Consider the following 72,089-nt stretch of genomic DNA (forward strand, 5'->3'; position numbering starts at 1 on the left):
CTCCCGTCCTGACCCTGAAATGAAATTTGCTAATTGATACTCTTAGTATGATATGGCTGTTTTAAAGGGAACCTATCATGTTGAAGATGGTATCTGATCTCAGGCACAATGTTACAAAGCAGCAGGAGCTGGATTGATGCCCATTTTTGTGGGAAAAGTGTCACTAAAACTTTATTTGTTGAGATCCGAGTCCAGTGGGCGGTCCTATTCAGTGATTGACGGTCAATCCTGTATGACTGCTCATGCAGTGATAGCTGTCAGTCATTATTAGGACCACAGATTGGCTGAAATGCAAACAAACACCAGAGATTTGTGCGCATGGGCTGCTCATATTTGTCTTTGCAGTGTCTTCAAAAAATGGTACCAGAGATTGCGGTGTGCGCATGCACTGGTTCCGGCGCCATTTTATTGAAGAGTTGGAGAAAAACATGAACATAATACTGCGTACGCACCGGACATTGTGTTAGTCAGCAAAGGGGATACATTAAAATAGAGTGGAAGCAGCCAGGGAAGGAATCATTACTGAAGACCCGACCCACAAAGTCCTGCCCTGATGCACACGCCACTCATCCAATGCACTCATTTCAGGATTTTTGTTAGTTGTTTTTTTTTTTGCAATCTCTAAACTGAAGGTCGAATTTGATTCACCATCTTAGCGCCAGTATGACTATGCACTGCCTTTACTGTATATTTGAAGATGTTCCTGGTTGGTTCCTTTTTAATGCCAATTCACCCATTCCACTATACAATAAATTGGACAATACATTTCCAGTGTATAGTCATTATACCTCATGGCCTCTGCTTTCCTCTTGCTGCTTCTGTATGTGCAATTGGTGCCTTCTCCTCATCAAGCCCAAAAAGGCCCCTGCAGAGGCATGGTGAACTCTGGGGTAAGTCTGAATCACTTTCCCTCAGATTGTTCCTTGTCACAGGATGGACAGAGTAGTGTTCTCATCCGTGCTGGTAAATCCCGCACAAAAGTAAAGGCAGGAGAGAGGGGTTCAGACTTCTCACAGCGCTCTCCATGACTCTACTCTGTATAGGCAGGAGAGAGGGGTCCAGACTATCCACAGCGCTCCCCATGACTCTGTATAGGCAGGAGAGAGGGGTTCAGACTATCCACAGCGCTCCCCATGATTCTGTAAAGGCAGGAGAGAGGGTTCCAGACTTCCAGCGCTCCCCATGACTCAGTATAGGCAGGAGAGAGGGGTCCAGACTTCCCACACCCTGTAAAGGCAGGAGAGAGGGGTCCAGATGTCTCACAGTGTTCCCCATGACTCAGTATAGGCAGGAGGGGTCCAGACTTCTCACAGCGCTCCCCATGACCCTGTATAGACAGGAGAGGGGGGTCCTGACTTCCCACAGCGCTCCCCATGACTCTGTATAGGCAGGAGAGAGGAGTCCAGACTATACACAGCACTCCCCATGACTCTGTATAGGCACGAGAGAGGGGTCCAGACTATACACAGCGCTCCCAATGACTCTGTAAAGGCAGGAGAGAGGGGTCCAGACTATACACAGCGCTCCCAATGACTCTGTAAAGGCAGGAGAGAGGTCCAGACTATCCACAGCGTTCCCCATGACCCTGTATAGACAGGAGAGAGGAGTCCAGACTATCCACAGCGCTCCCCATAACTCTGTATAGGCAGGATAGAGGTCCAGACTATCCACAGCGCTCCCCATGACTCTGTATAGGCAGGAGAGAGGAATCCAGACTATCCACAGCGCTCCCCATAACTCTGTATAGGCAGGAGAGAGGGGTCCAGACTATACACAGCTCTCCCCATGACCCTGCAGTGGTCATTTTGGACATGAAGCTGTCAGGACAGGGATTGTAGATGCAGAAGGGGCGTTAGATATAATAATGTATAGTGATTTTTAATTAGAGATGTATAGTTACATTCTGGCCTATGAAGTTGATAAGACACAGTTCAGACTCTGTTTTTGCATACGAGCAAAAATCAAGCAACACTTTCTTCATAATAGGCCAATATTTAGTAATAAAAAATATTATTGATAGACACTATTAGGTAAAGGTCTAGGAGCAGTATAAGGCTATGTGCGCACAGTGCGTTTTTCGCGGCGTTTTTGCGCGTTTTTCGGGTGCGTTTTTGGCCTCAAAACTGCAAGACTTTGCTTCCCCAGCAAAGTCTATGAGCTTTCATTTTTGCTGTCCGCACACATCTGTTTTTTTTCAGCTGCGTTTTTGTGGTGCCACAAAAACGCAGCATGTCAATTATTCCCGCGTTTTTCACTGCGCTTTTCATCCATTGAGTTCAATGGGATGTTGAAAGACGCAATGAGAAACGCAAATAGCTGCATTTTGGTGCGTTTCTAAGACCAAAAACGCAGCTATAAACGCAGGAGGTGGGTAGTAAAGTGACATGTACAGGAAGAGGATTCCTTCTGTCAGTAAACACAGAAGCGTGAATCCTCCCGGTACCGTCACCGTCGCTTCCACCTCCCGTCCTGTGCATGTCAGCTGCCGTGCGGCGCCATGTCTGGGCGGGAGGTAGAAGCGGCTGCGAAAACAAAAGTTAACAGTAGAAAAAAAAAAAAGTTATACTCACCTGTCTGCAGACTCCCGGTGCCATGCCCGCTCCCAGCTCCTCTCACGGTATCGCCACCCCCGCTCCGGCTGTGTGCAGACGGCCGGGAAACCTCCGATGGATGCAGGACCTGGCGATGGATCACCTGATGCAGTCTCCTGACGCATCAGGTGATCGTAAGTATCGCGGTGACGCGGGCGCCCGGCCGGTATCAGCGGATCCGTCAGGAAACTTCATCCCTGATTACCGGTAGCTGCTGCAGCGATCGGACAGGATCAGACTCCCGCCCCATCGCTGCAGGAGCTGCCGGTAATCAGCACATAAGTGAGTATTATTTTTTTTTTTTTTTTTGCACCGATGCATCGGCTGATTGTATAATTGGCTTTTATACAATCAGCTGATGTGTGATGGGATTCAGGCACTTGATCCTGACACATCATCTGATCGCTTGGCCTTCCAGCAAACCGATCAGATGATATTGGATCCGGATTGGACGGCGTGGGACCCTGACCCAGGATTACTGCGGAGGGGGGTTTATTTCAATAGAGATGGAGTCACTAATTGTGTTGTGTTTTATTTCTAATAAAAATATTTTTCTGTGTGTTGTGTTTTTTTTTTTATCTTTACTAGAAATTCATGGTGGCCATGTCTAATATTGGCGTGACACCATGAATTTCGGGCTTAGGGCCAGCTATACAGCTAGCCCTAACCCCATTATTACCCGGCGAGCCACCCGGCATCAGGGCAGCTGGAAGAGTTGGATACAGCGCCAGAAGATGGCGCTTCTATGAAAGCGCCATTTTCTGGGGTGGCTGCGGGACTGCAATTCACAGCGGGGGTGCCCAGAAAGCATGGGCACCCTGCACTGTGGATTCCAATCCCCAGCTGCCTAGTTGTACCCGGCTGGACTCAAAAATTGGGCGAAGCTCACGTCATTTTTTTTTTAATTATTTCATGAAATTCATGAAATAATTTAAAAAAAAAAGGGCTTCCCTATATTTTTGGTTCCCAGCCGGGTACAAATAGGCAGCTGGGGGTTGGGGGCAGCCCGTACCTGCCTGCTGTACCCGGCTAGCATACAAAAATATGGCGAAGCCCACGTCATTTTTTTTGTTTGGGGGGGCAAAGAAATCCTGCATACAGTCCTGGAAGGAGGATGCATGCTGAGCCTTGTAGTTCGACAGCTGTTGTCTGCTCTCCTGCATACACTATTGGATGGAGGATGCTGAGCCTTGTAGGTCTGCTCCCCCTGACCCTCAAGCATACAGTCCTGGATGGAGCATGCTGAGCCTTGTAGTTCTGCAGCTGCTGTCTGCTCTCCTAAATACACTATTGGATGGAGTATGCTGAGCCTTGTAGTTCTGCAGCTGTCTGCTCTTCTGCATACACTAGTGGAGAATGAAGAACACATTGAAGAAGGAAATGACATCAGACCTTTTTTTTTTTGTTCACTGATAAAAAACGCATAAGGACGCAGTGAGCAAAAACGCAGCAAAACGCAGCAAAAAACGCACCAAATCGCAGCAAAACGCGTGCGTTTTTTGCCGCGTTTTTTCGACGCAGGTGCGTTTTTGTGCGTTTTTAGCGGCCAAAAACGCAGCGTCAAAAAAACGCAGTGTGCGCACATAGCCTAATGTGTATTGGGGCCCACCGGCAGATAAAGGCTGCCGAATCTTTCGTTCTCCCTGAGATAAGCCACCCCTGGAGGAGTCTACAGAGGCGCTCTCAGGGAACACAGGAACACTCAGCTGAGCCAGGTGCTTCAGTGTGTGGGAGTCTGGTGAGATCGATGAGCAGCCATCTATTGTATGTGAGGGGCTGTAAGCACAGAAAAGGTGATAACATATTTATAATCACCTCTGCAACAGCATGGTTATCAATTTTTCTATTTTTCCCGGTTCCAGAGATGTCACTTACTGGTCTGCATGCTGTAGTTTTAATAATCTCCTGCTAATAAAACTGATTTTATCACTAGAGGACTAGTAACGCTGCTGTCATGATAGCCTCCATATTCATGAACTCCGTGTAGCCTCGTCCCCACCACTTGGCAGTTTTCTGTCTATGCACAGTATATCAAAACCATAAAGAAAAACCCCTAAAATTGCAATTTTATTAATTTCATTTAAAACAGATAGTCCCCACACGACAAAACACACAAATATATAAATAAATAAATAGGACAGTAGATCCCTGACATTTCTTAACTTGGACGCTGACAAGGGTCCTCCTGTAAATTCCCACAAGTAAATGTTCATTTTCATTTACTTGTGGGAATTTACAGGAGGACCCTTGTCAGCGGCCAAGTTAAAAACTGTCAGGGATCTACTGTCCTATTTATTTATTTATATATTTGTGTGTTTTGTCGTGTGGGGACTATCTGTTTTAAATGAAATTAATAAAATTGCAATTTTAGGGGTTTTTCTTTATGGTTTTGATGTTAATCACTCCCCTTTGGTCATAATTTTCATGGTCTTTTCTATGCACAGTATACACAGAAAGCTGCCAATCGGTGGTGTGGGCGCAATTATACAGAGCTCAGTATTCAGCAAACTGATAAATTCTGTTTTATCTGCTGCATATTTATCAAAATTGCAGCAAGCAGCCCAGTAAGTGACACATCCCTGGAATCAGGGGCTGCTCCCCTACATTACTCTGCTCTCAGATGGGGTATCAAAGACTTGGTAATAGATTTGTTTTAAAAAGAATTTGTCAGTTGTTTTTTTCTATATAAGGTGAAGTCAGTATGCTCTAAGGATTAAGACAGAAAGTTCAGGCATGTCTGTATTGTCATAGTCCAATCTTTTTGTTTGCTATGTTTGTTTTAGCAGTTGTGGCTACCTTGCTCCTGCCATGTTATCCGCCATGACCCCTCCTCTGATGCGATTGACACCTCACAGTCAAAGTACAATCTCTATAGACAGCCTGGTGTGAGTAGACACAGCCCTCTGGACTCTGCTACATGACTAAAGCTAAAAATGCACATTGTGTCAGAACCGCTGCACCCAGTAATCTAAGTGATACATTGTCTGATTCAGAATCTCCTTTCCTACATCATGCAGCTCTCAGATGAGGTAGCAAAAACCTGCTGACAGATTCTCTTTAAATGATTATACAGAGCTACTTTCTTCTAAAAACCATGCCGATGATTGGTTGTGTGTGTGGTATTGTAGCCCAATCCTATTTATAAGGCTAAGTTCACACTTCCGTTGTTTTGCATCAGTCACAATCCGTTGCCTTGAGGAGTTACGGTATCCTGCAAAATATTTTGCAGAAATCTGTTTTTTCCCCATAGACTTCTATTAGCGACGGATTGTGACTGAAGGCCCTGCATTGCATCTGCCGCGTGACGGATCAGTCGTTTACTGACTGACCGTCAGGCGGGAGCAACACTGAATGTAACGTTTTTTGTGTGCGGCGGATCGTTTTTTTTACTGTGAGCATGCGCACAGTAAAAAACCATGATGACTGTAAATTCAGTTTAAGTTCCAGCGGCCGGAATGATCAGCTGATCGCCTGGCGGCCGGCTATTGTGAACGGCCACCTGATCGGCCGGCTATTGTGAACGGAACCTGATCGGCCGGCTATTGTGAACGGTCACCTGATCGGCCGGCTATTGTGAACGGTCACTTGATCGGCCGGCTATTGTGAACGGTCACTTGATCGGCCGGCTATTGTGAACGGTCACTTGATCGGCCGGCTATTGTGAACGGTCACTTGATCGGCCGGCTATTGTGAACGGTCACCTGATCAGCCGGCTATTGTGAACGGTCACCTGATCGGCCGGCTATTGTGAACGGTCACCTGATCGGCCGGCTATTGTGAACGGTCACCTGATCGGCCGGCTATTGTGAACGGTCACCTGATCGGCCGGCTATTGTGAACGGTCATCTGATCGGCCACCGGCCGCCTGTTGTGAACAATCAGCTGATCGGCTAGTGGCCGCTATTGTGAATGATCAGCTGACAGTTCACAAAAGCCGGCTGCCAGGCGATCAGCTGGTAAAACAGTAAAAAAATAAAAAAAATACGGATTTTTTTTTGCAGCTTCAGTCACATCAGTTGTGCCACTTTCTGCAACGCATCCGTTGCATCAGTCACACAACTCATTGTGACTGATGCAAAACAACGGAAGTGTGAACTTAGCCTTAGTGATAATAAATACTACCATACTTGGGTGCTCAAAATTCGCAGGTGGGACGCTTGATTGGGTTGCTCACAGGGTAATAATGCAGAGCAGCCTAAAGACACATCCCAGAAAATCCCGCGAGCCACACCGCCTTCTTAAAGAGCATTAAAAGTGGCAAAAATTAAATAGGTCAATATGTCTGGAAAAGTATGGCGAACTAAATAAAAAGAAAACAAAGTGGAGCAGAGGGAATAAAATAAGAATAAAAACTGGGGACATTTGACCTGTGATGGGGGATCTTTATGTAATATAAAGCAGAGTCTGATCTGTATTAACCATTTGTTTGTTTGGCAGTTCTCAGTCACGAAGGTGCAGCTCACTATAATAATTGTGGTGGGCTGTGAGGGTCACAGACGACATATTGTTTCAGTCGCCTCATGTAAAACCTTTTTGTTGGTGATTTAAGTGTTTAAAGGATGTTTAGAGGTTATGTGCTTTACCGTTGGAAAATGGCCCCCCTGCTCCCATACAGCGAGTGGTGCTGTGAGCTGAGGTAACATGAACCTCGGAGGATCGCTTTCTTCCATAATTGTGCTGAAAAGAACGGTGCTCAGGCTAGTTGCCATGTTTATCATGCAGCACTTTTTTTTTTACGCTTTCCAAAAAATGTTTTTCATTTGTTAGAAACAAAAGGAATGATTTTGTAGTCACAAGTGGTGTGTTATGTCCTAAAGATCTTTATTAGGCCACGTGCACACGGTGAGTATTTTACCTCAGGATTTGTAGCCAAAACCAGGTGTGGGCAAAAAACACTCAAGTGGAGCCCATGTTTCTATTACACTACTCTCATTGTTCCTCTCCTGGTTTTGGCTCAAAAAATTTGAGGTAAAAAATTCCCCAAATACTCAATGTGTGCAAGCGGCGTTACTTATCATCGCAGATGTACATAGTGTGACGCCCTGGACTAGCCAGGTAGTCACAGACATAACAACACACACACCCCCATCCCTAGACAGTCACAACAGTCAAACAAAAACCCTTGTTGCCTCCCTCCAGGGTCTGATGTCCACACCAGGTGGGGCGGAGCCAGGCAGTTGGCTCCACCCACCGAGGAGTTCACAGGCCTGGAGGCGGGAAAAGCAGTTTGTTCGGTTTAGGAGTGGAGAGAGTTCAGTTGAGTTGGAAGTGAGAGGTCAGAAACAGCAGGTGTCTGGGTAGGGGCCCAGACACAAACAGCAAGGTTGGCAGATGGTGGTGGCCGTCTGCAGGAGTTAGTGGATCTCTGCAAAACCGTAGGATCGGGTCGGGCGGTGGCTCGCCGGTACCGAACCGGGGAGTGGAGTGAAGCTAAGCACACAGGCAGGGCCATCGGACCCAGACTAGGCTTGGAGCCGCCGATAACTGTCAAATCCAAGTGTGACAGGAACCCCAGGGGTTTCCTAACAACAAAGACCCGACAGAAGGCAACAGTCCACACTGTGAGGATATACAGCCACCGCCACAGGCTAGAGATCCAAGGGCCAGCGCCTGCGGGCAAAACTGGCTCCTCCGGCACCTATACACCGGGGAGTGGACTACCGGTGGGCAACCACAGGAGTCAGAACATTCTTACAAGGTGCAGGGAAAGACAGCCACCATCACACTGTCCGGGGAGAGCACAACAACACTGCAGCCGGCTGCGGGACCCGTCCATCCAGCCGTTTGGTTTACCTGAGATTCTGTCATTGACTGCCTGAGTGAGTACAACAGTGCCATCCGGCACCGCGCCGCGTTGTCCCTGCAACCCTGCGTCCCAGCCATCCAGCCTCCCCGTTACACCACCGGGCCCCGGGATCACCAACCCCTACCCACGGAGGGGACAACATCCTAGCTGCTCCCTACCATCGCTCCCGGGATCCCCGTCACCAGCAGCGGTGGTGCCCATTATCACCACGACCCGTAGGTGGCGTCACGAACTATCTCCCTAAACAAACCACCCCCTTTTCACTCGTGGACGAGGAGCGCTGCTCGAGTCCCCGGGTCCGGTCCACCGCTCGAGCCACCGAGCAGCAACAGAAGCCCGGACCCGAGCGTGGCGAGCGCGTCCCCTCCGCCCGCGACAATAGCAGCAGTCACAGCCAGGTGTAGCTCAGCATCTCTGCTTCATTCCTTATAATGACCCCTACTCATGATAAAAGTCCACACTGATTACCACAACGTGTGCCGCTAAATTGGTATTAGATTAAGAGCCACCCCATAGACAATGAATGGAGGTGCAGTGCGCTTGCTAGACAGCTGCTTCCTTCAGACAGGACAGGTATCAACCACTAAGGGCTCTCCGTTCTTTTAAACAATTTTTTTTTTTCATCTCTACTGGCTAACACGGTACAGAGATACACCGTGGGTACGGAAAGTATTCAGGCACCTTTACATTTTTCACATAGTTTCATGGCAGCCATTTGATAAATTTAAATAAGTTACATAGGTGGACAATGGCAACTAAGGCTATGTGCGCACAGTGCGTTTTTCGCGGTGTTTTTGCGCGTTTTTCGGGTGCGTTTTTGGCCTCAAAACTGCAGGACTTTGCTTCCCCAGCAAAGTCTGAGTTTTCATTTTTGCTGTCCGCACACATCTGTTTTTTTTACCTGCGTTTTTGAGTTAAAAAAAAAAAAATGGACATGTCAGTTCTTTCCTGCGTTTTTCTGCGTTTTCCCCCCATGCAATGCATTGGAAAAACGCAGCAAAACGCAGAGATCAAAAACGCAGCAAAACGCAGCCAAAAACGCACCAAATCGCGGCAAAAACGCATGCGTTTTTTTGATGCGTTTTTTTCGACGCAGGTGCGTTTTTGTGCGTTTTTAGCGCCCAAAAACGCACAAAAGCGCAGCGTCAAAAAGACGCAGTGTGCGAACCTAGCCTAAGGATGACAGTGACTGTATTGGGATATTGGCACCACAATCTTGCACAGCAGCAGAAAGTTGCAGATCCTCAGAGACAATGCAGGAGACATGGAGACAATGACAGACAGTGTGCAGAGTCAGGAGACATGGCAAGAATGACAGACAGTGTGCAGAGTCAGGAGACATGGCAAGAATGACAGACAGTGTGCAGAGGCAGGAGACATGGCAAGAATGACAGACACCGTGTGCAGAGGCAGGAGACATGGCAAGAATGACAGACAGTGTGCAGAGGCAGGAGATATGGCAAGAATGACAGACACAGTGTGCAGAGTCAGGAGACATGGCAAGAATGACAGACAGTGTGCAGAGGCAGGAGACATGGCAAGAATGACAGACACAGTGTGCAGAGGCAGGAGACATGGCAAGAATGACAGACACAGTGTGCAGAGGCAGGAGACATGGCAAGAATGACAGACAGTGTGCAGAGGCAGGAGACATGGCAAGAATGACAGACAGTGTGCAGAGGCAGGAGATATGGCAAGAATGACAGGCACAGTGTGCAGAGGCAGGAGACATGGCAAGAATGACAGTGTGCAGAGGCAGGAGACATGGCAAGAATTACAGACACAGTGTGCAGAGACAGGAGACATGGCAAGAATTACAGAGACAGTGTGCAGAGACAGGAGACATGGCAAGAATTACAGAGACAGTGTGCAGAGACAGGAGACATGGAGACAATGACAGAAACAATGTACAAGATGCAGTGATGCCAAATTTAAATTTATACTTTTTTTTTTTTTTTTTTATAAATTATTTTAATTTTTAATATATCTTTTTATAACCTCCGGACTTCAATCAGTGATCACTTGATCACTTATACTATACATTGCAATACCATAGCATTGCCATATATGGGATAAATTGTGGTGTCCTATTAAGCCTAGCCTGTAGCATGATGGCAGTGATGGGGGTATTCAGCAGGCCTCCCGACATCTACCTCGTGTGGGGGGACCCTCGGCACCTGAGCCCCCCCCCCTATACACACAGACCCCAGCACTCATGTTCAGTTACATCATTAAGGGGTTAATTTTATAGAGCATCTTTGGGACTGGGTAGAGCGGGCTGTTCAGAGCATCTCCATCTCTCCATCTAATTTGTGGAAGAGTGGAAAGCTGATCTGTCAACTTGTGACCATATTCTTGCAGAACTTATACCTCGAAGAAGTGCTGCAGTTTTGAAGGTGAAACGTTTTGAAAGCTTTTTTTGGGAAGGGTTTTTAAAACGTTTGTGCAGCCATTTGACATGCAAGACTTAAGTTTGCAGTGGATTCAATAGGCAAGGAACCGGTCACTTCTTTTTTCCACTCTGTGGTTTCCATACTCTGTCCCGAAAAAATGAAAACTACAAAAACCTCCCATAATAACAAAGTGGGTTATGAAGTGAGACAAATAAGGGGAAAACTTAAAGGTTTTTGAAGCTGATTTTGGAACAGATTACCGTACTTCAAAATACTACTCAAAACCCGCCATGTGCACCCAGTCTTACTCCTACTGAACGGTTACTTTTCATTTATTTTGTGTGTTTTTATTTGGATTTTTTTTAATTTGCCTTTTAGACAAGTCTCCTTTCATTTTGCAGCCAAGTCTTTCTTTGCTTCTGGCACATTTTTTTTTTGTACAAAATGCTAATGTATTTTATTTTTACTACTGAGAACATCCAGTATGTGATATGGACGCCTGGAGCTTGTTGCCTGTACGACTTTTTTCACTCCTGATATACCGTGTACATATTATATATATATAATGTATATGTATGTGTATATATACTGTATATTTTTTTATATTCAAAAAATATACATATTTTACAATTATTGATTACATTATTACATATTATACAATATTCAAAAAGGGGACAAAAACTGAGCCGGGAAATGGTTGGTAAAATCCTTGAGGGTTTCTTGAGAGATGCTATACTGGAGTATCTCAAGAAAAATAACCTTATGACAGAGTATCAACATGGGTTTATGAGGGATCGATCCTGTCAAACTAATTTGATCAGCTTCTATGAAGAGGTAAGTTCAAGTCTGGACCAGGGAAATGCAGTGGATGTTGTGTATATGGACTTTTCAAAAGCTTTTGATACGGTGCCACACAAAAGGTTGGTACATAAAATGAGAATAATGGGGATAGGGGAAAATATGTGTAACTGGGTTAAAAACTGGCTCAGTGACAGGAAACAAAGGGTGGTTATTAATGGTACGTACTCGGACTGGGTCTCAGTTTATCGTGGGGTACCACAGGGGTCAGTATTGGGCCCGCTTCTTTTCAACATATTTATAAATGACCTTGTTGGGGGCATGCGGAGTAGAATTTCAATATTTGCAGATGATACTAAACTCTGCAGGGTAATCAATACAGAGGAGGATAATTTTATATTACAGGGAGATTTATGTAAATTGGAGGATTGGGCTGTGAAGTGGCAATTGAAGTTTAATGTAGATAAATGTAAGGTCATGCACTTGGGTAGAGGAAATAACATTTATGATTATGTACTTAATTGTAGAACACTGGGTAAAACAGACACAGAAAAAGACTTGGGTGTATGGGTGGATGGTAAACTTCACTTTAGTGGACAGTGTCAGGCAGCTGCTGCCAGGGCTAATAAAATAATGGGATGTATTAAAAGAGGTATAAGTGTTCATGAAAAAAAATATAGTTCTACCTCTGTACAAGTCACTAGTGCGACCGCACTTAGACTACTGTGTACAATTCTGGTCACCGATATATAAGAAGGACATAGCTGAACTGGAGAGGGTGCAGAGAAGAGCGACCAAGATTATTAGAGGAATGGGTGGGCTGCAATACCAAGACAGGTTATTACACTTGGGGTTATTTAGTTTGGAAAAACGAAGGCTTAGGGGGGATCTAATCACAATGTATAAATTTATGAGGGGACAGTACAGAGACCTTTCCGAAGATCTTTTTACACCTAGGCCTGCGACTGGAACACGGGGGCATCCGCTACGTCTTGAGGAAAGAAGGTTTAATCATAATCACAGACGAGGATTCTTTACTGTACGAGCAGTGAGACTGTGGAACTCTCTGCCGCATGATGTTGTAATGAGTGATTCACTACTAACATTTAAGCAGAGCCTGGATGCCTTTCTTGAAAAATGTAATATTACCAGTTATGTATATTAGATTTTATGACAGGGTATTGATCTATTGAACTAGTCTGATTGCCGGATGTGGAGTCAGGAAGGAAATTTTTTCCCCATTGTAACTTGTTTGCCACATTGGGTTTTTTTTTTGCCTTCCTCTGGATCAACACGTTAGGCTACGGGTTGAACTAGATGGACTTAGAGTCTCCCTTCAACCTTAAAAACTATGATATATATATATATATATATAGTATGTAAGTGTGTGTGTGTATGTATATATATATGTGTGTATGTATATATATATATATATATATATATATATATATATACATATATATATATATATATATATATATATATATATATATATATATATATACATACATACATACAGTATATACATTTTTTTTTTTGTCATCGACTAAATTGTATGTTGACATTTTATGTTCAGAACTGCGCTTGTACCAGTACTGCCTCTTTTTGATCTTGCAAATAATTGGAACAAGCCTATGTTCTTCTTACCTGATGTCTTGACATAATTAGCCTCTGAACATTTTGAAGGGATGTTCAATTCTGATCATTGTGATATTTCAAGCTCACCGATCCCAGAATGTTATGATGGTGTTTTTCCTAGTTCCCATGTGCACATAGTGGGACAACCCCTGTAAGGTTTTACAGTATATCAAATAGATCTTGGAATAATAGTAATAATAATTAATAATAATAATTTCATCAATTGGATGTGTTTTTTTTGTTGTTTTTTTTAAATGTTCCTGTGCTGAGATCTTATATATGTGTTCCTGCTATAAGCTGTGTAATGGTTGTGTCTGACCGTACAGGGACATGTTCTGATGATACCACATCTCCTGTTTTAGAGAGGAAAAATAAGTCATTATACAGATGATAGAAGTGTTTTTCAGCTGCTGCTTTCTGTGAGGTAAAGCATTACCCTGCCTTTTTTTTAATCACAGGTGCAAGTGTTCTGGCCAGATTTCCTCATCCTAAATCAAATGAGGGACCAAAATAGGACCTCAAAAAGAACCTCCGACTGCCTCTGAGCTTACATGTCACTAACTTTATTTATGAGATAAGGCTGCTGGAGACGCTGCAGAAACACTCACTCCTGTGATAACACAGACAGGGACACGTTATCTCACAGTAAGAATCAGCTGCGATCCCGTGATGTCCTGTCTGTATACTTTTTTTTTTTTTTTTTTCCCTCCTCGCTCTGCCTAGGAGATGTGGTATGTGACAAATTATGAACTGGAGCAGGTCTGTATGACCACAAACCCCCATTACACAGTACATAGCAGGGTCAAATTTAAAAAATTTTCAGCACGGGAACATTTTTTCAACATCCAATTGTGGAACTTATTTTTAATCCAAGATGTGTTGATGAAAATGTTGTTTGTTAGTGGGATAAAACTTTTTAAGGGTGTGTGGCTATGATGAACTTTTGGTGAGTTGTTTTTTTTTCGCTGCGCCATGAACGCATCTAATATTGATGACACATTCTTAGGATACGTCCTCAGTAGAGATGAGCGGACCCATGGAAGTTCGGTTCAGCTAGACTTTAGACAAAGTTCGGTTTGGGAGCCGGACTTGACCTGAGCCCCAATGGAAGTCACTAATTGGGCAGTGCGGGTCCCACATGCAGCCAGCCATATACAGAGCACTTCTGGGAGAGGGTAGCGGGGTTTTTCCATATATTTTTGTTTGTTTGTTTGGTGGTCTCCGTCCACATCCGATCACGCTGTTGTTACCCGCAGTGAGAGCCGATCAAACACTGGAAGCGGCTCACACTGGGCTCAGGATCGATCTTACCTGAGCACAGCGATGCTTGGGCCACTGGTGTTCATACATAAAATGCCTGAACTCTGTTTTTTTTTTTTTTTTTTTGTAAAGTCTGCATTGGGTATGAACACCGAACCTCGGGTTCACTCATCTCTAGTCCTCAGTATCGGATAGGTGGGGGTCCGAAACCTGAGACCCCATTTATATTCTGCGATTTGCTCTGGGAGCTGCCGGATGAAAACATTCGATGAACCAGAATGGCACAATTCATTGACTGAATAAGACTGATGTGCCATTTTTGGCAGTGGACGCTGCACAATGAACGGAGCTATGTTATCAAGGCAGAGAGACACAAAACCTCTTTAAGGCCCTGTGCACACTCTGCTTTTTTTGCTGCTTTTTTGGTGCAGTTTGTGGCCCTAAACTGCATGTATGACCTTCCCTAGCAAAGTCTATATGAAATACAAAAGGCTGTGCGCGCGTTGCTTCCTTTTTTTTTTGGTTGCAGAAAAAAGAAGCAGCATGTCACTTCTTTTGTGTTTTGTCTGCGTTTTGCCATTGACCATGTTAAAAAAAAAAATGCAGGGGCGAAAACACACCAAAAATGCGTCAAAAACGCACCGAAACGCGTAAAAAATGCACTGAAAACGCGTCAAAAATGCCTGTGTGTTTTTTATGCGTTTTCGGCTAGAGGTGCGTTTTTCACTGGAGAAACAAAACTGCAGTGTGCGCACATACCCTAAGGATGAGCTGCTGGTTCTCCTGCCTTATTCCCTTTAGGAAGTATTTTATATCAATGCTTGTCTTAGAATTCGGCATTTTGCAATTCCGGTTACTCCTCCTGAAAATGTATTACTATTTCCCTTGTAAATATGACGTAAACCTGTACAGTCTGAACAGCGTCAAACTGTGAGGGGACACACTTCAATAAGAAGGGGAATGGTAGTGCTAAGTTATTCAATGCTCCAGAACTGCTATTTTTGGGGTAACAAGCACTCACATCGTGGCCGGGGTGTGTTTTCTTTTATTTGTTTATTAAAAAGAAACCAATCCCCAGGATTTTCATATATAACCTAAAGCCAGTGCTATACTGGCACTATCAGGCTGATTCTAAGCGACCATAATTCTTTGCGAAACATACGTCGGGTCCTCCACGCGGAGCTCTCCTTCCACCGGCAAGCTGTGTGTACTGGCACCTTAGGTAATAATCATGCTGCCTCCAAAACCCCTTCCCAGTATTTAACGCCATTGTGCTTTCAAACGGGGGATTCTGTGATTTGGGCTGTGCCAGGAAAGGGTGTATTTCCAGTTACCACTCCATTCCAACCCACTGTGCTTCTATATCTTTGTATATTTACTTTGTAAATTATTAATATGTCGTGTCATGTTTAACTTGCACTTTACCATGTAATCTTTTTAAAAAATATGCTATAATAAAATTGTATTTTAAATTTTGCACCTTTAAAACTCCATTGTTCCTCCTTTGTTCTTATATTTATTGGAGTAGGTATGGGCTCAATACCCTTATATAATATTGTGGTTGGCCCTACACTTTAATGAAAATGTGCCGCAGGTTTCTTTGTGTTGATTCTATACATACCTGTAGTGGTCAGCTCAGATGTATAGGTTTTGAAATCCAAGAAAGTAAAGTTTATAAAATCAGCAGCTTCTTGAGTGACAGCAGCTGAGGATCAGATAATATCTGGGGGGTATTCATAGTTATTCCCTCCCCCTGTTGGAATTAGCATAAGTATTATACAATCAATTTACTTTTTCTCTAGCAAGAACTGTGTGATGTCATACCGATGTGACCAGAAGGGGCGAGGCCTCAGCCAACAAAGCTGATTCCAGGAAACAACATTTTTCTGTTTGAAGCCCCGCCCCTTTTGGTCACATGGGTATGACATCACACAGTTCTTGCTAGAGAAAAAGTAAATTGATTGTATAATACTTATGCTAATTCTAACAGGGGGAGGGGATAACTATGAATTCCCCCCAGATATTATCTGATCCTCAGCTGCTGTCACTCAAGAAGCTGATTTTATAAACTTTACTTTCTTGAATTTCAAAACCTAAACATCCGAGCTGACCACTACAGGTATGTATAGACCCAGCCTGATAGTGCCAGTATAGCACTGACTTTAGCTTATATACGAAAATCCTGGTGATTGGTTCCCTTTAAGCAATACACTGTTTTGCTATGATTTTCTAAAATTGTGCTGAAAATGTTGTGGTTTTACCATAATTGCAATAACCCCCTGAAAAAGAAAAAAAAAAAGAGCCCCCAGTTTGCATTTTCTGGCTTTCGTTGCGGGTCACGCCAGGCATTTTCCCTGCAGCAGTAATCTAGTATTACGAGGGATGAGTTAAAGATGTAAAGCGGCGGTATAATTGCTCCGGAGCCTGCACAAGACGAGGGCTCCCTATGGGAGGAACACACTTTTGATGAGTGAAAGGCAGAAATGAATGTGACGGTTCTGCCGTAGTCCTGGGAAAAGAATCTGTAAATGTGTGATAAATGATTTGTTTCCTTATTATCTGCGGGTTTTTTTGACAGAGCGGCGGAGCTGCTGTCACCCACAGACGGCGAGCGTCCCTGCAACCCCTGCACTGTCAGCGCCCATCACGTGGAGCTGTGCCTGGCAGTGAGGGGTCGGAGGAGAGACCCGAATTGTGTTGTCAGTTGCCATTTCCAATAGGCGGATGCTGGGAAAATTTGCCTGTGGAATTAATTCCCTTCATTTGTATTCATGGGCTTCTGAAAGGCTTGTTTGAATTGTAAATGGTGAGGTCACAGGACGTCTTTACTAATGTATTTCAGATAAGCTTTGAAGGTTGGAAGCCAGCATTGTGACTTTGCTCCACTTCTACAGGCCTTTGAATCCGCCGCTGTGAGAAATTGCAGGTCCGGCTTTTCTAGGACGCGGCTCAAAGGCTCTCTCCTTCAGTAATGTAATGTAGATTAGCATTTTACTTTTGAGGGTGTATCATGCCAAGGCTGCCGCACGCGTTCCCTTCCCTCGCTCGCCAGGTACGGGGCAGGGTATGCCAAGGTCTAGTTGTGCTTGTATGATCGGCGCAGACCTTGGTGGAACCATTTTATCCGCAAGTCTCAACAGTCGGCTAATAAATTTCCGGTGACAGGCTGAGGAGTAAACTGTATCCAAAAGGAACGTGTGGCGCTGCGCAACGCAACACGTTATTTTCCAATTTGTTTCACTTCAGCAATTATTTTTGTCCTTTACTATACTATACTGTTTATTCATTTATGACCACAACGCCCAAATGCTGAAAGTGATATCTTTATTGAAAAAAAGGATAGGTACAAGTGGGACCACGGGCAACAGGAATAACCAGGAGATAAAGGGTTAATAGCCCAATAACAATCAAAAATGACAATTGACCATATATACAATGTAGATGGACAATCAGGCACCCTATTAGATAAAGTAAATAGTAGAGCGCCACAATTTCACCAACCGGGATAGTACATGATAAATAATCAAGCACCACAAGACAAGGTATAGTTCCCTAAACTGAGTATATTGATAATTAAGGAATCAATAGAACTATTTTGGGGATGGAGGAGCACTAGCCAGCCCAAGGCAAATAAGGTGTATCTCAGGCAGGAAGTAAGACTAAAGAATCACTAGTGCTGACATACCTGGAAGGAGAAAGGGACCTGGAAATTCACGTGTTACCTGCGTCCACCCGACGGCCGTTTCGGCTATCAAAACCTTCATCAGGGGGAGTGATAAAGTGTAGGGAGGTGCTCATTAAAAGGAGGCATCAACCAATCACGCCCAGTGGGCGGGACCGTGACGCATGCAATAATTCCTTGATTATCAATATACTCAGTTTAGGGAATTATACCTTGTCTTGTGGTGCTTGATTATTTATCATGTACTATCCTGGTTGGTGAAATTGTGGTGCTCTACTATTTACTTTATCTAATAGGGTGCCTGATTGTCCATCTACATTGTATATATGGTCAATTGTTATTTTTGATTGTTATTGGGCTATTAACCCTTTATCTCCTGGTTATTCCTGTTGCCCGTGGTCCCACTTGTAATTTTGCCGCTCCTCACCTATCCTGTTTTTCAATAAAGATATCACTTTCAGCATTTGGGCGTTGTGGTCGTCCTTTTTTTGCTCTTTTTATACATTAATCAGCGACTTGCCTGGGTCCCATTTTATGACACTATGATTCCTAATTATAAAGCTTTTTACATATCAACTTGGTAATCATGGTGAGGCTGTGGTTTTTGTTTATCATTGTTTATTCATTTATATAGCGCTGTTAATTCCACAGCGCTTTACATACAATTGCAACACTGTCCCCATTGGGGCTCACAATCTAGGTTCCCTGTATATTTTTGACTTTTTTAGACTTCAATAAATAACATTTACTGATATGTACAAAAAATAGATGTGGTTCTGCACCGACCACCATACGACCTGTCCACGATCCTGGGGAGGAGACTATTAGAAGCAGTATTCCCTTCATAAGGCTCCGGTTCTGGGTGCTCGCTGATGAAGCAGGATAGCTGTAGGTATGAGGAACCATGTAGGAGAAAACTCCAGCGGGACACCGAATCTCCGGTAAAAAACGTTCCTTTTTTTATTTAAATAAATGGTGTATATTAAAAAGGCAGTGAAGGAACCGGGTGCAGGATCCCTCACGGACGACGGCTGTTTGGACCCGTGGAAGCGTGTTTAACGCGAAACGGACGTCGTCCGTGAGGGATCCTGCACCCGGTACCTTCACTGACTTTTTAATATACACCATTTATTTAAATAAAAAAAGGAAAGTTTTTTTACCGGAGATTCGATGTTTTGCTGGACTTTTTTTCTACATGGCTCCTCTAACATTTACTGATATCATATGTCAAAATGTTCATCTGCCGGGGAGCGTGGCTCCGATTCATCATTTGGGATTTTTTCTTTTTCTTACTTGTGGTAGTCGCTGACATTTATTGCACCAAGTTCAGCAAAATGGTTAAAGGGGCTTCTTTTTTTTACATTCGCCTTATTGGCAACTTGTTGCACAAATAGTTGCATCTTTTTCATAATGTGCAAAAGTTGCCCTTCTCAATCAATAGCTTAGTCATTTTGTATTTGTAATACACTGTGGCCCTGATTCATCACAGTAATTATTCCAGAATTCTGGTATAAATCGCTTTGAAAAGTATAACGTTTTTGCGCAACTTACAGTTGCAAAAATGTTTTTCTGACTTTTTTGAAGTTTCCATACCAGTTTAGTCTAACCGCGCCAAAATGAGTGGCGCTGGGGTGGCACTGGCATGGGGGCGTGATATCACCCCTCGTATCTAGCTGCCATGTTTCTCATGCCAGAATTTACTCCAGTCCTTGATTGGAGTAAGATTTGTAATACGGCATACATCACTTATCATATGCTCCTGTTTTCTTAAGCATCTTACTATAGAGCTACCCCTCATCAACTCCACTCCTGGTGAACAGGGCCTTATACAGTGCCTTCCGAAAGTATTCGCACCCCTTGATTTTTTTTAAACCTTTTCCCACATTTCAGGCTTCAAACATAAAGATAATTTAAATTTTATGGTGAAGAATCAACAACAAGTGGGACACAATTGTGAAGTTGAACGAAATGTATTGCTTATTTTAAACTTTTTTAAAAAAATTGAAAATCGGGGCAATATTATTCATCCCCTTTCAGTTAATACTTTGTTGGAAGACAAATCTCCGTCCCAGTCTCAGGTCTTTTGCAGACTCCAACAGGTTTTCTTCAAGAATGGTCCTGTATTTGGCTCCATCCATCTTCCCATCAATTTTAACCATCTTCCCTGTCCCTGCTGAAGAAAAGCAGGCCCAAACCATGACGCTCCCACCACCATGCTTGACAGTGGGGATGGTGTGTTCAGGGTGATAAGCTGTGTTGCTTTTACGCCAAACATCGTTGGACATTGTGCATAAAAAGTTGGATTTTGGTTTCATCTGACCAGAGCACCTTCTTCCACGTTTGGTGTGTCTCCCAGGTGGCTTATGGCAAACTTTAAACAACACTTTTATGGATATCTTTGAGAAATGGCTTTCTCCTTGCCACTCTTCCATAAAAGTCCAGATTTGTGCAGTGTACGACTGATTGTTGTCCTATGGACAGACTCTCCCACCTAAGCTGCAGATCTCTGAAGTTCATCCAGAGTGATCATGGGCCTCTTGGCTGCATCTCTGATTAGTCTTCTCCTTGTTTGAAATGAAAGTTTGGATGGACAGCCGGGTCTTGGTAGATTTGCAGTGGTATGATACTCCTTCCATTTCAATATGATCGCTTGCACAGTGCTTCTTTGGATGTTTAAAGTTTTGTAAATCTTTTTGTAACCAAATCTGGCTTTAATCTTCTCCACAACAGTGTCACAAACCTGCCTGTTGTGTTCCTTGGTCTTCATGATGCTATCTGCGCTTTAAACAGAACACTGAGACTATCACAGAGCAGGGGTATTTATACGGAGACTTGATTACACACAGGTGGATTATATTTATCATCATCAGTCATTTAGGACAACATTGGATCATTCAGAGACCCTCAATGAACTTCTGGAGTGAGTTTGCTGCACTGAAAGTAAAGGGGCCGAATAATATTGCACGCCCCAATTTTCAGTTTATTTTTTTAAAAAGTTTAAAATAAGCAAGAAATTTCCTTCAACTTCACAATTATGTCCCACTTGTGATTCTTCACCACAAAAATGTAAATTTTTAGCTTTATGTTTGAAGCTTGAAATGTGGGAAAAGGTTGAAAAAAATCAAGGGGGCCGAATACTTTCGCAAGGCACTGTATATACTAAAGCAGTGTTCCCCCAACTCCAATCCACAAGGACACCACCAATGGATATTTTCAGGATTTCCTTAGTATTGCACAGGTGATGATTCCAATACCAGTTCAATACTAAGGAAATCATCCACTGTTGATGGCCTTGAGGACTGGAGTTGGGGAACACTGTACTGAAGTATTGGGATACCCCTCATTGCTACATGTGTATAAAATCCAGCACCTAGTTATGCATTCTGCCTTTACTAACATTTGTGACAATAGCCCACTGAATTCCACCTTACTCCTGTAATAGGAGCTATTGGTGTAACAAGTCAGTGTGTGACATTTCTTTCCTGTAATTGGTGTTATTGAAAAGTAATTAAGAATTGCAACAACTCCGCCACACAGTGGAGACCACATAAGGTTACAGAGCGGTGGCCGAGTGCTAATGCTGCTTTCACACCTCCGGTTTTAGCAGAGCCAGCCAATCCGGCTCAAAAACCTATGCAACGGATGCGGCGACAAAACCGCCTCCTTTGCATACGTTTTTTACATGCGGCCCGTCCGGTTTTTGCCGCTTGCGGCAGGCTACTGAGCATGCGCAGTGGAAAAAAGCGCATGCAGCATCTGGATGCGTTTTTTTGCCGCAGGACGCCGAATGCAGCGTCAATAGGCATGCATTGCAAATCGCGCCGCATCGGCTGGATGCGGCGCAATGCGGTTTTTTTTGCCGGACAAAAAAACGTGCCAGGCAATGTTCCATCCAGCCGCCGCATTGGCTAAATCTGTCGCATGCGGCAAAAAACGGGCGGAACGCAAGCCCATGCGGCACAATACGGCACTAATGTAAGTCTATGCAAAAAAAACGCAACCGGCGGCAAAAAAAAAACCTGTTGCATTTTTTCTGCAAAGCGCCGGATTGTGCCACACAGGAAAGACCGGATGTGTGAAAGCAGCCTAAGGCGCACAAGGCAAAAAAGTCATAGACCTATAGACTCTAACTGCAGACTCCAAACTTCCTCTGGTATTAAAGGGAACCAACCATCAGGATTTTGCTTTCTGAAGTAATGGCAGTGCCATACTGGCAATAGGATGCTGAATCCAAGCAAGCAATTTGTTTAAAGATCAGATGCTTAGTTACTGAAATATCTTTAATCAAATTTGCAGAAATGCCCTGCGCTTTGATTGATGTGTGCATTTGGGGCTGGCCATTGTGGGTCGGGTTTTCAGTGTACGGTTATATTCCTCCTCCTGCGTCTTGTATTGCACGCCAGCAGCAGCAAAGCTAGCGTGGCACGATATTTACATATAATAAAGAAGACCTGCAATACAGGACACAGGAGGAGAATTATACACAGAGGACTGGACTCCCAAAGGTCCGCGCCCGATGTGCGTGTCAAAGATATTTAAGCAACCAAGCCCCTGATCTTCCTACAGCATGTATGCCTGTCGTCAGCATCCTAGAGCCAGTATCACACTGCCTTTACCTCCTGTAGCAAAATCCTGCTGGTTGGTTCCTTTTAACATCAGCACAAAAGCTTCATGAAAAGGGTTTCTACTAGGGATGATCGAATATCACAAATATTCAGCAATATTTGGCTTCGCGAATATTCAGCTAATAGGTCGCCGCTATGTGAATATTCGATGCGCAATGTAAGTCTATGGGAAGCCCGAATAGTTGCTATTCGGCAACTATTCAGGTTTCCCATAGACTTACATTGCGCATCAAATATTCACAAGTAGTCGAATAGCGGCGACCTATTCGTCGAATATGGGCGTTGCCGAATATTTGAGGTATTTGATCATCCTTAGTTTCTACCATATGGATGTAGACTGTGAGTATAATAATAAGTTTTATTTCTATAGCGCCAACATATTCCGCAGCGCTTTACAATTCAGAGGGGACATGTACAGACAATATGAGACAATACAAAATAACAAAATTCAGATACCAGGAGGAGTGAGGGCCCTGCTCGTGAGCTTACAGTCTATGAGGAAATAGGGGAGGCACAAAAGGTGAATGGGGGGAGAAAAGCTGGTCATATATGGTCCAGCCATCGATTTAATAGGGGATTCAAAACCAGCTGTGTGGACGGGTCACCAGCCAGAATTTATACATACAGAGTGTAAAAAAAGTACATGGAGAGTAATGGAATCAGAAGTTACAGGGGACAGGAATTGGAAGTAAATTTTATGAAGAGCAGATAAGGGAGTAGATTACATGAGGGCGGTGAGGTGATTGGCTAGTCTAAGGCTATGTGCACACTAGAAATTTACTTTTTCTCAAGGAAAATCCGGACCCTCTTAAAGAATACCGCACCTGCGGTAAAAAAACACACCAAAACCGCAACAAAATCCACATGCGGTTTAGCCGTGGTTTGGTGCGGATTTGCCGTGTTTTTTCCGCAGGTTCCTCCCTGCGGATTTTTACTATTATATATAGCAAAAAAACGCAGGTACCTGCAAAAAAGAAGGGATATGCACATTAGTTCTGCAGCGGAAATTCTGCGGGTAAATCTGCAAGTATAAAAAAAACGGTGTGCGCACAGCATTTTTTTTTATACCCAAAGGTTTTGCTGGGGAATGACTGCAGAAATGTTACACATTTTCTGCAGCAAATCCGCTGTAAATCCGCACCGTGCGCACATAGCCTAAAGAAATGCATTTTTAGGGCCCACTTAAAGGTGTGGATGTTGGGAATTAATCAGATTGCTCTTGGTAGTGTCTTGCAGAGCATAGGCGCAGCTCGTGAGAAATCTTGAAGACGGGAGTGTGAGGTTGGAATTGTTGAGGATGTCAGTCTTGGGTCTTAGCAGAGCGGAGGGCACGGGTGGGGTGATAGACAGAGATGATGAGATGTAGGGTGGTGCGGAACCGTGGAGAGCTTTGTGGGTGAGTGTGATGTGTCCCAATACTTATGTACCTGTGTGAGCTTAGAGACGCTGTCCCCCTTGTGTTCCTAGACCCCTGCATGTGCATCAGAGATGAGCACAGCAACATGCTGTCAGGGCCAGTTCACATATGATGGAAGCGCTGCAGGTTTTTTCAGTGGGTTTACAATGTTGGGGAGGTAATTCACATAAATAAATGTGTTTTCTATTTTCCTATGCTTATATTCCGCTCTGAGTGCCGTATTGTTGCCTTCTAGAATCGCTGTCTTCACACATCGAGGTATTCTTTCATTATCGCTGTGCCTGTCATTATCATTAATACTCCCATACGGTATAATTAGTGTTACATCGATTGTCACCGTGCAGCCCAAGATCTGACTGCTTCCTTGGTACTCAGCAAGATTTCCTACAAAGTTTATTGTGAGTTTGAACACGCTGAAAAATGATTCCACGTCTTAATTATCGGGGCATCTAGGGGAATTTATCGAGGCTGATCGTGAACCTGAAGCCCCCTGGAGTAAGGTGCATCAACTACTAATCCATTGGGCTCATGTTTGGACTGTTCATGTACTAGATACAATGTCTGCCAGTTTCTAGTATACACAATATACACCACTTGGCTAAGTGAAATGTGTCACGGTGAACACAAATGAGGATGCTACAAAATGTTTGTGCAAATATTTGCAGAATTGGTGACAAATAGATAAATTGTAGGTTTCACATCCGCCTGCTGGAACGTCTACTGATCCTGAGCACAGGGGATGTTATGTCCTCTGTGAATGGAGTAGCGCTGAACATTCACAGAGGACCTTTATAAGATGATGGGAGCGGTTGTGCTTGTGTATCACCTGCTTCCATAGTTAGTGAATGGTGTAATGGTCACACTTGCACTGATGCTCTGTTGATGTGGTTGACGCTGAAATTCCCTTTCTCAGGATTGGTGAATAATACAGAAGTTAAAAACCCACCGATCCTAAATCAATTGCCTATTGTGGAAAGATGTTAAAGGTAATGATGAGAGCGTGTGCTCGCCCCTACTTGTTACTGGATCAAGCTTTGGGGTGCTCTGGTACGCTCAAGTTTCTCATTGATTTCCCTTATACTCTATGCATCAGGGTGCTAGGGCGCAACTAGAGTACAATCGAGTAATGAGCATTTGAGTGCACGCTCGCTCATCACTAGCTAAATGGAAACTATCAGCAGGGTGCCATGTTAAAAAAGCCTCAAGAGTATTTAAGTCGTGGACGATCTCTTTAATTTCTACCATGGTGGCAGTGTAGGGAAATGGACTTGGGTCCATATTCCACATTCTCTGGTGGTCAGGTGTGTTCAGAGAGGACGGCGAGCTGTATGGATCTAGGACTGATTCTTCAGGTGGCTGTGCAATAAACGGATTGTAGCCTTAAATGTCACTGAGCAGATTTATAAAGTTATTCTCCATCTAATAGGCAGTTGGTGCAGTGAGCAAAGGATCCATGTTATGGGAACGCGTCAAGGTTGTTTTCCTATTACACAGCTGCAGTAATTTTTTTTTTTGTTTTTTTAACTGGTTGCTGCACAGACATATTTAGCATACAGTTAAGTCCAGAAATATTTGGACAGTGACACAATTTTCGCGAGTTGGGCTCTGCATGCCACCACATTGGATTTGAAATGAAACCTCTACAACAGAATTCAAGTGCAGATTGTAACGTTTAATTTGAAGGTTTGAACAAAAATATCTGATAGAAATTGTAGGAATTGTACACATTTCTTTACAAACACTCCACATTTTAGGAGGTCAAAAGTAATTGGACAAATAAACCAAACCCAAACAAAATATTTTTATTTTCAATATTTTGTTGCGAGTCCTTTGGAGGCAATCACTGCCTTAAGCCTGGAACCCATGGACATCACCAAACGCTGGGTTTCCTCCTTCTTAATGCTTTGCCAGGCCTTTACAGCCGCAGCCTTCAGGTCTTGCTTGTTTGTGGGTCTTTCCGTCTTAAGTCTGGATTTGAGCAAGTGAAATGCGTGCTCAATTGGGTTAAGATCTGGTGATTGACTTGGCCATTGCAGAATGTTCCACTTTTTTGCACTCATGAACTCCCGGGTAGCTTTGGCTGTATGCTTGGGGTCATTGTCCATCTGTACTATGAAGCGCCGTCCGATCAACTTTGCGGCATTTGGCTGAATCTGGGCTGAAAGTATATCCCGGTACACTTCAGAATTCATCCGGCTACTCTTGTCTGCTGTTATGTCATCAATAAACACAAGTGACCCAGTGCCATTGAAAGACATGCATGCCCATGTCATCACGTTGCCTCCACCATGTTTTAGTGCAATAAAGTGCGGTGCAGTGCAAGAAAATTATATACATAGAAAGATCTCACCCAGTTCTTTTCTGATGAGATCGGAAACCACTGGATAATCCCAGGCGGAAGCAGGTCAGTCCAGGACCACAGAAAGAAGAGGGGGGGGTTTGGGGGGACAATCAAAATACAATTTCCCTACCCCTGTCGTGCCCCTGCAAAATAATGCTTCCGCCCTTACAAGGGCAGCACCCAAGTCAGGAAATGCTCACCCTACTGACGAATACACCCTCCCAACGCGTTTCCCTCTCTCCACAAAGAGAGAGTTCATCAGGGGAGAACTTAGAGTATAGCCTGCAATGGCAGGACAATACTACACACAGTACAGTCGTAGTACAAATGTGTATCAACACAGTGCCCGTTCGTGGTGCACATGTGTATGCTAATGGCCACTGGCCATTAGCATACACATGTGCACCACGAACGGGCACTGTGTTGATACACATTTGTACTACGACTGTACTGTGTGTAGTATTGTCCTGCCATTGCAGGCTATACTCTAAGTTCTCCCCTGATGAACTCTCTCTTTGTGGAGAGAGGGAAACGCGTTGGGAGGGTGTATTCGTCAGTAGGGTGAGCATTTCCTGACTTGGGTGCTGCCCTTGTAAGGGCGGAAGCATTATTTTGCAGGGGCACGACAGGGGTAGGGAAATTGTATTTTGATTGTCCCCCCAAACCCCCCCCTCTTCTTTCTGTGGTCCTGGACTGACCTGCTTCCGCCTGGGATTATCCAGTGGTTTCCGATCTCATCAGAAAAGAACTGGGTGAGATCTTTCTATGTATATAATTTTCTTGCACTGCACCGCACTTTATTGCACTGTGTTTTAGACTAATGATATTAAAAGTTATGTTTTAATTCTAAATCCTCGCTTGCATCTTATACTCTGATTAGGATTTGGGTTGTACTGCTTTTGCCATTGCGGCAGGACTGCTTTCTACTCCACCATGTTTTACAGAGGATGTGGTGTGCCTTGGATCATGTGCCGTTCCCTTTCTTCTCCAAACTTTTTTCTTCCCATCATTCTGGTACAGGTTGATCTTTGTCTCATCTGTCCATAGAATACTTTTCCAGAACTGAGCTGGCTTCATGAGGTGTTTTTCAGCAAATTTAACTCTGGCCTATTTTTGGAATTGATGAATGGTTTGCATCTAGATGTGAACCCTTTGTATTTACTTTCATGGAGTCTTCTCTTTACTGTTGACTTAGAGACAGATACACCTACTTCACTGAGAGTGTTCTGGACTTCAGTTGATGTTGTGAACGGGTTCTTCACCACCAAAGAAAGTATGCGGCGATCATCCACCACTGTTGTCATCCGTGGACCTCCAGGCCTTTTTGAGTTCCCAAGCTCACCAGTCAATTCCTTTTTTCTCAGAATGTACCCGACTGTTGATTTTGCTACTCCAAGCATGTCTGCTATCTCTCTGATGGATTTTTTCTTTTTTTTCAGCCTCAGGATGTTCTGCTTCACCTCAATTGAGAGTTCCTTAGACCGCATGTTGTCTGGTCACAGCAACAGCTTCCAAATGCAATACCACACACCTGTAATCAACCCCAGACCTTTTAACTACTTCATTGATTACAGGTTAACGAGGGAGACGCCTTCAGAGTTAATTGTAGCCCTTAGAGTCTCTTGTCCAATTACTTTTGGTCCCTTGAAAAAGAGGAGGCTATGCATTACAGAGCTATGATTCCTAAACCCTTTCTCCGATTTGGATGTGAAAACTCTCATATTGCAGCTGGGAGTGTGCACTCTCAGCCCATATTATATATATAATTGTATTTCTGAACATGTTTTTGTAAACAGCTAAAATAACACAACTTGTGTCACTGTCCAAATATTTCTGGACCTAACTGTAGATCATGTTCTCTAAATATTAACATTGCAGCCTAAAAGAAAGGGTTAAGATTCTAAGCTTCGCTGTCACTCAACGCTGTCGGGCCGCCCCTGTAAATAGAGCGGGGCCATGGATTTTGACCCCCTCATCTCTCGAGCAGTCACACAGCATTCCTCATCTTCCTGTCCTTTATTGGAGCCTATATATTTGAATGGCTGCTTCCCCCATGTCTCGAGACCAGGTGCCCTAGCCTCCATTTTAGGAGCTCTTTATTCTTAAAGGATTCATCTATAGAGGGAATATTAAACAAGAACATCTTCAAAATATCAAAAATTGAATCTGATCAGAATAAAATAATGTAAATTTATTTTTTTGCTTTTAGTGTCTATAATACAGGTAGAGGTTAGTACAGTACATACAGTGCAGGTAGTATGTAGCACTGGTCAGTGCAGCAGAGTAGTGGTCAGTACGGTATAGATGGTAGTGGTAGGTATGACTTGGATAGTACAAACTCAGAATTCCTCAGAAGAATGAGCACTTAACCAAGAAATATGACATTGATTAATAACTGATTAATGATAAATGATAACATAAATATTATATATGGCATATAAATGATTTATTCAATAAAAAAAATGCAAAAAAAAAAAAAAGTATTGGACACAGCGATCAGACATCCCAGAGGATATGGAGGAATCTCCAAGCACAAGTAACATATGCTAAGAATGCTCTCACCACAAACACTCCCTTCAGATTATATAAGGCTATGTACCTATATTAAGATAGACAGCCCCTCAACATGAAATGGATTAACGCGTATGGAGTATATATGCAGCGCATGTGTATAATAAGATTAAACCATTGTATACCTTAAGGTCAGTGCCATATGGATAGAAAGTGCTCTTGATGATATACATTAAAGTGCTAACATGAAAGGGATGTCTTTGTGCCTGCTGTCTACCCACACGTTTCGTCAGATCCTCCCTCGGGGACTGTGCAATAGTATAAGTAGAGAATGAGTACATAGTGGGCAGTACAGGTGAGGGGCCATAAGTGGTAGGGTGATAAATATTGTAGGCCTAGGGATCAGGACAATACAGGTAGTGCAGAGAGAGCAGTACAGGCCTGGCTGAGTGGCCAGAGGATATATATAGTACTCATAGAGGAGGAGCAGTATAGTACATACACTGTGTCCACCGCCATTAACTTGAAAACGGCGGCAGCTATAGGAATAGAAGTGGTGTCTAGGTATAGTAAAGTAGCCATGCACTGTGCAATGAAACTAGCTATAGCACCACCTGGTGGAAAACAACGGAGTTTGCATTTTTATCTCGAAAACGGAACGAGAGAGAAAAAAAGTGAATTAAAAAATTGTAGGGCATCATCAATTCAATACAAATTGACACCTTGCATACAGAAATGCTATGATATGAAACCCATGACCCCCCCAAAAAACATTGAATGCTGGTCACGCATATGGCGCTCATTTAACTTTGATGCTCAAAGTGGCCACCATCAGCTGCAATGCACATCTGGACTCTGGATAGCATACTGTATCTTGCTGCACATTGTGCAATATGGTAGGTGGTACATTTGCACAAGCATCTGTGATACGTCGTCGTAGCTCCTGCAATGTTGGTGGAGGGGTCACATATACCTGCTGTTTGATGTGACCTCACAGAAGGAGTACAATGGGGTCAGGTCAGGTGAGTGTGGAGGCCACTCCACACAACCACCATACCCAATGACTTGTAGGAAGGTCTCCATGAGGTATCACTTCACGTCCGCAGCCTTGTGAGTTTTGCATGTTCTAATCATAGCATTTCTGTATGCTAGGTGTCGATTCGTATTGAATTGATGATGCCCTACAACTTTGTAATTCACTTTTTTTCTCTATCTCGTTCCATTTACGAGATAAAAATGCTAACTCCGTTGTTTTCCACCAGGTGGCGCTATAGGTAGTTTCATTGCGTAGCGCATAGCTACTTTACTATATCTAGACACCACTTCTATTCCTATAGCTGCTGCCGTTCTCAAGTTAATGGCAATGGATACACTGTATAGTGTAGTATTGTTAGTGTCAGGTATGTAGCACTATGGTATTTATATTCCTAAATGGCAGGTGGTGTGCTACAGTGTACATTTTACTGACCGTGAAGTGGTCATGAGTAGGACAGCATGTACAGTACTTGTGGAGCTACTGGCTAGTAGATATAGTACCACTAGTGGGGCATGCAGTGAGCTGTAAATATAGTACGGGTGGAATTGTAGGCCTGGAGCAGTACAGTACATATAGTACGAATAGAGTTGCAGGCTTTTAGCAGTACAGCATATATGGTACTAGTGGTACTACCGGTCAGTACATATATTACCAATAGTGTGGCATGGAGTGAGCAGTACAGTACACATAGTACCGATAAAGCTGCAGGCTAGAAGCAGTGCAGTAAATATTGTACCACTGGAGCTGCAGCCCTGGAATAGTACAGCCCTTACAGTACCAGTGGCACTACACGGCCCGTACATATAGGATAAGTGAAGCGGCACACTACATATAGTATCAATTGTGTGGCATTAGAGCAGTACAGTACATACAGTGTCAGTGGAGCTGCAGGCAAGGAACAGTACAGCACACATATAGTACCGGTGGAGCTGCAGGCAAGGAGCAGTACAGCACACATATAGTACCAGTGGAGCTGCAGGCAAGGAGCAGTACAGCACTCATATAGTACCAGTGGAGCAGTACAGCACACATATAGTACCAGTGGAGCTGCAGGCAAGGAGCAGTACAGCACTCATATAGTACCAGTGGAGCAGTACAGCACACATATAGTACCAGTGGAGCTGCAGGCAAGGAGCAGTACAGCACTCATATAGTACCAGTGGAGCAGTACAGCACACATATAGTACCAGTGGAGCTGCAGGCAAGGAGCAGTACAGCACGCATATAGTACCAGTGGAGCAGTACAGCCCGCATATAGTACCGGTGGAGCTGCAGGCAAGGAGCAGTACAGCACGCATATAGTACCAGTGGAGCAGTACAGCACACATATAGTACCAGTGGAGCTGCAGGCAAGGAGCAGTACAGCACGCATATAGTACCAGTGGAGCAGTACAGCCCGCATATAGTACCGGTGGAGCTGCAGGCAAGGAGCAGTACAGCACACATATAGTACCGGAGGAGGTGCAGGCCTGGAGCAGTACAGCACGCATATAGTACCGGTGGAGCAGTACAGCACACATATAGTACCAGTGGAGCTGCAGGCAAGGAGCAGTACAGCACGCATATAGTACCGGTGGAGCTGCAGGCAAGGAGCAGTACAGCACACATATAGTACCGGTGGAGCTGTAGGCCTGGAGCAGTACAACACATATAGTACAGCACACATAGTAGCGGAGGAGGTGCAGGTCTGGAGCAGTACAGCACACATATAGTACCGATGGAGCTGCAGGCAAGGAGCAGTACAGCACACATATAGTACCGGTGGAGCAGTACAGCACACATATAATACCAGTGGAGCTGTAGGCCTGGAGCAGTACAACACATATAGTACAGCACACATAGTAGCGGAGGAGGTGCAGGTCTGGAGCAGTACAGCACACATAGTACCGGAGCAGTACAGCACACATAGTAGCGGAGGAGGTGCAGGTCTGGAGCAGTACAGCACACATAGTACCGGAGGAGCTGCAGGCAAGGAGCAGTACAGCACACATATAGTACTGGAGAAGCTGCAGGCCTGGAGCAGTACAGCACACATAGTACCGGAGGAGCTGCAGGCCTGGAGCAGTACAGCACACATATAGTACTGGAGGAGGTGCAGGCCTGGAGCAGTATAGCACACATAGTACCGGAGGAGGTGCAGGCCTGGAGCAGTACAGTACACACATAGTACCGGAGGAGGTGCAGGCCTGGAGCAGTACAGTACACACATAGTACCGGAGGAGGTGCAGGCCTGGAGCAGTACAGCACACACATAGTACCGGAAGAGCTGCAGGCCTGGAGCAGTACAGCACACACATAGTACCGGAAGAGCTGCAGGCCTGGAGTAGTACAGCACACATAGTACCGGAGGAGGTGCAGGCCTGGAGCTGTACAGCACACATAGTACCGGAGGAGGTGCAGGCCTGGAGCTGTACAGCACACATATAGTACCGGAGGAGCTGCAGGCCTGGAGCAGTACAGCACACATAGTACCGGAGGAGCTGTAGGCCTGGAGCAGTACAGCACACATAGTACCGGAGGAGCTGCAGGCCTGGAGCAGTACAGCACACATAGTACCGGAGGAGCTGCAGGCCTGGAGCAGTACAGCACACATAGTACCGGAGGAGCTGCAGGCCTGGAGCAGTACAGCACACATAGCACCGGAGGAGCTGCAGGCCTGGAGCAGTACAGCACACATAGTACCGGAGGAGCTGCAGGCCTGGAGCAGTACAGCACACATAGTACCGGAGGAGCACTGTGTCCGGCCTGCTGATCGCCTCCAGTGTGCTCCTTTCCCCGCTGACACATGTGGGCCCCGTGTACCGCGGGGGCCGGTCCTCGTGGGTAGGCTTGAGCCTCCATTCCGAGCATACCCCTCCCGTGCACTCCGGTGACCCCCGCCCTGTGCTGTGACTCGCCATCGGTGCCCTCCGCCTGCTGCAGTCCTGACGTGGCGTCTCCGCAGACCTCCGCTGTACGGTCCTGGTCACGTCAGTGTCCACAGAGCGGGAAGCAATGAAATCCGTCTGGCAGCCATTGTCTCGTTTTATTAGTGACCTTGGGGGAAATACCGGCCCGCGGGGAGGACACTGCCGGTATCGGCACCTCTGCAGAACAGTCAGCTTATCCACTTAGGGTGGATGATAACAGTGAGCACTAGCTTTAGATACGCCCCCCTCACATATATATGGTTGTACCGGACCGGCGGTGACAGCAGTGCGGTGCCATCAGCCGCCGCTGCACACAGAGGGAGGAGGGGTCGGTGCAGCGCCCATTACAGCTGCACGGACTGAGCTCCGCCCCCTGGCCTGCACTGAGATGGCGGTGGGCGTGGTGTGCGCCTCAGTTTGGATTCCGCGTAACGACATGACGCACTGCGTTAGTGCGTGCTGACGTCACCGGTGCCGGGCGGACCAATGGGGAGAGTTCAGCCCCTTCTCTCAGTGCCTGCTGATTCACCAAATAGTAATCGGCAAATCAGCAGGCACGAGAGGACGGGGCTGATCTCTGCCAGTGATCGTCCGATCCGGCCCTGGTGAGTGCGCGCTGCCGCCCCCGCCTCCCTCCCGCCGGTACCCGGGCGCTTCTCATTGTTCCCCGGTGCGGGTTGGGTGGGCCCGGACGCACATTGGCTGCGGCGCGGCCCTCCTGTGGCTACGCCCCGCAGTGTCTGCTGCCGCTGCCCCCGGTCTGACCTGTGCTTTCTCTCTCTCTCCATGTACAGTGCGAGGCGGAGTGTGGTGACCCCCATGCGGTGTTAGTGCAGCTCTGCCATGCTGGCCTGATAGCCGGGACCGGGGGACCTCGCCTTCCTGCTTCTCCCTCAGCCGCAGATGAACACTGGACTTCAGAAATGTAAGTGCTCCATGTCCGGCCTGTGCTGTGCTCGTGTGTAACCGCGGAGAGGTCACCGTCAGCGTGCGCGCAACGGAGGCGGCGGCGGCTGTGAGGGGTCTGCACCCAGAGCCCCCGTATATATGTGTATAGCACCTCACAACCCCGCTCCTGTGTGTGTGCGCGTGTGGCGGTGCGCTGCTCCCCTTATATCTGTATGTGTATAGCACCTCACAACCCCACTCCTGTGTGTGCGTGGCGGAGTGCTGCTCCCCGTATGTATGTATGTCTGTATATATGTGTGCGTGTGGCGGTGCGCTGCTCCCCGTATGTATATGGCTGGGTGCGTGTGTTTGGCGGAGCCCCGCTCCCCGTATGTATATATGTGCATGCGTGTGTGGCGGAGCGCCGCTCCCTGTATTTGTGGGTGTGTGGCGGAGCACTGCTCCCTGTATGTGGGTGTGTGCATGTGTAGCGGAGCGCCGCTCCCTGTATGTGTGTGTGTGTGTGTGGCGGAGCGCCGCTCCCTGTATGTATGTGTGTGGCACAGCGCTGCTCCCTGTATGTATATATGTGCGTGTGGCACAGCCCCGCTCCCTGTATGTGGGTGCGTGTGGCGGAGCGCCGCTCCCTGTATGTGTGTGCGTGTGGCGGAGCGCCGCTCCCTGTATGTGGGTGCGTGTGGCGGAGCACCGCTCCCCGTATGTATATATGTGCGTGTGGCGGAGCGCCGCTCCCCGTATGTATATATGTGCGTGTGGCGGAGCGCCGCTCCCTGTATGTATATATGTGCGTGTGGCGGAGCGCCGCTCCCCGTATGTATATATGTGCGTGTGGCGGAGCGCAGCTCCCCGTATGTATATATGTGCGTGTGGCGGAGCGCAGCTCCCCGTATGTATATATGTGCGTGTGGCGGAGCGCCGCTCCCCGTATGTATATATGTGCGTGTGGCGGAGCGCCGCTCCCCGTATGTATATATGTGCGTGTGGCGGAGCGCCGCTCCCTGTATGTGTTTGTGCAGCTCCTACCATTCTCTCGTTTAGAAACTCCGATATGTAATTGCTAGAGAAGTGCACCTACAGTTTTCAGACCTTCCATACTGTGGATGGAGAGAGCCGCATCCTCCGCGGGGCCTATCCCCAGCTCGGGTGTGGGTCCCACCTCCATTTTCCACTAGACACACAGCCCACATCCTCTGTGACTGCTGGCGCTATCTTGGTGGTCACTGTCCTCGCTGCAGGAGGCTCCATTGCCGTGCACTGTGACATCTCACCTTTGCAACTGGGTTTTTTCCTGATTTTCAAAGGTCACCTCAAGACACCCCCGTCCACATGACATGTTAGGGCAGACAGTACAATATAAATGGCTGCCATGTAAAGCTACAAGCCCCCTGCAACAATGAGGAATGGAAGGAATCAGGTGGGCACCCCGGGGGGCTGCATCCTGAGAGGTTTTCTCTGAGATGACACGTGTGAGTACTGAGCACTAATTGTACTTTTTGTAGCTCCAAGCCCTTTTGGGGCACCGTGTGGCCCTGTACATGTGGCCATTTGGGATTACCTATAATTCTGTGCCACAGATGAGGCCTGGATCCTCTGAGATCACTAATGGCTCTAGAAATAGCTTTCCCCACTACTGCAGGATATTGTGAGACCAGGAGTGGGCACCATGCACGAGGATGTATTGGCTTCCTAGATATATTCCTGCTCCCATTGATTTCATTGGAGTCTATGGTTTAGTGCATAAGCCCCATAACTGAAATCTGAACTTCGGATGTTACGGTATACTACAAATCTGGGGAGATCTGGCATGTGATTACAGGTAATCACTGTACTAGCCCTGGGCATCAGAAGCACGTAGATGCCATGGTGTACATGGTATGACAGCCTAATACACCGTGAGAAAAACAGCTATGTGCCCACGCGACAGCGTACCCTCAGACTTTTCCACAGGTTTACCGCAGCTTCTCCACGGAGTTTGCAGCTATCCATTGCTGCGGTATATGTGCGGAGCTGTTGCGGTAAACCTGCGGACACTCGTGCGGCTTACCTGCGGAAGTCCCAGCCTCTATCTCCATAGTGGAGGAGCGGGAATTCCGCAGATATTTCCGCAGGAATAATTGACATGCAGTTACGTGCGGCTGTGGGACATCCACAGCATATTCCCCTACCGCACGATTGACACAGCACTCCCCATGTCCCATAGGATAACATGGGGAGTGTCTGTACTTGCCTAAACCTGCGGATTTATCTAGAAAATCCAACTAAATACGTAGGTTTTCCGCTGCAAAATCCGCGGGTACGTTGTCCCGTGGGCACATAGCCTCATACATCCTCACAGATGACCCCTTGTGGGCAATCATTGTCCGGTTTCTGGTGCGCACTCAGATGGCTGAATTTGCGAGCCGACCTTTATTCTGGCCTATGTAGGTGCGTGCCCCCTCTGTGTCCATATCCCCTTATAGGAGTTAGACAGCGATGGTTTTCCTGAAACTACTGCCCCTTCATTCGTACTTCCTTTGGAGGGAACACAATGTCCTATAAAGCCGGGAACAGTAACCAGTGAGTGCATGCATGCCCTCACCGGGGCAAAGTACTGGCTGGACATAAGTTGGGAATGATCCATTATCCAGGAACGCTCTCCTGTTACAAGAGTCTTTCCTCACCCTCCCAGGTTATTTTTTTTGTATAATCTGTATTCTCCCAGAAATTTTCTATCACCAATGACTAGTAACTGAAATTAGTCAGAACTACTGTGAGCGTATAGAATTAAAGTTGGCGAAACCTGGCGATAGTTTAACATGTATGGGGGTCTCCATGCTGGACCACAACACGTCAGCACTGATTAAAGTGGCTCTGTCAGCACAAACTAAATACAGGTGCCTGGTGCATCATTGTGGGGCCAAGCATTGTAGTGCACTTTCCAGCTGCTTGGTTTCCCTCTCTCCACCCCACCCTTGCTCTGCTTTGACAGCTCTGGTTTTCATTGAGCAGAGAAGGGCGAAGATGGTGGGAAGGTGCTTCTAAATGTTTGGCCCCACCTTGATGCAAAAAGCATTTCTAGAAGGGGATGCATGGAGGAGGCCTTTAGGTTCAGCCTCCGAGGGAGGGGGTGCGTGGAGGAGGCCTTTAGGCTCAGCCTCCGAGGGAGGGGGTGCGTGGAGGAGGCCTTTAGGCTCAGCCTCCGAGGGAGGGGGTGTGTGGAGGAGGCCTTTAGGCTCAGCCTCCGAGGGAGGGGGTGCGTGGAGGAGGCCTTTAGGCTCAGCCTCCGAGGGAGGGGGTGCGTGGAGGAGGCCTTTGGGCTCAGCCTCCGAGGGAGGGGGGGGGTGCGTGGAGGGGGCCTTTAGACTCAGCCTCCGAGGGAGGGGGTGCGTGGAGGAGGCCTTTAGGCTCAGCCTCCGAGGGAGGGGGTGCGTGGAGGAGGCCTTTAGGCTCAGCCTCCGAGGGAGGGGGTGCGTGGAGGAGGCCTTTAGGCTCAGCCTCCGAGGGAGGGGGTGCGTGGAGGAGGCCTTTAGGCTCAGCCTCCGAGGGAGGGGGGGGGGGGTGCGTGGAGGGGGGGTGCGTGGAGGAGGCCTTTAGGCTCAGCCTCCGAGGGAGGGGGGCCTCCGAGGGAGGGGGGGGGTGCGTGGAGGAGGCCTTTAGGCTCAGCCTCCGAGGGAGGGGGGGGGGTGCGTGGAGGAGGCCTTTAGGCTCAGCCTCCGAGGGAGGGGGGGGGTGCGTGGAGGAGGCCTTTAGGCTCAGCCTCCGAGGGAGGGGGGGGGGGGGTGCGTGGAGGAGGCCTTTAGGCTCAGCCTCCGAGGGAGGGGGGGGGGTGCGTGGAGGAGGCCTTTAGGCTCAGCCTCCGAGGGAGGGGGGGGGGGTGCGTGGAGGAGGCCTTTAGGCTCAGCCTCCGAGGGAGGGGGGGTGCGTGGAGGAGGCCTTTAGGCTCAGCCCCCGAGGGGGGATGTCGGCACAGTTTCTTTTCAGCAGTCAAACATTATATCCTAAAGGGGTCTAGGTTGTGGCCCACATCAGTATGGACTCCATCCATACTTTTGTTTCTGAATGCTGCAAGCAAATGTAAAGGATAGATTGTGACAGTGCTGCGAGGGTCGTGTCCTTAGTGTGCCAGTGACCGTGCCGGAGCCTAGGAGACCTACAGTGTGTATGAACTGTTTTCTAAGTCACGTTAATGACCAGAGTTAGAAAAACACGTCTGCTTTTGTACCAAACCATCTCCCATTGGTTAGCATGGCTTTTTGCTCCGGTCTTGTGAATCGAGCTGAGCTACATTACCAAACCCCACCATGGAGAGATGTGCTGCTATTTATTTCAGAAAACTCACATTTTTCTAACTTTAGTCCATCAAAGGGTTCTTCCCACGTTTAGAAGCTGTGTATGTAGGTGACGATCCTGCAACTGGGTCTCTGCAGAGCTTGTTCTGAATGGAGCGGTGGCCGTTGGGCACGTGCACTCCCCACTCCTATCATTCTCTGTGGGACTGAGACAGTGGAATACAGCGCTGTTTTATTTTCAGTAGTCCCATGGAGGACGAATGTATCAGAAGTGCGTGTGCCTGGCCACCGTTCTGTGCAGATGGGGCTCTGCAGAGACTTGGTCTGTGGATTGGTGGGTGTCCAGTCGCTGGCACCTCCACCATTCAACAAGTTATTCTTTATCCTATAGGTCATATAAAACTATGGGGGGAAAGACAGCGCAGATAGGGTGCGCAATATAAGTAACATGGTGACGAAAGCAAGCCGCTCACCTTGTACGGTTGTGACACCAGTATGACGGCAAAGCTCAGCTGCCACAAGGACCACAAGCTTTAATGCTGAAGAAACAGGACCTTGGCAAACGTGGCTCAATCTGCGCTGCTGTAAATGAGATGATGGGCCAGTCCGTCTTGTGAGTGGGGAAAAGTGGGTAGATGCACATAAATACAGTAGAAATGGCGCACACAGCCTTGTAGGTAATATAGCCAATCTGAAAAGCACATCTTTTGTTATTCTTATCGTCTCCATTTTGGAGAAACTTAAGACTTGATCAGATATGCTAATTATGGTGCTCAGTGCACCCTCGGTGTGGCCAAAAAGTTTAGTTTTCCTCCATTTGGTATTGCGTTCCCCACCTTCCTCACTGGTTGACAGCGCTGACTTGCTTGGAATTGAGCATGGTCTGCAGACATAGCTCAGGAAAACCAGTGTTGTCAATCACCAGTGAGGGGGTGGGGCATGCAGAACCTGTGGGCGGGTGTTGCACCGAGTCTGGTCACACCCAGGGTGCACCGAGCTGACTGATTATAATGTGATTCATTTTCTGCAGAATAGAGACAGCAACTAAAGCCGTAAAGGGTTTTATTTATTTTTTTTTAAGGATGATGTTCCCTACAATGCCATGTGCTTAGTTTATTCCGTCGGTCTGGACCTATAGACTGCCTGTAAAATGAGTGCTGGATTTGGGCTATACTGATGCAGGCAGCACTCTCACTTGTCATTGACTCCTTTCTATTTTGGAAGTGCACACGCTGCCATTACCTCTCCCAGCACTATAAAGTCTTTATCACACGCCTAAATTGTGTGTTTGTCAGTGCAGACCCCCGGAGACCACCTACCCTTCCTCCTGGGACAGCGCTGTTTGTGTGCTAGCAGTGAATGTTGGCTGGGTTTGTGATCTGCGTGTCCTTTTTGTGCCGGGCTTGTTGTGCAGGAGATGGCGGTGATGCTGCCAGCCCAGCGCCATCCTCTCCAGTTGCTGAAGAAGTACATGGAGGCTGCCAAGCGGAAGGAGGTTAGGCAATTAGGCTGTTTCCCTATGAGTCCCTTAATTGTGTCTTCTAATTCGGCTGTGTTCTGTTTACAGCTGAGCCGATGAATCATAAACCTGTAATGGCGGCTGGATCTTCTGGAAGGTGCAAGGTTCAGTGTACACAGCACATTATATTAGATTGAGGCATTTCTGTTTTTATTGTATTTCTTTAGTTATTTCACATTTATAGTGTTGCCCCGGCTGTGCTCCAGTTCTGTAATGCACACACGCTCCGCGCAGCCCTAAAAACAGTGTGATGTCAGTCTCCTTTGCTTCCATAGTGGTTATCCTACATTACAAATGAGGGGACCACCATCGATCATGAAAGTGAAGGGGCTTGCGGCTTCCTCGGTTTTTCTGCACATTGCTGCTCCCTGTGCAACACATTCCATCCCCAGGAAACGTGTCGCTGGGGTGTGGTGCTCCGTGGGAGCTGGTTTATCATTAAATGACTCAATTTATTAAAGGGAGCCTGCCATCTGATCTGTGCTGCCCTGTCCACACGTGTGGATCAGTCACTCCGTTGTTTTAGCACGTAACACTCTGCAGGGCTCCAGAGAGAGCGCACATCTATAAGCCGGCTGGGTCTTATGACTCGTGTGACTAGTCCGAGAGGCAAATCTCCAGCGGCTTCTCCTTACCCTACTCTCCGTGGCGGTCTCCCTATACACACAGAGAGGCCACTTCAGAACAAAACGTCCCTGGTGGAAATGACAGAGTGGGATTCACACAGTCAGGTTCGGGTAGTATGAATCTGATGTTAGATTCCCTTTATGCAATGTCTCAATAGCCCTCTAAAGTTTCTGCTAGATTTAAGTATTCGCAGTAAGATATATATCCTGGCAATAGTAATAAGGCCTAAACCAGATCGGTGCCTGTGGATGGAATATTTCTACCTGACGCCTACGGTAGAATTGCAATCAACCCACTCCGTTCTGGAGCAGATGGAGCCAGGACAAGGCATTGTGGTGTTGGGGATCCCTCACCCTGATGAGATTTTTGGTGGTAAATGTGTCACCGGGAACATTGCTGAACCAAGAGCCCGGTGCCCCAAATACTTTTCACAGATCAGGCTTGAATCACAAGAAATGCAGTTGCCTCCCTTCATCACACTAGAAAGTAAGCACCAGGCCACAAAGCAAATTCTGGCTCCAAAAACTGAGAGCAAATTTATTAGACCCATATCATGCCAATCTTCCTTATACCCCTCCCCACTGTCAAAGAAGAAGAAAAAAATAATATACCGTATTTTTCGGATTATAAGACGCACTTTTCCTCCCAACAATTTGGCTGCTCCACCACTGACCCGCCGCGGCTGCCAGCACAATCTGTCTCCTGTGACCCCGCTTCACCACCACTGCCGGTAAGACAACATTGGAGTATAAGATGGACCCCATTTTTATTTTTTTTTCTCTAAATTTGGGGTGCATCTTATAATCCGGTGCATCTTTAACGAACAATACGGTATATATTTAGTTTTTCTGCCTTTTTTAGAGGTCATTAAACGTCATCTATTTCTATTTTTTTTTTTTTATTTATAAAACTAATTTCACACTTTAATCAGTGAATTACATAAAATGTATACAAAAATAGTGAAACATTTTGACATATCAAGAAGCAATCATCCAAATAGTGAAGGGTGAGTCACTATCAAGGTCTTCAAAAGGATCCTGAACATACCGTATATCGATTTTATAAGACGCACTTTTGTTCCCCCAAATTTTGGAGGAAAGTAGGGGGTGCGTCTTATAAACCGAATATACGGATTATATACTGCAGGGTCCAGGGGAGGTGGGGGCCACTCTGGAGCGGTGCTGGGGTGGCTGGTGAAGCTGCGGGAGGGAGCCTCTGATCTCCTGCTCCCACTCATATAATACGCACTGCCGCTGCCCATCACCGTGGTGCTGAAACCGCACTGCGGCGATGGGCTGGGGGAGCGGCGCATATTATTATTATTTATTATAGCGCCATTTATTCCATGGCGCTTTACAAGTGAAAGCGGGTATACATACAACAATCATTAACAGTACAAGACAGACTGGTATAGGAGGAGAGAGGACCCTGCCCGCGAGGGCTCACAGTCTACATATTATATTTGACTGTGCCCCTTTGATGGCACATGCGCGTGCGTCCCCCCCCCCCCCCCCCCCCCCGTGTTAGCTATGGCCCCCATGCTGCTGCCCATAGTAAAATAAAAAACCTCTTTACTTACCCCCTCCAGCGTGTCTCCCCGGTCTCCCTCCTGGTGCTGTGATCATTCACGCAGAGATTTCACTCAGCTGTGCCGATCGCATCACCGGGACCGATCACATGACCGGGACCGTGAACCAGGAAATGCAGGCAGGAGGCTGGAGCTCAACCCCAAGGAGGGGGACAAGAGGGAGCACAGTGCTGGAGAAGGTAAGGAAAAGAGTTTATTTTACTAAAAGCAGCAGCATGGGGGCGATATCTAACACAAGGTGATGTGTGCCAGCCACGGGGGCCGCGTGTGCCAGCCATGGGGGGGGGCCCATATCCAGATTAAGGGGGCTAATTTTAGGATGGGGGGGGGGCAGCTATGAGAGACATATACTCTGATTTGTTAGACGGACACTGGCATTATAAGACGGACCCCTTTTATTAAAAAAAAATGTCTCTATTCCTTCACCAAATTTGGGGGTGCGTCTTATAATCCGGTGCGTCTTATAAAGCAAAAAAAAAACGGTAACTGAATATACAATACATGCAAATATTACTCCCCTAGATACATATTAATCATCAGTTTATCAGTTAAATCTAAACCAGAAACAAAAACAATGAGAAATACATGAGAAGGAAAATTGTAAAAAATCAGCCAACAGTTTGAGCCCAAAATGAATCCCAGGGTGCCCACTGCCCGTACGGTCTCATAAGTCCACCTTGGCAGTAAGTGACTCTCAGATATTCCTTCCTCCTCGTGTCTGAAATGCTAAGAAGCAAATCTTGTGAAAAAGTTGGAACAGTTTTTTTTTTTTTTTTTTTTATTGGAAGAAAACATCTGGCAGCTGTTAACAAATGCATAAGTAATTTGGTTGATTGTTTACCCATCCCCTAGGGGTAATATTCAGAATGTAAGTCGGGGGATCCAAAGCTACCTCTGTGTAACACCTTCTGGATCAGTCCCAAAACCCCACTAGTCTAGTGCAGGAGCAAAAAATATTGGGCAGTGTTCCCAGTGAGGAGCCACCACAGCAACACGTATCAGGAAATTGGGGATTAAGCTCATTTAAAAGTTCTCAAATGCAAGTTTAAACGTCTAATCTTCCTGCTGCAGTGCCGGATCACACACGAGGATTCTGCCTGCGCCATGCTAGTGTGCCCTGTACGGCGAGCGGTATTGTGAAAGTGACATTACCGCCCTGTGGAAGTGGAGCGTTTACAAATTGCTGCAAATGTTTATCTTTTTGTTGCTTGCGCAGCGCTGTGTAGATTGTAATCGCTCAGTGTCTGTGGAATTTCTCGCGCACACCTCGGTGCCTTCTTCATAAAGGCACATCAGTATGTGTTAGGAATGTGGGAGGGAGCGTGGACCTGGAGCTGCCAGCGCTGCTCCGCACAGCCATCATCAGAAAATCACCTGTTTATAGCTGCTATTTCCTGTATGTATTGTTTTTTTTAATTGGCATTGTTTGGAACTATTAAAGCTAAAAAGAAAAAACACCACTTATAATTTCCACATATCCACTGGAGGTTTTCACACTATTTCCTGTGCTTTCTATGTCATCAGTGGCAGAATTACAATGACGGGTAACACCTGTACACACAGCTGGTGACACACGATCCACCAATCAGTTCTATCTAAAATAAGGGATCCTTCCTTGTTCACTATTTTGGACGTGCTGCCTCCTTTTTTGGACTGTTCTTTGATGGGGAGCTTTGCCAGTTTTCTTAGTATGGGGGGTGTAAGTGGGTGTACCTCTTACATTTTTGTAAATATATCTTTTCATGGGACAACATTGAGGATATGAGACTTGGATACAATGTACAGTGTCAATGTGCACCTTGTATAACAGAGTAAATTTGGTGCCTTCTAAATAACTCTACACTACACACAGCCATTAATGTCTAAACCACTGGCAACAAAAGTGAGTACACCCCTAAGTGAAAATTGCCAAATTGTGTCCAATTAACCAATTTAAATACCCGGTGTCATGTGACTCATTTAGTGTTACAAGGTTATCGTTCACACACTTATTGGTTACTTGAAATAGACGACTGAGTGCTGCCAGCATTGCTGCTGAGGTAACAGGGGTGGGTGATTGGCCTGCCACTACTATGCTGCACACTGCTCTGCATGGCTGTTGTCTCAGAAGGAAGCCTCTTCTAAAGATGATGCACAAGAAAGGCAATAAACGCTTTGCTGAAGACAAGCGGACTAAGGAGATGGATTACTGGAACCATGTCCTGTGGTCTGATGAGACAAAGATAGAATTATTTGGTTCCGATGATGTCAACTGTATGTGGCAACAACCAGGTGAGGAGTACAAAGACAAGTGTCTTGCCTACAATCAAGCACGATGGTGGGTGTGTCATGGCTTAGGGCTGCATGAGTGCTGCCAGCTGAGGGGAGCTACAGTTCGAGGAAACCCTGAATGCCAACATTACTGGACATACTGAAACAGAGCATGATCCCTTCCCTTTGGAAACTGGGCAGTATTCCAACCTGACAATGCTGAACACCCCTCCAAGACGACCACTGGCTGGCGAATGAAACTAAATCCGATTTGAGAATCTGTGGGGCCTCCTCAAACAGAACGTGGAGGAGCGGAAGGTCTCTAACATCCTCCAGCTCTGAGATGCCATCGTGGAGGATGGAAGAGGATCCAGTGGCTCCTGTGAAGCTCTAGTGAACTCCATGCACAAGAGAGTTAAGGCAGAGGTTGAAAATAATGGTGGCCACACAAAATATTGACACTTTTGGCACGATTACTCACTTCTTTCAGAGTTTTAGACATTAATATCTGTATTGAGTTATTTAGAAGGCACCAAATTTACTGTTATACAAGCTGTATACTGGCTACTGTACATTGTATCAGTGTCAGATCTTCAGTGCTGTCCCATGAAAAGATGATAAAATATTTACCAAAAAAAGTGAGGTATACTCCACTTTTGTGGAAAAACAAATTCGTTCTCTATTTTTGTCACTCCGGTTTCTTCGATGACTGACGGCAGCCGTCTTAGTCTAGTTTCACACTTGCGTTGAACGGTATCCGTTGCATTGCGTTTTAACGGATGCAACGGATGTGTTGCATATAGTGGCATAACTGATGCAACGGATCGTACAAAACAGAATCCGTTTTTTTTTTTTAGTTTACCGGCTGCAGACTTTTGTGAACGATCAGCTGATCGATCCCCGTAGCCGGCCGCCGAGTGATCAGCTGATCGCTCACAGCAGCCGAGAATGTGTGCGGAGTGAGGAGTGGGTGGAGCTGAGCAGGGCCATGGCGCTGAGGACAGGTGAGCGTGCGTGTATGTATGTGTATGTACAAACATGCGGAGTGGAGTGCGGGAGGGGGCGGGGCCAAGCAGGGAAGTGTCGGGCTCCCTGCACACGTAGCGAGGGTAAATATCGGCAAAGCACTTTGCTTGGTTACCCGATATTTACCTTGGTTACGGGTGCAGGGAGCCAGAGAGGGCATGCGCAGTGAAATCCAACGGATTGCGCTGCTCAAAAAAAGTTACATGCTGCGTTCCGCCCGGCGCAGCGTCAAAATAACGACTCTGCGTCGTCCAGCGGATGCAATGCTGACACTTGCGTTACAGTGTGTTGTCCATACAAGTCTAGGGAGAATAGCGCAGTACGTTAACGGACTGCGCTATTCTCCATAGTGACGGACTCCGCTGAACGCAAGTGTGAAGTACCCTTACCCATCTTCCGTCTGTATCCGTGACTTGTTTTATAGGAACCTGGACATAATCAGAATAATCTCTGGCTGGGTTGTATCATCAATCATACTTGCTGTGAATGCATACATCTGCGTATATATTACAATAATTATTGTACATGGGCTTTGTTTTCCCATATCCCCACTGACTATACCCTATACATGCACACCCTATACCCTATACATGCACACCCTATACCCTATACATGCACACCCTATACCCTATGCATGCACACCCTATGCATGCACACCCTATGCATGCACACCCTATGCATGCACACCCTATGCATGCACACCCTATGCATGCACACCCTATGCATGCACACCCTATGCATGCACACCCTATGCATGCACACCCTATGCATGCACACCCTATACATGCACACCCTATACCCTATACATGCACACCCTATACCCTATACATGCACACCCTATACCCTATACATGCACACCCTATACATGCACACCCTATACCCTATACATGCACACCCTATACCCTATACATGCACACCCTATACCCTATACATGCACACCCTATACATGCACACCCTATGCCCTATACCCTATACATGCACACCCTATACCCTATACCCTATACATGCACACCCTATACCCTATACATGCACACCCTATACATGCACACCCTATACCCTATACATGCACACCCTATACATGCACACCCTATACCCTATACATGCACACTCTATACATGCACACCCTATACATGCACACCCTATACATGCACACCCTATACCCTATACATGCACACCCTATACATGCACACCCTATACCCTATACATGCACACCCTATACATGCACACCCTATACCCTATACATGCACACCCTATACATGCACACCCTATACCCTATACATGCACACCCTATGCATGCACACCCTACACCCTATGCATGCACACCCTATGCATGCACACCCTATGCATGCACACCCTATGCATGCACACCCTATGCATGCACACCCTATGCATGCACACCCTATGCATGCACACCCTATACATGCACACCCTATACCCTATACATGCACACCCTATACCCTATACATGCACACCCTATACATGCATACCCTATACATGCACACCCTATACCCTATACATGCACACCCTATACATGCACACCCTATACCCTATACATGCACACCCTATACCCTATACATGCACACTCTATACATGCACACCCTATACCCTATACATGCACACCCTATACATGCACACCCTACACCCTATGCATGCACACCCTATGCATGCACACCCTATGCATGCACACCCTATGCATGCACACCCTATGCATGCACACCCTATGCATGCACACCCTATGCATGCACACCCTATGCATGCACACCCTATGCATGCACACCCTATGCATGCACACCCTATGCATGCACACCCTATACATGCACACCCTATACATGCACACCCTATACCCTATACATGCACACCCTATACATGCACACCCTATACCCTATACATGCACACCCTATACCCTATACATGCACACCCTATACCCTATACATGCACACCCTATACATGCACACCCTATACCCTATACATGCACACCCTATACCCTATACATGCACACTCTATACATGCACACCCTATACCCTATACATGCACACCCTATACATGCACACCCTATACCCTATACATGCACACCCTATACATGCACACCCTATGCATGCACACCCTATGCATGCACACCCTATGCATGCACACCCTATACCCTATGCATGCACACCCTATACCCTATGCATGCACACCCTATACATGCACACCCTATACCCTATACATGCACACCCTATACCCTATACATGCACACCCTATGCATGCACACCCTATGCATGCACACCCTATGCATGCACACCCTATGCATGCACACCCTATGCATGCACACCCTATGCATGCACACCCTATGCATGCACACCCTATGCATGCACACCCTATGCATGCACACCCTATGCATGCACACCCTATGCATGCACACCCTATGCATGCACACCCTATGCATGCACACCCTATGCATGCACACCCTATGCATGCACACCCTATGCATGCACACCCTATACCCTATACATGCACACCCGTTTCAGCCTCTTATTGGTGCCGCTGCTTGTTCCCTTATCTAAGCTTTTTACTGCGTTCTTGTCCTGGAGTCTGTGATTTTCCTGCTGCTTCATATAATCTGCATTCAAAGGATTATCAATTCTCTGCAAATGACTTTAATTACCGTTTTATCAAGGCCATTGTCTCGTAGGAAGAGTGCTGACGACTCTTTAGGACTGGAGTCGGGGATGCTTGCGTACGGTTCTGGGAATGAAGTTGCACTAGTTCTGGGCACTAGTTGGCATGAGGAGCCTATTTGTCAGATTTTTGGTCGTGTGGAGGTCCCCGTCGTCCCCCCCCCCCTTCCACTCTCCTTCTATGGCTGGTGACCGGAGCATTTCTGGGACTGGGCTGCTGGATGTCTTCTCTTCTGATTTGGAGGTAGCACGCTCGCCTGCCTCCCCTAGTGCTTTGGAAGTTTCTCTATTGACAGTTTTTGTCATCATGAGTCCAAACACTAGAGCAAAATGTTGCCACTTGCCGTCTTGTAGCGTTTCACTGACTGCGGTGATTACCTTTTGGACCCTTTCTGCCCCAGAAGAGAGAGCTCAAATAAAGACTGGGTTAGATAGGTGGCCTAGATTAAATTATCAGCTGCGGCCATATTGTGCTTCCTCGTGTAATACACTGTGGTTGTACACCGCCATGACCAACATCAGTATATGTATTTGGTGTAGTGCACTTGATGACGAGCGCTTTAACCTTTTCCTATCCAATACAATTTCCGGTTTCGCCCTTTGAAATCCTAATATAGGTCGTCATCAGTTATATTTATTCCCGCGTTCGGTAGTGAAAACGGAATCTGCTCAAATCCATTGGAAGAAGACGACATTCGTTGCCATCCATCGGCGTGATGTCCCCTGCCAGAGGACAAAGGAGCTTGACGGATTATTTTGAATGCCCCCCCCCCCCCCATCTCAGGATAGGGAAAGGTTAATGCAGGGCTTGAGAGATCCCAGCATCGGGCGAGCCCTTGCTAATTAGCTGTTAGCCTAAACTGCAGTAGATATGTGCACACATTAAGTATTAGCAGCTGAAATGCGCACTCTCCTCGGCAGTGTATGGCGCCCGTATACTGCCCTGTGCGCACTCTCCTCGGCACTGTATGGAGCCTGTATACTGCCCTGTGCGCACTCTCCTCGGCACTGTATGGAGCCTGTATACTGCCCTGTGCGCACTCTCTCCTCGGCACTGTATGGAGCCCGTATACTGCCCTGTGTGCACTCTCTCCTCGGCACTGTATGGAGCCTGTATACTGCCCTGTGCGCACTCTCTCCTCAGCACTGTATGGAGCCCGTATACTGCCCTGTGCGCACTCTCCTCGGCACTGTATGGAGCCTGTATACTGCCCTGTGCGCACTCTCTCCTCGGCAGTGTATGGAGCCTGTATACTGCCCTGTGCGCACTCTCCTCGGCACTGTATGGAGCCTGTATACTGCCCTGTGCGCACTCTCTCCTCAGCACTGTATGGAGCCCGTATACTGCCCTGTGCGCGCACTCCTCGGCACTGTATGGAGCCTGTATACTGCCCTGTGCGCACTCTCTCGGCACTGTATGGAGCCTGTATACTGCCCTGTGCGCACTCTCTCCTCGGCACTGTATGGAGCCTGTATACTGCCCTGTGCGCACTCTCTCCTCGGCACTGTATGGAGCCTGTATACTGCCCTGTGCGCACTCTCTCCTCGGCACTGTATGGAGCCCGTATACTGCCCTGTGCGCACTCTCTCCTCGGCACTGTATGGAGCCCGTATACTGCCCTGTGCGCACTCTCTCCTCGGCACTGTATGGAGCCCGTATACTGCCCTGTGCGCACTCTCTCCTCGGCACTGTATGGAGCCCGTATACTGCCCTGTGCGCACTCTCTCCTCGGCACTGTATGGAGCCCGTATACTGCCCTGTGCGCACTCTCTCCTCGGCACTGTATGGAGCCCGTATACTGCCCTGTGCGCACTCTCTCCTCGGCACTGTATGGAGCCCGTATACTGCCCTGTGCGCACTCTCTCCTCGGCACTGTATGGAGCCCGTATACTGCCCTGTGCGCACTCTCTCCTCGGCAGTGTATGGAGCCCGTATACTGCCCTGTGCGCACTCTCTCCTCGGCAGTGTATGGAGCCCGTATACTGCCCTGTGCGCACTCTCTCCTCGGCAGTGTATGGAGCCCGTATACTGCCCTGTGCGCACTCTCTCCTCGGCAGTGTATGGAGCCCGTATACTGCCCTGTGCGCACTCTCTCCTCGGCAGTGTATGGAGCCTGTATACTGCCCTGTGCGCACTCTCTCCTCGGCAGTGTATGGAGCCTGTATACTGCCCCGTGCGCACTCCTGTAGGTGCAGCACACTACAAAGTGGGGTCTTCACTGGTTAATGGGGCGCTCGGGGCCCAGACGGGCTCATAGCGGCTCCTAATATATGGATACTTTTTAAATGATAGCTCCTATAATTTTTAAAGTATTTTGCCCTAAAGCTGGGTTTACACGCTGCAACATCGCAAAGGACATCGCTGTAACGTCACCGGTTTGGTGACGCAATAGCGATCTCCATAAGTCGCTGCTAAGTCTCTGGTGAGCGTTCAACCCGGCAAACCTGGCCAACAACTTACCAGCGATCCGGACCTACAGAGCGACCTAGCTGGTTGTTGGGGACGTTGATAAGCAGCCTTTTGAAAGGGAAGTTGCTAACAAAGTCGCTGAAAAGGATTCACACACTGAAACTTCATGCTGCACAGCGGGAAACAAAGGACCTAGGAATGGTCCTGAACGACTTGTAGTGATCAGCAACTTCACAGCAGGGGCCGGGTCGCTGATAGGATTCACACACTGCAACATCGCAAACAACATCGCTATTGCGTCACAAAACCGGTGACGTTACAGCGATGTCGTTTGCGATGTTGCAGTGTGTAAACCCAGCTTAAGAGACATAGCTCTTCTGCAGATAAGGTGCTGGCTCTTCACACCGCAGGCTGCCCACCTTGCTGTATAGTTTCAGCCTTTGCAGGAGCCGGTGAGAATATTTCAGGGATTTCATTAACTTCAGTTTCTCTAATATGTGGACTCTTCTGCCTCCTGGGACCGGCCCAGCTCTGATGATAAACAGGCCTCCTCCATGCTTCCACGCTAAGTTTAGCCCATGTCCTAGGATGGAGGGTGGATAATCTGGTTTCCTGGGAACAGATGCTAACCAGCGCTTGCCGGATAAGAGCACTTTTAAGGATCTTGTGTCGGGGTGGGTCCATACAAATGAACGCGAGTGATATACAGCTTCCACAGACCTCACACCTGTAAACACATTGCCTCCTCCACCCTGGCCCGCAGGTATATGTGACCTTTAGTTAAACACTGCCTTAATTTATGAAGATAAACATCTGTTTTAATAAATCCAGTCTTTTTTTATCAGTCATTTTAAAGCTGTGCTGTTGGAGTTGGCAAATGTCACATTCCGGATATGGCTACTTTCACACATCCGGTTTTTGCTCTGCGCCACAATACAGCGCTCTGCAGAAAAACCGCAACCGTTTTTTTTTTTGCCGCCAATTGCGTTTTTTTGCACAGACTTACATTAGTGCCGTATTGTGCCGCATGGGCTTGCGTTCAGTCCGGTTTTTGCCGCATGTGGCAGATTTAGCCGATGCTGCGGCCGGATGGAACGTTCCCTGGCACGTTTTTTGCTCTGGCAAAAAAAACGCATTGCGCCGCATCCGTCTGCTGCGGCGCATTTTTCAATGCATGCCTATGGACGCCGGATGCGTTGCGATGCGGAAAAAAAAACACATCCGGCCGCCGCATGCAGTTTCTTCCACTGCGCATGCTCAGTAGCGTGCCGCAACCGGAAAAAACCAGACGGGCCGCATGTAAAAACTTATGCAAAGGATGCGGTGTTTTCGCCGCATCCGTTGCATAGGTTTCACAGCCGGATTGAGCCGCAGTGCTCAAACCGGATGTGTGAAAGTAGCCTATCCGCAACGGGCCGAGCACGGACTGCCAATTTCCCCTCCCCCATTTTGGAAAAAGGTGTCGCATCCACCTCTGTATCGATCAGTCAGACAATCCATAAGGTGTTAGGGATATAAATATCTGGTTAGATCTAAAGATTGTTGTCCTCCACTTAGCAGGGTTATACTGGAAACTAAAGGTACCGTCACACATAGCGAGATCGCAGCTGAGTCACGGTTCCTGTGACGCAGTAGCAATCCCGTTAGCGATTGTGTGACACCTACCAGCGATCAGGCCCCTGCTGTGAGGTCGCCGGTCGTTGCTGAATGGTCCAGGCCTTTTTCTTCAAAGGCGATGTCCTGCTGGGCAGGACACATCGCTGTGTTTGACACTGTGTGACAGGGTCACAGTGACTGCTGAGATCGTTATACAGGTCGCTACTGCGACCTGTATTGTTCCTGCATCGCTGGTAAGGTCTGACTGTGTGACATCTTACCTGCGATCTCCCAGCGACTTACCTGCGATCCCTATCAGGTCGCATTGTTTTCAGGATCGCTGGTAAGTCGTTTGTGTGTGTGTGTGTGTGTGACTGGGCCTTAATGGCCAGGAAATCTTGTGAACAGATCCTATATTATACTGGTTTTGCTGGGAACAAAAGTGATGATGCAGCAGTTGGCACAGCGGTGATGTCGCCCCATCAGTCACCCGGCCGCTGTAGCAGGTGCTGGTCTCTGCAGTGGTAGTGACTGTAGAATAGACCAGCAGAAATGTTGCACCTGGCATTGCCTTTCACAGTGCAATATACTTAAAGGGAATCTGTCATCTTAAAGCAGTCAGGCTAAGGACACACATCCGGCTTTTATTCCGTTTGTCAAATCCGGCGCGCTCCCGTACAGTGTGTACAGTGGCTAGGCTGCAACTTCCTGGTCACATGCTCTGGTCACATGACTGCATGTGACCGGAGCTTGTCACGCAGCCACTGTACTATATACACTGTACGGGAGCGCGCCGGATCCGACAAATGGGAGAAAAGCCGGATGTGTGTCCTTAGCCTGTCAGCTATCAGTTTCTATGAAAGGCTGAGTTTCAGAGAAAAATTAAAGGGAACCTGTCAGGTCCATATGCGTTCTGACCTACAAGCAGGGTGATGTGTGTCCTAGTAACCCCTTCCTACCCATCCCTGTGTTGTAATATGAATGTATACAAATAAAATAACTTGCATGTTCCCTATGTAAATGAGCAGATGGTCTAGTCCCCAGGGCGTTGCTTTACCCCGTGTGCGTTTGCATGCTTTCTGTGGTATCACGCCCCTGTGGGTGTGATACCATGGATTTACATGAGCGACATCACCGTCGCTCCTTGAGATCCCGCTTCGTGCGCGCTTGCCATTCCTGCAGCCTTGTTATCCGGGTGATTGCTGGCTTCAGACACGCACTGCACATGCTCAGAAGACTCCAATTCCGTCCATGCACAGAGCGCGTCTGAAGCCTGCAAGTAAGCATAGGGATAACAAGGCTGCGGGAATGGCAAGCGCACACGCTCGGGATCTCAAGGAGCTGACTGTGATGTCACTCATGTAAATCCATGGTATCACACCCACAGGGGCGTGATACCACAGAAAGCATGCAAACGCCCAGGGGACTAGAGACACTGCTCATTTACATAGGAACATGTAAGTAATGTGGTGTTTTGTTTTTTTTTTGTTTTTTTTTTTATACATTCCTATTCCATAATATTACAACACAGGGATGGGTAGGAAGGGGTGTCCAGGCCACACATCACCTGTAAGATAGAGCGCATATGGGATCTGACATTCTCTTTAAGCTTAAATGCTGGCGGAGACAGAGTGGCTCGGGAGACCACTTGGAAAGGAGGGCCCCAGCTGCTCCCCCACCCCCAACCCTTCCCTGGCATGACAGGTCTCCCTCCTGTGTGCCTGTATAGGGAGAGACCTGTCAATCAAAGGCAGAGGTCGAGGAAAAGCCTCCGGGGACTCGCTTAGAGTGGATTGGAAAGCCCGTCTCAGCTGTGAGATTTTCTTTAAGGGCTCACTCACACTTGCGCTATTTTGACACAAACGGAATCCGTCACTAATGTAGTACAGTTCATTTATTTACAGTGGAAACGCGACATCATGTGGACACAAGCGGGTACTGCATGACACACACGCGCCATAGTAACGCGCTTCCACTGTAAATAAATGAACTGTACTACATTAGTGACGGATTCCGTTTGCGTCAAAATAGCGCAAGTGTGAAACTAGCCTAAGGCTCATGTTTTTTTTTATTTTTTTTTGTGCTTCTTTTTGCAGTTTTGTTACAAAACCTGCAGAATTTTTTTAGTATTTGCAATTTGAAGGAGAATCCTGAAGTCTCATACATGTCGCTTATTTTTTCCTTGCAGATTTAAATCTACAGTTACAAATGACAATATCACCAATAGAAATGTAGTATAGCTCTCCTGATATAGCCATGCCTCTCACCTCATGTGCAGGGCATTGCAGCTTAGGTATCCATATCTGACCATGAGCAACTACCGGTCACTGAGTGGACGTAACCATGGAAACCTACGCTGCAATGCCCTGCACATGAGGTAAGAGACATGGCTTTATCAGGAGAACTATACTACATTTCTATTTGGAGGTCATCCTAATATTATTTATTATTATTATTATTATTATTATTATTATTATTATCTCTAGAGATGGAACTAACCCTCAAGTCCTTCCTCCACGGCTGGTGTACATTGAGGTGTATACAGCCGTAATGCCGGCCATTATTTGACAGTAACATTTCTTAATAAATACTCTCTGAATTGTAGCCGTAAAAATAGGGGACTTTTTTTTTTTTTTTTTTTTCTTTTGTTTCCTCCACAATCCGTACAATTTTTAGGCTTGTGGAATAGCACAGAACACTGAGATAAATGCATTCCTTGGCAACATTGGCCTGGTATTATTAAAGATTTGATGCAATGCCACAAAGCGGAGAAAAATTTTCTATTATTACTTTATGCTTACACTATAATTAGTGGGGGATTTTGGTGCACTATTGTCAGCCATAATAGATAATGACATCAGCACTTTGAGTCGTAAAATATAAATTACAATAATGTAGGAATAAAAATCTTGAACAGTTACTTGTGAGTATGAAGAGCATAGTCTGAAAGATGCAGCCGGGGGACTCGATGGATGCACCCCTTGGCTTTATTTTCACAATTTGAGCTTTTTCCTTTTGATGTGTTTTTTTTTTATTTTGTTGTTGTTGCTGTTTCTTTTCCCATAGATGTAAGTACCGGTAATTCTTTTCCTCTGAAGAATGCACGTCGCAGTGTTTGGTTTTTTTTTTTTTGACACTACAAATTGGGATTAGATCTTTGACTCATATCACAGGTAATTTTACAGAGCCCGATACTAAAAATGCAGACATAATTACATCAATTTAAAAAGTACAAAACTACTAAGTAAAACCGCCAAACCCTCTCCCCAGTCGTATATATGTAACTTGTCTAAGGCTATGTGCACACGTGTGCGTATTACATAGTTACGCTGCGATCTGCAGCGCAGCGTAACTGCATGCGTCCTGCGTCCCCTGCAGTCTATGGAGATTGTGCAGGGGCCGTGCACACGTGGCATATTAGAACGCAGCACTCGGCTTCTGCCCGAATCGCTGCGTTCTAAGAAGTGACATGTCACTTCTTCCGTGCGGTTTTCATGCTGTCTATAGGGAGAGGCAGCATGCAGAGCGCACGAATCTGCCGGCACCATGGGTGCAGAGCACACACGTGCGCACATAGCCTAAGGCTGCGTGCCCACGATCAGTGTTTTCAGCGTTTTGAAATGTAGCGTGTTTTCGCTCCAAAAAGCTGCGTTGTACAATACAAGCATAGTGGATTGGATTTCTAGAAATCTCCTCTGAACTGTGCGTGTACTGCCTGCAGTGAAAACTGACCTGCGGTGCGGCTGTCCGAGCCGCAGCATGTCAATACTTTGCTTTCTCCGTAGGAAGAACGCAAGCGAGAGATCGAAGCGCCCCGAATCCGGGGTGTTCGTTCAGTGTATGCGCTTGTATATAGTGGATTGCAGGGGACCTTCACGTGGTTTGGCTAGTGAGCGTCTCCCTGGTCATGGATGTGTGACCTGGGCAGCTGCTGGAGTCTCTTCTGTAGCATCTATGTTGTATGAGATGTGTGCACAGGGTATTATATTCTGTTTGCAAAAGAAAAGACCGGATTCTACCTACCCCTGTACTTCTGACTGAAAGCAATAAGTCCTGAGCATTTTGTGCTCAGAGCAGCTGCGTCCTCAGCAAGGTATACAGGGAATTACTGCCGGAGATGGAGCAGAACCAATAAATGCTCGTCTATGGACGGAGAACCTTGTATATGGTCAAGTGCCTTTTAGCTGTAATTCCAGGCAGCTGCTACCTTGCATATTGGGGAAAAGGCCGCCATACCTGGGAGATATGACTATATCTCTATCCGCTTATGTGCGCGGTAAGGCTACGTGCGCACAGTGCGTTTTTCGCGACGTTTACAATAGGTGAGGACAGAGCTGGTTCGCAGTGGTGTACTGGACTGCGGGTAATTGTAGGTTGTAGGCTTGTTGGAAGAGGTGGGTCTTGAGGTTCCTCTTGAAGCTTTCCACGGTAGGGGAGAGTCTGATGTGCTGAGGTAGAGCGTTCCAGAGAGTACTATAAACTTCATCTGATTTTGGCTTCCTCGGTCAATGGAGTTGGTCATCCACATGCTAGTATACATATATTTTAGGAAACCATTTAGATGCCTTATTTTTTCACACGAAGTGGTGGTCTTAATAGAAGTCGGGGGCATCTCCTCCTGTGGCCTAATTTGCAGATGGCTCCTGAAAATGGCGGCTCGCACATGGTTCCAGGTTTTGTTTTCTCGTTTGACTTCTGGTAATGTAGAGCCTGTATTCCTCCTACATCTCGGACTCCCGGCATATTGTCCCCACAGGTGATGGTAATGTCACCGCGGCTCCAGGGCTGATGTGAGGATGAATACTGAGGCTCCGGCCTCCTCGCTCAGCAGCGGTCAGCCCATGGGCACACACGTTTTTGTCGTAGAGTAGTTCTGGTTCCGTTGCTTTATGTATGACATCCACTTTATGCTGACACTGCAGTTTTTTTTTTCTATTTTTGTTTTCTGTTTTTTGTTGTTTTGTTGACTCTAGGTTCGCTTTTCAGAGTGTGTGTGTGTGTGTGTGTGTGTGTGTGTGTGTGTGTGTGTGTGATCTGAATATAGCGGTTTTATATTTTATTATTACAGTATATGTTGTGGGTTTTATTTTGGGTTTTTTTTTCTTCAAGATTTAATCTAAAATCCTTGCATAACATTGTTTTTTTTTTCTTCTTTTGGCAGGGGATACTACACAGAAGATGAGATCTGCTCAGCATCCTACTCCTGCAGAATTGGATGCTTATGCTAAGACGGTTGCCAACAATCCCCTGACAATAAAAATCTTTCCAAACAGTGTGAAGGTTCCCCAAAGGAAGCATATCCGCCGCACCGTGAACGGGCTGGATACATCAGGCCAACGCTACAGTCCGTACCCTTCGCAGGTCAGCACAAAGACGGGACTTTTAGCAATTGTCAAGTCCCCAGCGAAAAGTGTTGTGAAAGGCTTTGACGGCGCCCGTGCCCGCCTTTTGCCAGACTCTATGATGAATCCCCCTTCGGCTCCATATGTTGCACCTAGCACTTTAAACCACCCTCAGGGGCTTACACGCCCCCAGCAAGCCCTGCAGCATGCGCAGGCCCTGCAGCACGCTCAGAACATGCAGCAGCAGACTTTGTCACACTCGCAGAGCCTGCCACCCGGACTGCAGCACCCACAAAGCTTGCCACACCCTCAGACGATGCAGCACCCACAGGGCCTGCCACAGGGGCTGCAGCATTCTCAGGGTCTGCAGAATACGCAGAGTATATCCCAGCAACAGGCTCTTCAGCACCCACAAAATGTGCAACACACGCAAGGTGTGCAGCATACGCAGAGTATGCCACAGGCGCTGCATCATGCGCAGGGACTTCCACAGACAATACCACGCCAACAGAGCATGTCACAGGCTCTGCAGCACCAACAGAACCTCCCGCCGGTCCTGCAGCACACTCAGAATATGTCCCAAGCGCTGCAGCACACGCAGGGAATGCAGCACCCACAGAACATGGGCTCTCAACATTCGCAAAGTCTGCCCCAACAGTCGACGTTACAGCATGCCCCGGGAGTAAGTCACCAGACTCTGCCACACCCTGCCAACAACATTCTGCAGCCAGGTTTACATGGAGCACGAAAGCTGCCTGATGCGGATGCCCCTCCGAATGTGACAGTGTCTACCTCAACTATTCCTCTTTCTATGGCTGCAACCTTGCAGCAAAATAGACCACCAGACCTTGGCAGCATTGTGCACCAGATAAACCAGTTTTGTCAGGCCCGGGCTGGCATAGGCACTACCTCTGTATGCGAGGGCCAGATAGCTAACCCTAGTCCTATCAGTCGTAACCTGCTCATCAATGCAAGTACCAGGGTGTCCACTCATGGCATCCCCATGCCTTCATGTGTTGGACCCTCTGTCGACCATGCTGCTGCTGCTGCTATCTCCTCTGCCGCCTCGGGAAATGTCCCCATAGTGAACATGAGCAGAGTGCCTACTTCATATCCTGGTGAACTTAAACCCATGGCATGGAACCAACATCAGCTGGCTCACCTGCAGCAAATGTGTGGAGAGTCTGGTGGTCCTTCTGGGAAACACACTCAGAGAGAAATTGCTGTCCAGGGCTTTCCTGGCAAGCAGAACCCCTACCAACAAGAACTGTGCATGAGCCAGTCTTTTGGCTTAAAACCCCCAATTGAAAAACCCACTCCTTCCCCTCCTGTGAATGGATTGCCGGGTCCCTTGCCATATACCAATGGACACTATTTTCAACCCATATGGAATAACATTTTGCCTACTCCAAACAGTGACAGTTCGGGATCACAGGACCTCCCTATGCCTTTCCACGGAGCACAGGCGGCTGGTGCCCCCTTGGATTGTGCCGGGGGGGCTCACTATAGAGGCGTTGGGGGAGGACCATCCAACCAGAACAACTTGATGCAGACCATGGATTACCTAACTGGAGGGGACTTTCAGCAGTCCTGCTTCAGGGATCAGAGCATGGCTCCACTCGCAAAGGTTCAAAGACCCCAAATGAGTAGAGCCCCTGAGTCAGCTGATAGTCGAAGTATTCACATTCAGCATCCAGGGTATAGGTAGGCTCCAGTCACTTTGCATCCCCAGAGGATTTAGTCTTAATTGATTACCAAGGCTCTTGTGTCCTCTTCAATGTGCAAACTTCTTGTGATCATTATATGCAAAAAACGAGCTGTACGGTGCTGTAATTCACTATCTCATGTACTTTGCTCTTTACTACTTTATTTTTTGTTTTTGTGGTGGTATTAGTTTCTCAGCACTGATGGGCTTCAAAATGCTGCTTTATTTTACTCTTGGGAACACTAGCCCTAAGGAGTGTGGTGATTTTTGTTTTCCCTCCCTCTTTGCTTTTACCCCTTATCCTCCCTCCCCTACTTAAGCTTTAGAGGTTGACTGCTCGTCCTTCCTGCAGTAGACATGGATCTGTATATGTAGCGTCTCTGGATCTGGTTCCTCTGGTCACACACTTGTGCTTTTTTAGTCCCCCTCACCCTCGGTGCAGCCGAGAATTGGATCACTGGATATGTATGAGTTTTTAGAGAAATTATTTTTTTTTTTTTTTTTTCTTGCAGTATTGTTAGGTCTTTATGCTAAGAGCCCAAAGGTCTTTGTTTTAAAAGAACCCCCCCAACCCTTCCTCCCCCCCCCCTTTTTAGACCAGTGTTTTGTTCCGCTTTTGAATTAAAAGGAATTTGTTTCAGATATGTAGTGAATTTTTTTATTTTTTCCCAAAGGTGGTGGTGTGCACTAACGCAGTTTAGTTACCCTTCATACGTCAGGTTTTTTTGTAAGATTTGTACAGCCCAGCTGCTGTAGTGCCTTATCAGAATCCCGGACATCACCATGTTGTTTATTGCTGGTCCTAGGTGCAAAGCAGTGGAAGATTCTATAGTGACGAGGACAATAGTTGCAAGTTTTTCTTTTAATAAATGTCATTGCATGTTGTCCCTCTCAAGGTGGAAACTCCAAAATTTGGCCTTTTTCTTCCAGGACATGCGGCGTCCCACACCATTGCCGCCTCTGACTGCCTCACTTTGCTGCCCTATCTGTGAGCAAGTTTTTGCAATCTGATCTGATAGCAGTGTGATGTAGGAGCAGAGATCCTGATTCCAGCCTTCTCACTCCGGTTACTAAATGCAGCAGTTATGATGGAATCGGTTTGCAAGATCTGCAGCAGAGGTCTGTATTAGGCTATGAACACACATCTGGCTTTTCTGACGTTTGTTGGATTCGGCGCGCTCTCGTACAGTGGCTGCGCGACAAGCTCTGGTCACGTGCTGTCATGTGACTGGAGCATGTGACCAGGAAGTTGCAGCCTAGCCACTGTACTGTATACACTGTACAGGAGCGTGCCGGATCCAACAAACTGGAGAAAAGCCGGATGTGTAGCCTTGGGCTGAGTTCACATGTTCTTAGAATGGATCCTGCAGAGATGCATTGGGGAAAAAGGTTCTGCAAACACTTTTTTTTTTTTTTTTTCAGTTTTTTAACATTGGAATCTATGAAGCCTGGATCTGTTAATTGACCGGTATTTAGTCATCCATTATTCTTAAATTTTTAACATATCCGTTTTTATTTACAGGATCCGTTTCAAATGGAAGATAAATAGCAATCCGTTAACGGATCCGTCCTCAATGTCTAAAAAAAAAAACGGAACCCACAGACATTATTACGTAATTTTGCCAACAGATCTCTGCAGGATCCATTCTAATGGATGATTATAGGACATGTGAACTTGGCCTAACCCTGTTCACACCACTGACTGGCAGCTTTCTATGTGCACTGTATATTGACAGAAATCATTGCTGGGAACAGAGCTGACCTTAGGAGGCATGAGACAAAGTCCTGAAATGCTGATCTCCTGCTGATAAAACAATGATTTTATTGAAACTGCAAAGTCCTAAGTTGACACATCACTGTAATCGGGCGCTCTGCTCCTACATGCTCTGATTACATACCTTTTTCCTTTTAGTGCAGTCTGCTTGGTGTGATGCTGTTGTAGACGTCCACATATCGCTGGTTGCTGAGGCTTTAAAGGCAGCAGAGGAAAATGTTAGATGTCTGGGTCCCAATTAAGATGAGTTTAACTGCAGATCGGTTGTAGACATTTTATTTTTTTTTTCCTTCATTTTTTAAATTCTATTCCTTGATTTTTGCCGTGTAGTTAGTAGATCCGACACTTTGTATGGATTAATAATGACCAGTGCTTTATTAACTACTATAACCTTATAAGTGGATGTTTTAACGTATGTGTGTGTATACAGTGATCTTCTGTGGCATGAAGCAAAGACTGAAGCATGGCCACTCCAGAGACTGCTTTAAGATCGGATTTTGAATCTACAGTTCAATCTGTGATCGGTTTCCTAAAATGGGGAAAGACTGACACTAATGCCTTATACATATCCATTAGGAGATTCTTTTTTCATTTTGTCATAAAATGGGAATGCCTGTGCAGGTGAAGGGAAAATATTAGAAATTTTTTTTCCTCTTTACCCTAGTGCTGGGGCTTGATAAAAAAAAAAATGCATATTCTTCCTTAACACCATTTTAGGGGTCAGATTTTGATTCAGTGCGCATTCTAAATTCACATACACATTAGTAGCTTTTAGCCACCAGCAGAGGGAGCTAGCTACAGACAGTGAATACATAGAACTCCGGTTACACAGTAGGTAGGTGAGTTCCTTCTAGTGGTGGGCTCGGGTATTATAAGTATGTGATTAAAAACCGCTCAGAGTACTTCACTTATAGAGTAATCAGTGGATCATGGCAGATCCAATAGCTGCCCTCATTTTACCTATGTGGAATGACTGACTGGCATGTTGTACTGTATAACTCAGTGATAAATTTCCTATCTCAGCCTCCCTCCACTATTAGACCAGTACTCTCATGATCAGAATGAAATGCCATTTGCCATAGGTCGCTTTATATAATTTGCCCACACAATCGTGGTAACCGGGTGATAAATCGGGCAACACGTCAGAGGTTTAACTTTACCTCCCAAAGCCTTGTAGTGTCCTTTAGTGGGTAATGGGATCTATGGTAGAATGAATACAGGGGTTGCAGCTGGTTTTGGCTGTAAAGGTCCATGTTGGTGTCTATCCTAAAGCCGTGATCTTAAGCACTTACAATTTTATTTTCTACATTTATTTCCACAATTCCCGCTATATCCCACTTTAAGTCTTCTATAATCTTTGAGTCAAGCCACGGTATAGAACTGGTGAGCGTTGCCTTTCCCTCGACTGCAAAGTTTCATTGCGCAATCAGGCCTCAATTTTGGAGGTGTCTAGTCATGGACTTTGACACCAACTGGTTCCTAGGGACTTTACCTGGACAACCACACTCCTAAAAAGTTGGAAGTTAGTGTGTCCCCAGCAGTTGGGCGGTTGGATGGCAGTGTGTCCCCAGCAGTCAGGCGGTTGGAAGGCAGTGTGTCCCCAGCAGTCAGGCGGTTGGAAGGCAGTGTGTCCCCAGCAGTCAGGCGGTTGGATGGCAGTGTGTCCCCAGCAGTCAGGCGGTTGGATGGCAGTGTGTCCCCAGCAGTCAGGCGGTTGGATGGCAGTGTGTCCCCAGCAGTCAGGCGGTTGGAAGGCAGTGTGTCCCCAGCAGTCAGGCGGTTGGAAGGCAGTGTGTCCCCAGCAGTCAGGCGGTTGGAAGGCAGTGTGTCCCCAGCAGTCAGGCGGTTGGATGGCAGTGTGTCCCCAGCAGTCAGGCGGTTGGAAGGCAGTGTGTCCCCAGCAGTCAGGCGGTTGGATGGCAGTGTGTCCCCAGCAGTCAGGCGGTTGGAAGGCAGTGTGTCCCCAGCAGTCAGGCAGGCTCTAGTTGCTCAGCAGGGTTGGCACTGTGTGGCAATGTGTCTTTGAAAAGGTGCGGATTTTGCGGGAAAGCTGCGGATTTTCATGCAGAAAAATCCGCAGCAACATTCTACGGTGGACACATAGCCAAATTTTTATTTTAGAACTCAATAGCACACACATGAAAATAAGCAACTTTGTAATATATCTTTATCACATCTTGCTTTATCCTCCCAGAGCTGTTCTTTATTTCCGTACTTCTGGGTATAATCTGTATTTACTGAATGCAGATTTTTGCCATTACTAAGATGGGAGATATTAGTTGCTGCTCATAAGATTGCATGGAGAAAGGAGGAGCCGGAGACCGATGGACGTTCTCCCAAAACATCGGCTCCACTTTAAGTGCAATGTATACTCGGTCCAGTTCCCGTGCACAGCGCACTGGATTACTGGATCCCTCAGACCTTGCTCAGATTTACTTTGCGTGACTTCTGCTTAGCAAAAAAGTCAAGTTGTCTCAGGCAACAGTTGTATCACAATCATTAAACATACATCGGTATTAGCGAGGGTTAAGTAAAAGGTACAGACATTAAACATAGAACATGCTCACAATAAAAAAACAATAATTTTCCCCTCTATACTGGCACTACTAGGATCACAATGCAATTGTAGGCGTTCTGCTTTGCACCTCTTGTCTCGGGTGACTCTTCAGAATAAGCTATCGCTCTTGTGTACCTGAGAAATAACACTATTGTCTCCTCTTATGACTTGTATCCTGCATTTTTCACTAGTTTTTTTCCTTAACATTCTCTTTAAATCTTCAGTTGTCTTGCATCTAATGGATGGAGACTCCCTGCAGAAATGTTTCCTATACAGTGTGAACTGATGAGGAATTCTTGCTCTTCTGTTGTGACTGAGCGCACTACAGCAGCACTGAGCAGTGTAGCTGAGCGCACTACAGCAGCACTGAGCAGTGTAGCTGAGCGCACTACAGCAGCACTGAGCAGTGTAGCTGAGCGCACTACAGCAGCACTGAGCAGTGTAGCTGAGCGCACTACAGCAGCACTGAGCAGTGTAGCTGAGCGCACTACAGCAGCACTGAGCAGTGTAGCTGAGCGCACTACAGCAGCACTGAGCAGTGTAGCTGAGCGCACTACAGCAGCACTGAGCAGTGTAGCTGAGCGCACTACAGCAGCACTGAGCAGTGTAGCTGAGCGCACTACAGCAGCACTGAGCAGTGTAGCTGAGCGCACTACAGCAGCACTGAGCAGTGTAGCTGAGCGCACTACAGCAGCACTGAGCAGTGTAGCTGAGCGCACTACAGCAGCACTGAGCAGTGTAGCTGAGCGCACTACAGCAGCACTGAGCAGTGTAGCTGAGCGCACTACAGCAGCACTGAGCAGTGTAGCTGAGCGCACTACAGCAGCACTGAGCAGTGTAGCTGAGCGCACTACAGCAGCACTGAGCAGTGTAGCTGAGCGCACTACAGCAGCACTGAGCAGTGTAGCTGAGCATTCAGCTCTGGGGTGAAATAAAACACTACATAACAGCAATGGGTCTCTGCCCCTCCTCACCACCCTTTATAGACCGCAATCCACAGCTGTTATCTGATCCATTAGGGAGCTGGCAGCCCATCTTGTCTTAAGATGGTTTTAAGTTCAGGAGGCAGGGAGAGAAGTGGCTCATAAGTGGAGAATGAAGCATATTTCTCTAATAGGAACTATTGCAAAGTTTCTTATATTCATTTGTACTATTGATTTATGCAAAGTTTGTTGAAATAACGAGAAGCCTAAAGGAGGAATAGCCGAAAAACTGTTAAGGGTGTTATCCAGGAAAAAGAACACAGGCCTAGATTGGATATGTAGTGAAGCGCAGTGGACGCTCCTGTGAGCTGCAGGTTTTCATGTTCATTTGAATGTGAGATCTCTGCTATATTCCACCCTGTTTATCAGTTTTGTCCGGTCGTTGCCGGGGCGGATATTAACTGATTGGCGGGTAATGTGGCCAATGGTAGAATCGCCTCTCCCCCATCATAACAAATGACCTATGCCTGTGATTGGTCATTATGAGACTTCCTGGACAACCCCTTTAATGTGTTGTGTACAAGCCTGTGCAAATGGATTTTTTTTTTTTTTTTTTTAAACATACCCTTAGAATTTTTGCCATGTGATACCCCGCAGACCATGCAATATGCATAATTTAATACTAGCTATTATCTAGCGCAATCAGGCAATTTGTGTCGGGATACACAGCAACACTGGTCACACAACTTAAAGATTGCAGTGTATAATGATTGTCAGTAGGGTCACGTTGCAATCAGTGCCACAACCAATAATTCCAGTGCTGTTAAAACCCTGACACTGTAGGCTGCAGTATCTTGTGGCATGAATTTTGTTGGTCACCCGACTTGTCACATCCATGATGTCCTGTGACCAGTGCCACTCATTAGCCCTATCCTTATGGGAAGTCCTCCAATTGGTAGTCCAAAAAGGATAAGTTGCAGGGCCAGCCACGCCTGCTGCACACTCCTACTAGTTGCAAGATTAGCGGTTGCCCCATTCTCACAATGGGAAGTATGAACATGGGACCCAGCCTACCAGACTTATAACTTATATTTTGGATCCCTGATGTAAATACATTAAAGGCTATAGACCCCTCTAAAATAGGGTGGGGTTTTTTTTCTTTTAATATTCGTGCCGTACCATCTTCAATCCTTATTCCTTCATTCACTTTCAGACTCTGATATGCAATTTTCACTCTCATCAAAGTTCACACGTTTCTCCTGTCAGAGTAGCTCTCCCAGTAATGGGTTGGATCTAAGCTGCATGTATCTGTCGGCATTGGCTCCTATACCCATAGTTTTCATCCTTCCTATTTTCTGGTTATGCTCTCACCTCCTTCTCCCCTGTGTAACCCCTTCCCTGCTGTAATCTCTACCACAGACAGTAGGGAGGAGCGCACAAAGCCATCAGGAACAGGAGTTGTAGCACTTACAGAGCAATCTGCTAAATTAAGGACAACAGCAAAATAGTAGAAAAAATTTACACTGAAGACTATGAAGTTGATCAACAAAATACTAATTCTGTGTGAAGGTGTACACAGCCATTAGGCTTTATTGCTCTTTAGGGTATGTGCGCACGTGTGCGTATTACATGCAGTTACGCTGCGTTCTGCACCGCAGCGTAACTGCATGTGCCCTGCGTCCCCTGCACAATCTATGGAGATTGTGCAGGGGCCGTGCGCACGTGGCATGTTAGAATGCAGCGATTCGGCTGCTTGCCGAATCGCTGCGTTCTAAGAAGTGACATGTCACTTCTTTCGTGCGTTCTGCATGCTGTCTATAGGGAGAGGTAGCATGCAGAGCGCACGAATCTGCCTGCACCATGCGCTTCAGAACGCAGCTTTTCAGCTGCGCTCTGAAGCGCACATTTTCGGTGCGGTGCAGTGTGCACATACCCTTAGTGATACAATGTGACCGCTGGCCAAGAAAAAGTTTCACAGGGTCATGTGGGTGAGAAGGAGCGGGGCGGGCTAGTAACCACTGCTTTGCTGCTTATTAAGGGGAATGAACACCCAAAACTGTTACATATTCCCATAAATTAACTTTCATTATTGAACTGACTAATGTAGAAATCTGTCTCTTTAAGGCTAGGCCTGTGCTGAATTGCAATCCGACTACTTAGACATATTTTTCACCCCAAACATTAAGGCTCTGTGCACACATTAAGCATTTGGTGCAGGCATTTCTTGGCGGGAAAAGCTTGCATTGTTTCCAGTGCATGTTTTTTTTTATGGCTTTAATTGTTTTCTTCCCACACAGTATGCGTGAAATTTGCAGCAAAAACACTGAAAAAGAATTGATATCCTCCAGATATAAGGCCCTGTGTGCACTCTGCTGTATTTGCTGCGGTTTTGCTGCAGAAAATGTTCATAATCTTGCAGCAGTCCTTCCCCAGCAAAACCTATGGTAATAAAAAAAAAAAAAATGCTGTGCGCACACTGCATTACCCCCCCCCCCCCCACCCCCTTTACAGGTTTTGCTGCGTGTTTTCTGCAGCAAAAAGAATGAGCATGTCACTTCTTTTCTGCAAGTAGCTGCGGTTTTTGCCATAGATAATAGTCAAAAACCGCCGTGAACAACCCGTCGCAAATCGCAGAAAAACCGCATGCGGTGTTTGGGTGCAGTTTGCTGCGGTATTTACCGCTCCTGCAATAAATCTGTCAGGGGGTCTGGAATTTTCTTAAGAAAATTCCATTTTCTAGTGCGCACAGGGCCTAAGTCTGCAAGAAGAAAATAAGCAACGTGTGCATGAGAGTTCAGAATTCTCATTCATTTTGCTGGTATCAGGAAATTGACAAACCTGCACAAAAAAATTGCAACAAATCTGCAACGTGTGCACATGTCCTAATGGGCTGAGCAGGGCGGTCTTGTGTTATGGTGGTAGTGTGTCCGGCATCCCTGCTTCCATACTGCATGGTCCTGCATGGAGTAGAAGATGCATCATTACTAGAGATGGGTGAAAAGTAACTATGCGTGCTCGGAAAATTCTTACCGACTACAGAGTACTAATCCAGTATTTATCACGACAAGAAAAATTCTTGGGTCCCCACTGACTTGCAATTAGTTTCCTTATTTGTTACGAATTCCGGGATAATACTTAGTGGTTTGTTACTAATAATCCGAACACTAATAGCTACTATTCGCTCGTCACTAATCTTTACTAACCCGAATAGTCATGCAAGTGCCACATGTGGCTACTTCCTCAGTCTCCGTCATTGACTTGTAATTTTATTAACGTGTATTTATAATGAGTAAACTTTTTTTTTTTTTCTCCTCGTGGACGTTTATGATAAAAGGCAGTAATCTCCGGCTGACCAGGACTGGGCGTGTAGATCGACTGTTGGTGCCAATTGTTTACATTAGGAGCTCTTTTGTCTTCTCGCTGATCCCCAAAGCTCTAGGAAGATGAATGGGTAGAATACACTGTGACGTCCTCATGCAGTGCGCGCTCTACAGCAACCAAAGGGTTACATTAGAAATACTAGTGAAACGACACGGGCCTGGCTTCCATATTTGTATGTGTATATATAATTTTAAAAAGCCCCAAGGCTTTGGCAACTGTGAAAATGTATAGAATAAGTTTTTCCTCGAATTACAACCAATAGATCCTTTTGCCCCTATTCCGTGTACAGAGAGAACAGACTCCTTCCTTTATAGTTGATGTTTCTGGTTTTGTCGGTTTCCGTTCTGTATCCAGTGCAGCCTCACCGGTATATCCTGTGGCCTATCCTGTACGATCCATGTTGGACCAGACTCCCTGGAGGCGGTGATCGGCCTTTTCCGCCTCTACAATGTCTGTGCACACTGCAGCTGAAGCTTAATGTAGCGTCTACTCATGGAAAGCTCCGTTCACTGGATTAACTTTTATTTTTTTCCCCCCTATTGGAAAGACAAGCAAAGTTTCCTATGCAGTGGGACAACCCTCATCATTTGGGTGATTTATATAATGGAGTCAATGAATGACCAATGCCACTGTGTGCAGAAACTTTCCCAACCAATACTTCCAAAGAAGAGCTCAGATGCAGTGTGCACAAAGCTTCCCTGCTCCGTTATTTTCACCAATGTCCCCCAATAGTTGGTTTATAGCGACTTGAACCCTCAGCCCAGAACTGGACACGTCCGGCAAGACGATGCTATTGAAAGCCGCAGCTTGGGTCGCTTCCAGTAGACGTCTAGGATGGTTATTATCTCCTAGTCCCATCTTGACGTTGAACCAAATGGCTCCTGGTGTGGTGGAGACCCCTAAAATGTCCAGTCCTTGTGAAGCTGCCGCCCCCCATCATCCCAGTCTGTACACCCCATGTTGTTGATGGTTTGAGGTCCGCATTGTGACGCCACCTTATGTACTTCATTGCTGCTGGACAGCCTTACTACGCGTTGGCTTTTTCAATGCTTCCCTAAACCTTGTGATTGAATGAATTGGAGCACTGTCTTCTACAGCAACGGTCTTGAAGAAACACAATGACTATAATGATCACAATGAAGTTTGATGAATATTTAAACAATGGGGTAGGGAGAAAAATGTAATACTTTCTATGTACACTGGCTAAAAGTTAATGCTATACTACTGTAATTACGTGTAATATTTCTGTACGAATGTTGCTTGTTAGTGTGGGTTTGAGTAGACAAGTATGAGTGAACCCACCGCCATCACTGGCTGCGCCCTTCACTGACCTTCAGATAGACAACAAAGCCTTAAGTATTTGCCTCTAGACCTTTCTTTTTTTTTTTTTTTATATTCTTAGTAACCTTTTGTTTTTATTCTCCTACATGTTCTTATAAAGTCACAATGAATCCATCCCAGTCAGTCGTTTGGTTATTAGCAGTTTTAGGTCCATTCGATCCTAATAAAACGCCCTCATAGAGTCCGATGTTTAGTTGCCTTTTTTTTTAGGTTTTCCAAACACCAGTGATGTGAATGGGCGACACCACTAGTTCTTGTATAATGTTTATGCTCCTTTTACACAAGCATTTGTATTGGGTGTTTTTTTTTTTTTGTCTTTTTTTTGTTTTTCCTTTTAGACCTAACTAAAGTGGATTGGATCTCAGCGGTGGGAGGAAGAACTCTCCTCTTTGAGAAATGCCTTCCTATTTCAGGATGTCATTGCAGAAAACACATTTCCAGTCCAATTCTATTAGGCCTTGTTCACAACTGCTTCAGAGCCTCGCTCAGATTTTATAAAAAAAAAAAAAATACTTGCAGATGGATCCATTACAGCTATAAATCCTAAGTTTAAAAAAAAAAAAAAAAAAAAAAGTTTGTAGCAGGTGTGAACAGTGCCTAATCTGACCCCAGAGTTGCCAACTTGACTATTTTTTCTGGACAGTTTGTCAAAAAATCAAAGAGATAATATTACAGACACATTGGAAAAGCATAATAAATAATTATGACTACAAGTGATATGGCTACAGCCCATAATCCTGATATAAGGAAATTGGCTGCATCACCCCCCCCCCCTCCAAAAAATAATCAGGAACACCTTATTGTTTTTTCCTATTTTAGCAGACTGTCCTGGAATTTCTGGATGGTTGGCAGCCCAGGCGAACCCTATGCAAACACTGGCAGCCTCGGCACCCCTATAGGAAGGGCCGGCTCTAAGCTGCAGCTTGTGGACGTAGACGATAAAAGCAGTATTATATGACCAATGCATCCTCGCTCAGAACACATTTGCAGACCAGTGTGGTGCTTTATTTTATTTAATTTTATTTCTTTTGCTTTTGGCTCCGATAAGGACACAGTTATATACCAATGCCATCTAATCATTTGCTTCAACGGCAATTTTTTTTTTTTCTTCTCCATGAATTTGGGGTTAAACATTTTTACAATTGGGTTTTCATTTGAAAATGTTGCACCATTTGGTTTTTACAGGCTCGTTGCTTCCCTGTATATTCAACTTTGATGTGATCCGTGGCTATAAATCTGCTGAGGAGCTCAGAAAATACAGATGTGCATTGCAAGCTTGGCATCAGACAGTCCTAGCAGACTCACTGACTGATCCTCCGTTAACTCATTCTGCAGCCAGAATTTGACTACAACACAGGAGCTGTAGAAGGCAATCCGCAACATTTTTTAAAGGGAACCTGTCAGGTGCAATATGCACCAAGAGTCACGAGCAGTTCTGGGTGCATATTGCTAATCCCTGCCTAACCGTCCCTGTATACACTAGCATAGATAAAGAGATCTATAGAAAAAGTATTTCTAAAGATCTTTTATCATATGCTAATGAGCGCAGGGACTAGTTCCAAGGGCGTTACTACCCTTGGCTAGTTGGCCCCATTAGCATGTTAGTATACCCCTGTGGCTGTGCTAACATGCTAATGAATGCGCAGCGTCCGAGGACAATCTCGCTCACCTCTCCGCTGCCATTGCCACCCGACGCTGGATTTTGGCTCTGCACATGATCCCGGACGTTCGGTCATGTGCACTATGAAGCCAGGTGTACGCGTCCTGGCTTCAAACTGAAGTAGTGGGACCGACTAGCAAGGGAAGTAACACCCTTGGGACTAGTCCCTGCCCTCATTAGCATATGATAAAAGATCTTTAGAAATACTTTTTCTAAAGATCCCTTTATCTATGCTAGTGTATACAGGGACGGTTAGGCAGGGATTAGCAATATGCATCCAGAACGGCTTGTAGTTCTGGGTGAATATTGCACCTGACAGGTTACCTTTAAGCAAACCCAAGTGCAAAAAATAATTTTATATACAAATAATTTGGACCAAAACGGGACAGAACCAATACAACGCTAGCTGATCAGGCATGTCCATTGCTGGTTTACTGTGTCCTGTGACTGGTATTAGATCTCACTCTTTCACCGACGTTTATTTTTCACCTTTTATTTGCCCCATTAATGGGGTCTTATTTGTTCTTTTCCAATCCCCTTCCCCTCACATAATCTCATCTAGTTAAAGACCTACCCCCCCCCCCCCCCAGCGATGTGAAAGGATTGTGTCTCTTTTAATTTAAGATTGAAGGCCAGTCCACAGAATGATTTTTCATTTTTAGCATGTTTGATGAAAACCTAACATCTTTAAAAAAAAAAAAAATGCAAAATTATATAAAAAAAAATAAATAGAAGTACAAGTTTTGAAGTGACGTTCATAGGTGGGTAGGAAATCTTCAATTAAATAGAGGGAGGGTAGGGTTTTTTTTTATTTATTTCTTTTATGTTCCTTTGTAGGTCTAACAAACTTTTTTTTTTTTTTCTTTCCTCTTTTTTTTTTTTCCGATCTTTTTTTTTCCCTTTTAAGATACGTTCCTTGCCAAGAGCAAGAACCCTACTTTATTTAATTTTTGTACTAGCTTATTATAAGGTGTTTATCTTTTTCCTTGTGCCAGAGTGGCTGCTATTGGTCTTCATCCTGGCAGAGGCTAATGGCAGAATATCCATAGCACAGTAAGAAACTTTGGACTAAAACTTTACGTGCTGGCTGGTGTTGCCTTATATTTAAAAAGAAAAAAAAAAACTAAGAAGAAAAAGTGGGAAAAAAATGAAAATGCAAGTGGTGTACATACATGCCTACATTCTGCCAAATAACAGCAACAAATGAAGTTCTAATTTATTATTTCAGATAGTGTCATGAATAGTCACGGTTTCCAATGCTGGAAAACCTAATGCGAGACTGAGGCTGTCATGTCATGCAATATTTCCCCAACATGTTACCTCCCAAAAGCCACGGTTTCCTCCTCCTCCTTCTTCATTCCATACCTTGCCTGGGCCCTGACTCTTAAAAGTGATATTCTGTTATGTTGGACCCTGTAAGCTGTATTTTACCATCCAAATACAAACCACCTCCTGTAATAAAAAAAAAAAAAATTGGAATCTGACTCTTGTTGTTTTACTAAGTGTGGATTTTTGTGTGTTTTTGTTTTTCTTTGGCAACTTGTTCTAC

At 46.2% G+C, this 72,089-nt stretch overlaps 1 protein-coding gene across 1 annotated transcript; it reads left to right on the plus strand.

Annotated features, from left to right (window-relative positions):
* Positions 1 to 33,516: 33,516 nt before the first annotated feature.
* On the plus strand, positions 33,517 to 59,592 carry FAM222B (family with sequence similarity 222 member B). Its single transcript, XM_075333188.1, has 3 exons — positions 33,517 to 33,612; positions 33,802 to 33,932; positions 57,019 to 59,592. The coding sequence occupies exons 2-3, from the start codon at positions 33,911 to 33,913 to the stop codon at positions 58,905 to 58,907; spliced, it is 1,911 nt and encodes a 636-aa protein (XP_075189303.1). The 5' UTR covers positions 33,517 to 33,612; positions 33,802 to 33,910; the 3' UTR covers positions 58,908 to 59,592.
* The last annotated feature ends 12,497 nt before the right edge of the window (positions 59,593 to 72,089 follow it).

The sequence above is a fragment of the Anomaloglossus baeobatrachus genome, chromosome 2 (genome assembly GCF_048569485.1).
Source record: "Anomaloglossus baeobatrachus isolate aAnoBae1 chromosome 2, aAnoBae1.hap1, whole genome shotgun sequence".
Taxonomy (NCBI): domain Eukaryota; kingdom Metazoa; phylum Chordata; class Amphibia; order Anura; family Aromobatidae; genus Anomaloglossus; species Anomaloglossus baeobatrachus.

Bases quoted from the DNA above. Each gene is read 5' to 3' on its own strand.
- FAM222B (XM_075333188.1), top strand. From the start codon at position 33,911: ATGAACACTGGACTTCAGAAAT. The intron at 33,933-57,018 runs GTAAGTGCTCCA...TTCTTTTGGCAG, and splicing joins GAACACTGGACTTCAGAAAT to GGGATACTACACAGAAGATG.